The 72,089-nt window shown below is 40.9% G+C and overlaps 1 protein-coding gene across 1 annotated transcript; it reads right to left on the bottom strand.

Annotated features, from left to right (window-relative positions):
* Positions 1 to 60,316: 60,316 nt before the first annotated feature.
* On the bottom strand, positions 60,317 to 62,904 carry ARF6 (ADP ribosylation factor 6). Its single transcript, XM_063439909.1, has one exon. The coding sequence runs from the start codon at positions 61,820 to 61,822 to the stop codon at positions 61,295 to 61,297; it is 528 nt and encodes a 175-aa protein (XP_063295979.1). The 5' UTR covers positions 61,823 to 62,904; the 3' UTR covers positions 60,317 to 61,294.
* Between the last annotated feature and the right edge of the window lie 9,185 nt (positions 62,905 to 72,089).

Genomic DNA, 72,089 nt, shown 5'->3' with positions numbered 1-72,089 from the left:
AAAGATTATCACTAATAGGGCGGGAGGAAGGCGTTGCTGTTCCTGTGTAAATAATGGGGCTCTGAGAGAAAAGGTTACCTTGCAATAAATAGCATTTAAAGGAACACTACAGGCAGCTGGGCCATGCAGGGCAATGCTCATTGGCTGAGAGCACTCAGTTGACAAACTCAGCTAATGAGCCAGCCCTGTGTGGAAGCTAATGGAAGCACCACCTCAGATACGCGTTATTTAATGCTGGATCATAGAGGGGACTAAGTAAGGAAGATGTATATTATTAATGGGTTTATATTATACTTCAAAGGGGATCTAATATCATATCAATCCTCATAGTGTTTGCAAAAAAATGAATTACACTTCCAATCACAAATGTACCACAAATGTAATTTAATTAAATTATATTTTATTCGTCTCCTCGATCCATCAAATTAACTTAAAATTGCTTTAGTAGTAGCTTTTCATAAGGGGTCATGAAGAGACTTTCCTACCAGATGCTTAAGCTTCTTTCAGTAATCTATCTCCAGGTTAAAGTGACACTATAGTCACCAGAACAACTACAACTACAGCTTATTGCATTTGTTCTGGTGAGTAAAAATTTTGCTGTAAACATTGTCTTTTCAGTGACATCTCCACTGGCCACTCTTCAGATGGCTACTAGAGGTGCTTCCTGGGGCAGTGCTGCACACTGTGCAGCACTGACATTCAGTGTCTCCACCCTCTGCATGGAGACACTGAACTGTCCTCATACAGATGTATTGATTTAAGGTTTGTATTCCTAAACCTTTAGTGTTTTGTTTTTTTATTTGAATTCTCATTTTTGTGAATAACCCTACTAAGGCTCACTTGGAAATAGTATTCAAGTCCATTCTAGTCACAGCATTGACAGATTTTGGCCTGCTTTTTGCAATTAATTTTTTAATCATTCTCTTGTTTAGTGAATAAACTCTAGTGTAACACAATGTAACCTATATAAAAAAAAATTGGTCAAACTGAAAACTTAAAGGGACATTCCAGAAACCAAAAGTACTTTAGCTTGCTGGAAAACTTTATTTGTAAAGAGTGTGACCTATTTTTTTCATTTTGGAATAAGTGCAGATTTCAATAGAAATTGACACATTTATCATTAATCTGGTTATACCCCCTGGTTTTTCAAGCAGAGAACCTGTCCTGTTACTTCCTGGTTTGGTTAGCTTATTTGCACTGAACTCAAGAGGCAGCAATTGCTCAGAGCACCTGCCTTGCAAAGACTTCTCATTGAGCTGCATTTGGGAGTCTGTGATTGAACAGACACAGAAAGTCCAGGTGGGGCTAGAAGGGGAGGGCTTGTAAAGGCAGCAGACAAGAGAACTGCATTTTTTGCAAGCAACTGTTAGACTCCAATAAAATAAAATGCATAATTAAATGCATGCAAATTTTCATTTAGAGTATATCTACTAAACAGTGATTTTTTTAAAATGTATTTTGTATTTGGGCAGTTAAGCATCCCTTTAACTGAATTGTCCCCGTTTGGCTATTATGACCTACAATTTGAAATTCACTTTGAGTGTCTGGCTATTCACATTTGAACATACAGACGTTTATTCACTATACAAAGAACTATAGTGAACTGGAAACCAAACTGTACATTTTTGCCTAGTTGTTGTGGCTAAATTTAAGATTTTCTCCCATTCAGCAATCTTTGTTTAAGTATTCTGGGTAAGTTAGATGGAGCGAAATACAGCTTGATACCTACCCTGCCTGGAGAACTGTTCCATGTTCCGGTGGTCCAGCAATTTGCAGTCATATCAGGACCCTCCAGGACAAATCTGGAAAATTGAAAACAATTAATAATATTCCTTTATTACTTATAGTTATAAGTGGTTTTCATATACACGCACACGATACACACCTACGTACAGGGCTATTTGTGAAACTCTGATATGTAGGGAGATTGAATGAGAACATTTAAAAATAACCAAGCTGTCACTTTAACAAAGTTTGCAAATGTTTCCAAAAAAACAATGTTTGCCTAAAAGCTGCCATTCTGATTTCAATTTGCTACAATTCAGAGTTTAGTGAATAAACTGCATTTATAAAGATTTTATTATTAGAATTTATATCTGTGCTCTATACAGATAACTGGTTCGGCAGGAAATTCTAGTTTTGCATATTACTAATGAATGGTTTCCTCAGTGTGCAGCGAATGAAAGTTAAGAGGTAATTTTGTTGCCATGACAAGATTGTTAAGTAAATGAAATAGTACAGTGACCCTGGATTGGGGCCACGTCTCACCCTTCTAATAAAGTAACAAACACAATGAACATTTGTTGCAGTGGAATTATGTCTGAACAGTCACCTGAATTTGACTTAAGATGTGTGCCTTACTATGAAATGTCATACATTAAATTTTCTTAATTATCCACACATGTGTCTGGTGAAAATGTCCCCTCTATATTAGCCAGAAAATTATATAACTATAGTTTATATAAACGTTTGAATGAAGATCTTTCCTGAAATTAAATGTTTTTTTTTTTGTTTGTTTTTTACACACTATGCATTATGGGATTGTTCACTAAGCATTATGGGAGCATGCAGTTGCATGTGCACCAAAAAAATTGCAGTTTGCATTACTATGTCAATGGCTAATAAAATGTATACATAGTTTTATTGCTGTGGAGGTCAACGACACACTCATAAAAGCTACACATTGTGATACACTCCTACAGGTTTCTACATTACTGTAAGTTATATTGCTGTGGAGTTCTGTGATACACTCATACACACTGCATGTAACTGTGCATTTTTTTTTATTTGGAGTTTTGTGATACACTCATACACACCACTTAGTCTGAGCTCCTAGATTTAAAAAAAGGTACCAGGGCAAAAAAAAAAAGTAAGGTTTTGATTATAAGAAGGCACAGCTTCTTCACCTATAACATTTGAGAGGAATGTGGTATTCACATACCACCAACAGTGCTTAAATCAAGGAAATATAAAAAAAAATTAACCATGCTCACAAAATTAGATTAATCTTTAAATGAACAATGGCTTAGGGTTCTGAGTATGTGTCATGTGTATACGATTATTTTGTATACCAGTATAGAGAACTATAGGAGTCTGTGACTCTGCCCCACAATTGGAGGGAGTAGGAGAGAGATCTACTTCCGAGAGCATTGAGCAAACCCCTTTCCTGCACTACTACTGGTCTGCTCTAGCGAACTCCATAAAATGAATAATGCGGTTTTCTGTTTTTGAAGCCCAAGATACGATCAAGGATGGAGACAAAACAAGTCTCTGAAAGAATAAGGAGGCAGAACAATGCTCTGTAGGTGGGAGCAGAGGCATAAGAAGGGGTCACTGAGATTGTGAGTGCAATGGGGACCACTGTGTTCCACCTGTCAGAGGAAACTCTTGCGCTTTGCCCCCCCCCCCCCCCCCAAGCTAGTGGATATCCACTAAGGCAGAGTATGCCCCTACTTACCCAGACAGAAGGTTTCTACTCTGCCAGGTATTAAAGCAGACACTGGACCGCAGGGCGAGAACCCATTCCAGCTCTTCCAAAGGTAGGGAGGCTGGATGGACCTCAACCCACTCCCACCACCCCCAATAAATAAGATTAATTTGTCTGTGTGAGACAATGTGTATATGTGTGTGTCAGCATCAATGAGTTTGTGTCTGTCAGTGAGTGTCATATCAGTGAGTGCGTGTCTGTCAGTGACTGTGTCAAAACAGTGAGTGTGTGTGTGTATCAGCTTAGTGAGAGTGTGCCTGTCAGTGATTGTGTTTGTCAGTGTATTTGCATTTTAGTGTGTGTGTCTGTCAGTGTGTGTATGTCAGTGTGTGTCTGTCAGTGAAAGTGTGTGTGCCATTGACTGTGTCGTGTCAGTAGGTGTACGTCAGTGTATGTGTATCAGTGAAAGCGTAAGGAGGACTTTTCTGATTCTTGCACCGGTGTCCTGTTACGCGTTAGGGTGGGAGGGAAGCCACACAGGGCTTTGCAGGTGAGAATGATGAAGATAGAAAGCACAAGGCTCCGCAAATTGAAAGGAGGCAGCAAAAGGCTCTGTACAAATAATGGAGGTAGCAAAGGCTCTACACGGGCAATGGAGGTGGTACAAGGCCTTATATATAAAAAGATGTCAGAATGTGGCTTTAGTTGGAAAAGAGGCAGCATAATTCTTAGTAGGTGCAAAGTGGGTCACACAACAGTCAGCGGGTGAGAAAGAGAGCTGCACCGCAGGCGTAAATGTAATAGTGTAATGCTCTGCAGGTGGTTAGGTGGACACTCGGAGTGTACATGGTTAAACAAGGGCTAATTTGCTTGCATAATACTATGATCTATTCTATATGCAATTTAATCTTTCCCTTTACATTTTGATGGAAAAAAAAAAACTGTGACCCTAGGGCTCTGAAAAAAGTGAAACTTTCACTTGAAATGTTGGAAGCTGCACAGTATGAGTGAAAGAGACAGTCACCTTTGAGCAGGTTAACTGGAAATCCTTTCTTCTGCTTTCAAGGTTCAGAAATACACCTGACATGTGAGAAATGTGAATCAATATTAACTCTGAGGTTAATGGGTAACTGGTGCTCAGTCACATTTTTTCTGAATCTGCAAGTATTCCAATCACACCCTTTGCACACGAGGTGCACTGATACGTTACACACTGAATTAGGACTTTCTCTGAAGCCTGCACTCTCTACCTGACCCTCTATACAAAATATTTAATATATCTAATTTACTTTCTCACCCCTCCATGTCGTATTCTTTTGTGTATTCCTTATTCCTCGGATCCTCTACCAGAGGTATGGATGTCTGAGGGTTCTGCGGAATATCTGAGTTGTTCCAAAAACTGCACTCTTCTTGATGCAGATCTCAGATGTCCCATCTGGAATCTGCAGAAGCCGCTCTCTAAAAAGGGGGGTTACAGCCCCCACTGCTCCCATCACAGCTCGCACTACTACTGCCTTCACTTTCCACACTTTTTCTGGATCCACTCTCGGCCCTTGGTATTTGTCCTCCTTCTCATGTTCCTTCTTCTTGATGTTTTGATGGCAAGAATGCCACATCCACCCGCACTGCAGTCTTTGTCTACCACCACAATTTTGGGTTGGTTGGCCAGAACTTGCTTGTCTGTATGGATCTGGAAGTCCAATATGATCTTAGCCTTCTCATCAGCTACCCTTTGTGGTATCTCCATCTGGACAGTTCCAGTCCATATTCTGTGCTGTTGTTTCGGTACACAATCTCGGAAGCTTGCTGTTCCTGGCTATTATGTGCTGGATCGGCTTGGAAGCCTGTAGCACAGTCTGCATCTTGGGTTCTGTTTGGTGTGGTAGACCACTGTTTTATTGACACGGTGCAGTATTCCCGTGCTTGTAAGAATTAGTGCCTTCATTTTTCCAATTCTACTTCTGTAACCTAAATTTCTAATTACCTTGCAAATTCTCTAGAATTCCCAGTCTAGTGAATACATGCAAACACGTTTATTTACTAAAGGGAGACCTGTTGGGAATTCAAAGAGAATTTCCAATTTAAGGACTAAGTAGCCAAAATGAAAACATTTCCAAGCCAGCTATGCTTCCAGTTTGACCTTAAAATTCTCTTAGAATTCCCAACATTGCTACTTTAATAAATAACCCTTCAAGTCATGGTTTTTGAGAACTCTTGATTTCCAAATCTTTGTTCTCCCAGGTTTGAGAGTAAGGCGCAGTACGTGGCAAGTCAATGTGTGTTTGATTATTATAGTCAAAGGATGACTGTTCAGCTCCAGAGATTGTTATAACCACACCCATCGTAACTCATCAGCATATCAGGAAAAGCTTGGCTTGCTTGCTGAATTAAGACAAAGGGGCAAAATGTATATTCCCAGCGTTGGTAAAACTACCTCTCCCATAATGCTTTGCTGGCTTGGATGTAGCACTCTGTGTAGCATAACCGTTACAGACCTGCCCAGTTGCATGTCTGATAGCAGGAGGGGGAGTGGGTGGGTAAAGAGAATCCCACATGTGGGCTTATCTGTGATGCTACAAAACTGTCTGTGTCTGCTTGAGTCAGGGGGTTGTCATCTCAGCACGTCATTCTGACATGCTGCCCAGTCAGGCAATCAGTTAGGGATATAAGAAAAAAGGAAATTCAGCGCTTGAATAGTACTAATATAGTTATATATGGCAGCTTCACACCAATATCCGGTGTCTCTTTAGTCCAGTGGAAGAAAGTCTGATAATACAGAAGAATAGGTGTAGCGCCTGGATTGTTGTTAGTAGGTATATGTAACGACAAGAAAATAATACAGTAGCTAATAGTGTATTAAGTTTGAGTATGCTGTAGTAAATTGTGCACTTACATTTTTTGGGAGCTGTAATCCACTCCGATTTAAGTGCCTGGGCGCTATGATCTCTGCCTAGGAATGTAGTGTGGCATCTGTATAGTTGAGAGTCCTTGTACTAGTAGCGGCCTCACAGATATATAGAAGGACAGCAGAATAAAATCAAATGATATAGTGCAGTAAATTTGAGCCTAAAATTCCAGAAGTAAGTAGGTATACAGATTTATACTCACATGTTCAGGAGCCTAGAATAATGGCTCCTAAGATGTAGCGTGGAGTAGTATGATCCACACTCTGGGATATGTAGAAAAGAGAATAAAACACAATAGTGCACACCATAATATTAGGAGTGTAAAAACAAAAAACTTAGCTACATGGAGTGGAGAAAATCTCAATCCTAGGAGCATAGGTGGTATCTATCTCCACCATGGTTATGTAGGTCAGGAGGTAAGCAGCGAGATAATAGGGTCCAGGATTCCAGATCCAGGGAGATCACGTTCCCTGGTGGTCCGGTGGCATGAACTCTGCAGAGGGGACCCACAGCACACTCTCACTAACCTTCCCTGCAGCTCCGCTCCGGCGGGCACTTAGTATGGGTATCTACCTGCTGTTTTCCACGCTGCTTCAGGATCCCCTCAGGATGTCAGAACCCTGGTGGACCCAGCTCAGACCATAGGGGATCAGCAGGATGAGGTTTAAATCTGGCATAGCGTTCAGCCCACGAAGGAGGTGTGGACGCTTACACACTAAAGGGGGCAATTAATTTATATAGGCTCTTAGACCCTTCCCCATGGAAGGGTTTCCCCTTTCTCTCCCCTATTTAAACCCAGTCCACTTAACGTTCATTTCTCAAATATCTTGTGAGCTCCCAAGAGGTTACAAGCCTCCTTTTTCAGTCTGTATTGTCCAATGACTTTCAACCTGTTTCCTGATCTTGAACCATTGTTGCCAGCTTTAAACCTTGCCTGTCTGACCCTTCCTTGGGTTATCCTGCTAAGGACTTTAAGCCGGTTACCTGATCCTGAACCCTTGTTGCTTGGCTTTGACCCTTGCCTGCCTGACCCTACCTTGGATAATCCTGCTAAGGACTTTAGGTCGGCTTCCTGATCCTGGACCTTGCTGCCTGGTTCTGACTTTTGCTTCGCTGACCTTGCCTCCAGATTGCCCTGCATGCTGTGACACATTCTGATTGTCAGAGACTTTCACTTACAATGACAGTGCCTTGTTCTTTCTCTGCATACTGAGTTCATTCACCCAAACCGCTACAGAGGGTGCAGAACCTATCTCCCCCCGGCAGTAAAATGCGCTGGCTGGTGAGGAAGATCTTTGATTACTCTCTGGGATGTCCAAAGATATCCCTCTGTCTGCCTCGGCCCATGACCATTGCATCCCACCAGGCTTATCATGGTATGCCCGATGATGTTGAATATAAAGACTGTTAAAAATCAAAGGTCTTCAGTGAGGGAGCAGCCCTAGTAGTAGCCAGTGACACAATCACTAGAGGTGTTGTTTTGGACAAATGTAAACAGTACTTTACATGGTGTTAAAAAAGTAACAAAGCCTTTGCGCCTTCATTAAGATGCAAAGGTTTTTGAGCTTAGAGTGTCCCTACATTCAATATACAAGCAAGGTTATTCACGAGGAAGTGTGAATTGTTGGGATAGCAAAGTAAATTGCACATTTTAGGACAAAATAGATTATTTGGCAACATTATCCGGGTCAGAAGTCTTTCCAATATGGTGTTACATTTGAAATTCCCTTGGAACGGCCTTTGTGTTCCAGCCAAGTTACACTTCCGCGACTAACCCTGAAAGAGATGTATACTTACAGATGTAACACGATCCCCCATCTTCACACAATTTGTACCATATCCTAGCATGACATTATATATTACTACAATGAATAAACTGTTTAGTTTCCATTGTTTAAAGTCTTGATATTCATTTACGTTTACTGTTGCCAATGTTAAAGAGACTTTATAATAGTTTAAATAATCCTGACAGCCTGTAACTACAAGTTAAAGTGATTATATTTTTTTACAGTTCCATAGCAAATTCCATTTAGAATTAAAACAGTTTTTTTGTAACCATTTCTCTTTTATTCTATTTAAAAATATCAATGCTAAAATATATTCTTTTAAACAATGAGCTGTATAGCTCAATGAAACCCCTGCAGAGTCACTGTAGCAGCATTTATAACATCAAACACCATTAGGGCTGAATTAGAGAGAATATTGGGTTAGAGGGCCCTAAGCCTTATGGATTTATTGACTGTAACTCCCATTCCACTCACTCCAGGGTTTGCTCACGTTAAAGTGACCAAGCACTGGAAGAACATAGTGACAGTTGGAGTGTTAGCTGCAGAAATCTGCCTTGAAACAGGCCCACAGCGGACACAATATAAATATTTTATTTTTGTCTTTTTCCCCCCCAATATATTTATTATAAGATAGGCTAATGCTGTTACGTAGGTTCTCCTCTCGTATCAAACGTGTTTGTTTATCTGTGTGTGCTTTGAGTTGCAGACTCTGTTTCCAAAAGATCTTATCACTACTAAATAGAAGTAGAGTCACTGTCACTGATCACTGTCTCATCTCACCCTATGGTCACTGGTTAACACCTCCAGAGACATCCGGCTTACTCATTGTAGCCTGGCAGCGTGGACAGTCTCAGATACTGCAGGCTACCAGATATGTTCCTATTGGGCCAGTCTAGGACTAGGCCTCAAGGGCACTGAGAGTACAGACTATCAGCCCATAGACAAACCAACACAGTGCCAGGCTAGCAAAGGCCATACACAAGTCCTTCCGCTACCTCACTACTGTAGAACTGTGCAAACAGACATTCCATATGCTACTATCTTAACTTTCAGAAGAATGGTTTGATGGATCCGCCACTCTTGCTAATGTCTGGATGGCAATTCTACAACTGTATTCTACAACTAATATGTAAATGCCACTTTTCTTATTCAACCCCTCAACATTCTCATCTCTAGGAACCCCTAAATAAATCATGGCAGAGGACAGGCATCTCTCAATGTTAAAATGTTCAGGGTTATTCAGTAAAGTGTGAGTTGAAAATTTAGGGCAAATTAAATAGTTCTTCAAGTCAGCTGATTTAATTTTGGCTATTTGGGACTAAGCTTTAAAACTAATGGAGGGGATTATAGACCCAGTCTGGTTTCTAGTAGATGGCAGGACAGGTCCCAGGACCCGTATTTGTCCTCTCTTCCCATGAACTACAGGTAGCAAATACTCTCCGGGACCTCAGTGGAAGCATATCCAAAAACAAGCACGTGCTGCACAGCCAGATATGTAATGTTATGCCACCATGCTACTTAACAATTCTATTACCCAGCACTCCCTTCCAACTGTCACCTGGGGGGCACCCCCTCTCCCGCTAAGTAGCCTGGCAGAGCACTGTACTGCTGCTCATAATTGTTTATAACAGGCAGATCCTTTGAGAAGCTGTTGCCTGATGTGAAAAACAAACAAAAACCTAATGCCCTCTTTACCAACTGTAGATATCTGGGGTTTCAGCCCCTTCAGCCCCTCTCTAGCAATGCCTATGTTTAAAACTCATTGGTCATTACTGATTTTAGTGCAATAAAACAATAATAATCATTGTATTCTTAGGTTATTAAACACTCCATTAATCTTTAGTTTCATGACGAAATGGTAAAACTAGAGATTTGTACCCATTGACCTATTTTGATCTAAAACCTGCATTTCCTCACCCTTCCTGCTTTGGAAATAATTGAGTAATGTCAGAAAAACTTTGGCTGGACAATACAAAATTACAAAATTAAACCCTACGTTCAAACGCCCACTACTCCTGGGCGGCAGCAATGACTACAGCACACATCAGCCCCAATATATACAATAAAAGCCACAGAAAAAAAGTACTTGCGCACTATTTCAATTCCATATGCACGTTTAAATAACTAGAGTTTTTTTTAGTATCGCTCCAATGGCCATTAAAGTGTAAGCTCACCTGCCATGTTAAGGCAAAACCTCCTTGGTGAGTCCTACACTAACAATTAATGTGTTCCCTATTAAGGGTTAATAAGTATGCAGGAGTTTCTCTGTCTCAGAGATTTTACCTTTTAAATGAAAGCAGCCAGGTGAATTGTTTGTTTACGGCTCACCTAAGGAGCTTCGCCTTGACGTGGCAGGTGAGCTTACACATTAACGGCCATTGGAGCAATACTAAATAACCTCCACTTATTTAAATGTGCATAGGTATTTTGGATAGTGCGCAAGTAACTTTTTTCTTTGATATTGGTTAGACAATGCACAAATCAGTTTCTATAGAGATCAAACAGAAGTGTATACATTTTGTAAATAAAACAGATTCCAAAGATACATTTTTTTGCATGTCCCCAGACGGACCGATTTAATTTTTTTTTAAAGTAATATTTACACAGTGCACTGCGCTCTACTGTGAGATTTAGGATTTTCATAATGGGCTGCCGGGGAATTCTTGCTAGGATCTGTCCTAAATCAAAAGACGCATTCTTGGAATATCATGTTTGGCTAAGAGAGGTCACAACTATATATTAGTAGTAAAGTAGACACCCGAAGCACCATAACCACTACAGCACATTATAGTGATTACAGAGCAAAAAGTCTTTAGGTGTAGTCTTCCCTATTTTTTTTTAAACTGTTCTCTGATGGGTGGACAAATAATGGGACTCTCCTTGCACTCAAAGCCCAGCCGTCTGCAGATGCTCATGCAATGTGGAAGTTTAAACTGAAGTTTTTTTAATTATCTGTTTTACTGGTATTTTCTTTAAAATGCTGATAAGATAGTGATGGATCAGCAGAACATCTGCTGATGTCTATTTATGACATATGCCATGAAATTTGAAAATCCAAGATTGGAAAAAAATATCAGAAGATGCTGATCAATACTATAATATGTTATTTAATCTTTCAGGACTAAACAGGCCCCAATAATTTATTATAGTCTATTATGTATGGCATAATTGGACAATGCATGATCTTAACTATTTATGAAGCTGGTAGTCCATAGAGAAGAAATAGCTAAAAGGCAGATCACACCACCTGTTGCAGAACTACAAATCACATGATGCTCTGCCACTCATTGGTTTGCGAGAATTCAAACCGCAGAGACTTTTAATGATAGGCATTATTTATAGCCCAGAGATTGGTTGAGACGAGTAGAATCTCTGAATAAAGCATTTGCAGAAAGAAACAGAAGTATTGGAGGCTAGAGGACAAAGGAAAGGTGTTTGGCATTGTCGGGAAGGTGAAGCATGGCACAGAGACTGGTAGATAGTGAGGCTAAAATCCACAACACTATACTGAAAGTAAATCTACAGAGACAGTGAAATGAAATATACTGACCACTAAAGAAAGAGTGAATCATGGCACGTAGCCTTGCAGAGGAACAAATGTCAGGAGCAGTAAAGAGGCTGAATCAGGGCACCTGGAGAGTGGTGGAGAGAAGGGTTTAGCTCAATAGAGATGCTGTTTCAATCAGAGACCGATTGAAAGAAATATGCTGGACACAATAAAGGCAATCAGGGATATCCCAGAGAATATCCTTGATTGCCTTGATTGTGTACATTTCCATTCAGCTACACTGTAGAAATATTCTGGAGTCCAGAGTAGCTGAATGGACAGCATAGGTGACCTAGATAATTTTTCCAGTTGGGACGTTTTAACCTTAAATTTGAAATTCACGTGAATTCACCTTAAATTCTCACTTCAGTAAAAAAAAAACCTTGAGTGAGTAATGACAGAAGCTATCTAAACTGGGGATTATAGACATGTTGAATCAATGCACTGATATTTTCACAGAAAAGGATGCTGGACACTATAAACATTCTAAATCATGGCAAAACGACTGGTGAAGACAAAGATACTGTCAGGATAGGGTAGGAACCAAAACGTACAGACCCAGAATACATCAAATGAGTGCTATTTCATGTACCAGTACTTAGAGTGGCCAGACGAATGTAAGACAGTGTCAGAATAAATAGCCATGGTCAAAGATAGGAGAAAACTGGATGAACGGTAAACTAGCCAAGGTCAAAGGAGGACAGCGGTCAGGAGAAACATTAAACAAGCCAAAAATCAGACACCAGAATAAGAAAACACAAGAACACAGTATTGGGCTAGCTAGAACCACAACAGGGCAACACGGAGTGGGAGAGGTGAGTATAAACAGGCAGGATTTAATTTCTATTGGCCCACATCATCTTAGAATTCCATGTGATTTGTTGGTGTTTCAAAACCCTACTAGACTACTTAATAACATCATAAAATCGACCGAATTCGGCCTGGTGGCACAAAAATAGATAGTGAGAAAGTAGCTGGGCACTATGTAGACACAGTAAATCGTGCTACAGAGACTTGTGAAGAGAAAAAAGCTGAGCACCATAGACACTGCGAATTGTGACAAAGAAATTAATGGAAAGGAGGAAGCTAAGCACTACAGACATGGTGAATCGTGATACAGAGCCTGATGACAAGAAGAACATCAGCCATTGCAGAAAGGGTAAACCTCTTTAAAAAAAATAGCTGAATAGCTAGAACAGGATGGGGGCGCAGAGAACGGAACGAAGAGAAGCCTCTGCAAAAAATCCCTGAAAATCACAATCATTATCAGCTTCACAAGACATGAAAAAGGTGGGATTGTTCACAGCTGTGTTATTCAGATTTCTGTCTAAAATGTGTTCAAAGTACACCAAGTACTTCATAGTCAGGGAAGCAGAATAAGTTTATTGTACGGTACAAAACACTGCTTTATAGAACATCTTCATTACATGAATCATTTATCCCAGCCTGCGCAGACATGTATGTTTGACAAACTCGCCCTACTAAAATATAATTTATTGCCGTCATCAACTGTCACTAAGGATTGTTAACAGAAATACTGTAATTCAAGTATCTCTTCTTTAAAACTAAAATGGATAGTTCAGTCACTATATATTAGTTTATTTTCTGATACCAGGGCTGTGTTTAAGGTTGAAAGATCCCAAATACAAACAAAACATATTCATGTTGATGAGCAATTCATGAAAAGTGCCGCCCTTCAATATGCTGAATTTATAAAATGCGGGAATAAAAACTTTTTTTTTCATTAATGATTTACATCATGCAACGTAGGAATGCTACGTACCGCGAGGCAGAACTTTTGACTTTTACTTGGGGTCTGATGGGTGCTACTGTCTACCTCTCTTCTGCTATGGAGAGCTGGAAGGGACAGAAATAACAGCTTACAGTTGTGTTTAAAAGTTTGCATACCCTTGGAGAATTGGTAATATATGTACCAGTTTTAAAGAAAACATTAGTGAGCAGGCAAAACACATTTCTTTTATTTCTTATGCGATTCATATTCAATTGTAGGTTATAACAGAATGACACAATCATAAAACAAAACATGGCAACTTTTTTCTGCTGTAACCACTGGACGGTCAACTTGGCCTTGTGCTTGGACGGTCAACTTGGCCTTGTGCTTAGGATCATTGTCCCATGTGCAGCCTTCTTGCAGAAGAATGCAAATTGTCTGCCAGTATTTTTCTGATAACATGCTGCATTGATCTTGCCATCAATTTTTAAAAGGGATTTAAGTTCTAAATGGTAGAGGATTGAGCAGTGAGGCTGCAGGGGCATGTTCTATACACCAAAACTGCTTCATTAAGCTAAAGTTGTTCTGGTGACTATAGTGTCCCTTTAAGGACATTTTAAACAAAAAAGAAAAGCCCCAAACTCTGACAGCAAAGGTCTGCACACCCCATTCAACTAATATCTTGAGGAAGCACCTTTGTTTCTATTATAGTAGCAAGTCTACGTCTCTATTGACTTTACTAGTGACTCCTACTGGGAAAAACATGGTCCACAAAGAGTTGCCAAAGAAATTGCGAAAGCTAACTGTTGAAAAGTACCAATCAGAAGAGGAATATAAAATAATATCAAAGGCACTGGATTACCATGAAGTACTGTTAAAACCATCATCAATAAGTGGAACAAATGTGGCAAACAGAGGGATTGCAAAGATCAGGCCGACTCTCCAAAGTTGATGAGAAGACAGGGAGGAAAACTTATCAAGGATGCTTCCAAGAGACATAGCAACACTTAAGGAGCTACACACATTTCTGGCTGGTACTGATCACTACTTGCACGTGACCTCCATCTCTCTCTGAGCTATGAGGCAGGGTGGCAATACAGAAAACCTTTCTTAAAACAAGGAACATCGAAGACCATATAAATAAGACAAAAGAGTAATTCAGTCACCCCATGTGAGAAAGCGTGACTCTGAAGTATGGTGGTGGTAGCATTATGCTTTGGGGTTGCTTCTCTTTAGATGGATCAGGGACCCTTGTCAAGAATGAATAGCACAAAACATGTTGGCCTTTGTCAGAAAGCTGAAGATGAAGGGGAATTTCACCTTCCAACATGGCAATGTTCACAGCCAAGATGACCAACATATGGCTACATAAAAAGAAAATCAAAGTCTTTAAATGACCCAGTCAGATGCCAGTCCTTAGTCCTATTGAAAACCTGTCGAATGACCTAAAGATTGCTGTAGATCCCTGTATATTCCCGTGCAATGAAGGAACTTTTTCAAAAGAAATGTGAGATAAAATTCTAACGTCTAGATGTGCAAATTCAATAGACTTGCTGCTGTAACAAACGTGAAAGGTACTTTCACAAAGTATTGGTTGCACAGACATATACAAACAGGGTGCCATATTTATTACATATTTATTTATTTAAAATGTTCTTAGTCAATATTATTTGGGTTCTCTCTGGATCTGTGTTCATGGAAAGATTAAAATATACATGGAAAAAGTCTTGATATTTACAAGTATAAGTACCTGCAATTCATATGGGTGTGTAGACTTTTTATATCTACTGTAAAATATAAAGAATGCAACTATATTCGCAAAAGGGCAATTAGATGGGCTAAACTAGAAAATCAAAAAGAGAGCAAAGCAAACCCTAAAAGAGTTTTAAAGGGACATGCATCGGTTTGAGGGACCTGTCTTATTCAAAACTTTAGGTTGGAATGAGACAGTTACCTCACTCTAGACCAGGGGTTCTCAACCCAGTCCTCAAGGACCCCCTACCAGTCCAGGATTTAGGGATTACCCTGTTGTGTCTAAAGTGTTTGTCCCCCACCCTCCTAAAAACACATTAGACACAGCAGGGTAATCCCTAAATCCTGGACATCCCAAAAAGTTTACATTGGAAAAGCATGGAAAAATCTCTGTGGTCAGTAATTTACAATTTAGTTTTTTTTGTCTAGGTGTCAGCTAACATAGTATGTAAAAAAAAAAATTAAGGTTGGTAAAGTAAAGGTGTTAAAGAGACATTCTAAGCTCATACTCCTTACAGCCAGCTGTAGTGGTTATGGTGCCAGCAAGTTCTGCTGATGTTCCTTGGTTCTGTGTCAAACCATGTGAACGCTTGGCTTGGCTCTTAGCTTATTGAATTACTGGCCAATGAATCCTGTCCAAATACGAACACCAATGATATTGCTACTGCGAAAGTGGAATATGCGGAGCAAGAGACTGGGCCACAGGCATCTGGGGAACCCCTTGTGTCAAACACAATAAAAACTGATACAGAACCAGGGGTTGTAATGGGTATGGTGCTTATAGTGCCTCTTAAAGAGAGTAGAAATTAAGTTTCTAAAACAATATTAAATCATACCTCCTAACTGTCCAAAATTTTGCGGGACTGTGGGCCACAATTGTTTCTTTAAAAAAGAGGATTGTTCTAAAAAAGTGCTTTCTTCCGTACAATTCCTTTTGAGTCTTGTAAACTGTCCTTTTGGAATATTTGACAGCCAGAAGGAACATTTTTTAAAGAAACAATTCTATCAAATGTGATACGAGAAGAAGGAGGTGGAACAACAATTTAAAGAAGTACATGAAAAATCGAGGAATGACCTCTTAAAATATAATACTAAAGAACAAACACCGATGGAAAATTAAGTTGCTTTTATATGTAGTTTTAATTCCTAAAGTTTTAAAAAAGTCTTATCTAAACATTGGCATATTTTAGATAGATGAGGATCTTAAAGCTTTTATTGGAGAAAAACCCAACATTGTGAATAGAGGAGCTAAGAATTAAAAAAAAATCATAACCAAAAGTTATATCCCTGAAAAAGAAAAACGAGACAGAGATATCCAGGGAGGAGCACTAAAAGGTTTTTATAATTGTGGTCAGTGTAGAGCATGTAAGAATACCAAGATTTTATCTAGAAAAACAGAAAAATTCTCTTCAAGTGTAACAAACAAAGAATATAAAGTGAAGAGTTTTATTAACTGCAATACAAGTAACATAATATATCTCCTGACGTGTGAATGTGGTCTCCAATATGTGGGGAGAACCACAAGACCATTGAAATTAAGGATTAGGTGGCCTGCCTACGCATCCGAGCTGCATGCACGCATTTTTTTTGAGGATCTCTCCTCACGAGCGGCAACAAGCTCAAAATAACCGGTCTACAGAGTGTTAACCCGGCACAAGCGGACCAAAATGTTGCAGAGACTCATAGCGAAACTGCCTAGAGTGGAAAAAGCGTCCTCTTTCTCTGCTAAAATGCCCGCGAGCAAGCACCGAGAAGGCCCGTGCGTGATCCAAGATGTCGGCGAACCGCGCTCAAGGGAAGGCTCCGTTTCTCCCCCAGCCTCCCTGAGCGCTTTCTCGGACGAGGGACCACTGACTGCCGCCACTATGAGGAACCTCATGGTGGAATTTTCTACAAAGAACAACTCCAGACAATGGCAAATGACCTCAGAAAAGAGATACAGGAAGGGGGCCAGAGAACCTCGCAACTGAAGGATAAAGTGAGTGACTTCGCAGAAGCACACAATAGCTTGGCAGAGAAATTACAAGAAATGGATGCCATCATAGAAGCACAGAAGGTGAAGCTGGCTGACTTGGAGGACAGGTCTAGAAGGAAAAACCTCCGTATTATAGGTATCCCAGAATCTGTATCAAATGAAAAACACTTACCTCATGGACATGTTCCAAGAATTGACCCCTGAAATCCATCCGGACCAACTCCTGGTAGACAGGGCACACCGACTTCGCAGACCGACTCACCTACCTCCGACTGCGACGATAGATGTGGTTACCAGAGTCCACTTCTTCCACGTGAAAGAAGCAATCTCCAAAGCGGCAAGGAAGTTACCCCTGCCTGAACCTTACACCGTCATCGAGATCTTTGCGGACTTATCGGCTGCTACTCTGCTGTTCCGTAAGAACATTTTACCAATTACCTCAGCCCTATGAGCCAACAATGTGCAGGATCGTTGGGGTTATCCGGCAAAGCTCATTGTCCACCACCAAGGTGTGATGCACTCCATCACATTTCCCGACAGGGGCCAACGGCAACTCCAGGATTGGGGCCTACCAACAGCTGCACCACAGGAGATCCCAAATAAAGTTCAGCGGCTGTCTCCTGAATGGACTGGTAAGCGGCCATGATGTCGGATGAGTATCGTATATCATCACATATAGACATATCATGATATCATGACCTACTGGTATTCACATGTTAACACTGTTCTTTATGTATAGCCACAGGGAGTGGATGTGGTCTGTGTCCAAGAAATTAATTTCAATAACAAGACGTCCCCTGCCCTTTACAACAAGTGGTTCCCTAACCAATTCCACGCTCTGTCGGATACCAAGACTAAAGGTGTGTCCGTTTTTATACACAAAAAAGTAGCTTTTACTTTGCAAAGACAATCTGTAGACCCAGAAGGCAGGTTTATCATACTATTGGGTTTGTTCAATGATGTTCAATACACCTTGGTGTCAGCCTATTTCCCGATTGCAGACTTATGTGCATTCCTTCATTCCCTGTTGGGTAGGGTTGAGGAGTTCCGTCAGGGAGGCTTACTTCTCTGCAGAGACTTCAACTTTATACAAACTCTGGAACTGGACACCACTGCTAACCCCGCAAAAAACAGAAATAAAGTTAGCCACTTGTAAGAAATTAAACTAACTACTGTCCCAATATAACTTGCAGGGCCGCCATCAGGGCATGACAACCATAACGGTTGTCATGGGCCCGGCGGTCCTGGGGGGCCCGGACTGCTCAGGGAGTCCCGGGCCCCACATTCTATTTGTGCACATATAGATAGCGATTATCGCTATCTATATGTTCACCTCGGGCCCCGGCTACCTGTAGAATGCAGACGGGGACCAGCCAACACATCCTTACTCTTCAGCTGCTCCTGCCTGTAAGTCTCGCGAGCTCCGCGGCTGGCAGAGCGTTGTCACGGGTTACCATGGCAACGCTCCGCGCGGCAAACAGCACAGCTCGCGAGACTTACAGGCAGGAGCTGCTGGAGAGTTAAGATGGTGCAGGCTGGTCTCCGTCTGAGTTCGACAGCGGCTGGCTCCCTCCACTATACCACCGGACCACCAGGGATGCGATCTCCCCCCTCCCTGGCCAGGTAAGAAGCAGGGAGGGGGGAATAAAATGTCAATGCAGCCAAAAAAGCTCCCCTCTCACCCCCCACCCCCCTATGCAGCCCCCTATTGTACATACAGCCCCCACATTTACACACACTAAAACCACAGCACACACACACTGCATACACACACTAAAACCACAACACACACACACACACACACTGCATACACACACTAAAACCACAACACACACACTGCATACACACACTAAAACCACAGCACACACACACTGCATACACACACTAAAACCACAACACACACACACACACACACACTGCATACACACACTAAAACCACAACACACACACACTGCATACACACACACTAAAACCACAACACACACACTGCATACACACACTAAAACCACAGCACACACACACTGCATACACACACTAAAACCACAGCATACACACACTGCATACACACACTAAAACCACAGCATACACACACTGCATACACACACTAAAACCACAGCATAAACACACTGCATACACACACTAAAACCACAACACACACACACACTAAAACCACAGCACACACACACTGCATACACACACTAAAACCACAACACACACACTAAAACCACAGCACCCACACACTGCATACACACACTAAAACCACAACACAAACACGCACTGCGTTCACCATACACACACTAAAACCACAACACAAACACGCACTGCGTTCACCATACACACACTAAAACCACAACACAAACACGCACTGCGTTCACCATGCACACACTAAAACCACAACACAAACACGCACTGCATTCACCATACACACACTAAAACCACAACACATTGCATTTCATTGCATTCACCATAAACACACTAAAACCCCAACAAAAACACACATTGCATTCACCATAAACACACTAAAACCACAACACAAACACACACTGCTTTCACCATACACACACTAAAACCACCACACAAACACACACTGTATTCACCATACACACACTAAAACCACAACACAAACACGCACTGCATTCACCATACACACACTAAAACTACAACACAAACACACACTGCATTCACCATACACACACTAAAACTACAACACACACACTGTATTCACCATACACACACTAAAACCACAACACAAACATGCACTGCATTCACCATACACACACTAAAACCACAACACAAACACGCACTGCGTTCACCATGCACACACTAAAACCACAACACAAACACGCACTGCATTCACCATACACACACTAAAACCACAACACATTGCATTTCATTGCATTCACCATAAACACACTAAAACCCCAACAAAAACACACATTGCATTCACCATAAACACACTAAAACCACAACACAAACACACACTGCTTTCACCATACACACACTAAAACCACCACACAAACACACACTGTATTCACCATACACACACTAAAACCACAACACAAACACGCACTGCATTCACCATACACACACTAAAACTACAACACAAACACACACTGCATTCACCATACACACACTAAAACTACAACACACACACTGTATTCACCATACACACACTAAAACCACAACACAAACATGCACTGCATTCACCATACACACACTAAAACCACAACACAAACACGCACTGCATTCACCATACACACACTTAAACCACAACACAAACACACAGCATTCACCATACAAACACTCTGCATTCACCACACAAACACACACAGCATTCACCATACAAACACTCTGCATTCACCACACAAACACACACAGCATTCACCACACAAACACACACTTTATCTAAAACACACAAAACTACATTCATTATACAAATGTGCAATCTGTATCCATTTTACACACCACACAGGCCATCCTTGTGGGTGGACTCAGAATGGGCCCTCGGGGGCGGGCCCAGGGGGCCCACACTTTGAACTGTGTCAGGGGCCCCAAAATTTCTGATGGCAGCCCTGATAACTTGCTAGAAGAGTTCTCCACCCATCAGAGCGTGACTATACCTTTCACTCGAGAGTACACTTATACACGGATTGATACCTTTTTTCTTGACCGGGTGGCCCTAGCACAATTGACTGCTTGCGACATAGGTGTTATCTCTTGGTGTGACCACAGTCCCGTGACCCTAGAACTAAGCGACTCTACGCAATTCCGAGGGAATGGGTCCTGGCGACTGAATGACTCCCTGAATTACTCCTTATACAACAAGCAATTTGTTGCAGACATTGGCAAAGCACTTATGACTATTTCCCACTTAACTCAGGACAGGAGACCTCGGACACCACAGTGTGGATGGTTCATAAAGCCGTAATTAGGGGTTTATTCATAAGACGCTACTCCTATCTTAAGAAATTTTATAAACAAATAGCCACACCTCCACCCTAAATAAATATAACCCAACCCAAGACCTGACTCCTTGCAACAAGCAATTTGTTGCAGTCATTGGCAAAGCACTTATGACTATTTCACACTTAACTCTGTTCAGGAGACCTCGGACACTACAGTGTGGATGGTTCATAAATCCGTAATTAGGGGTTTATTCATAAGACACTACTCCTATCTTAAGAAATGTTATAAACAAATAGCCACACCTCCACCCTGAATAAATCTAACCCAACCCAAGACCTGGCGGGAAAATTATCCGCACTGCACAAGTGGCTAGCAGAGCTCAACACTGAAAAAAAAAAAAAAAAAATTCACAACTGGATAAAAAATGGTAGAATGTCCCTCTAAAGTTAGATGTCAAGATTGGATATGACTACCATAACCACTGTATCACTTGTAAAAAATAACCACCACCAGGGGTTAAACGGTATAAAAATGTAAGAAACTTATTGAAATAGATCAATAATATATACAGGATTCAGTGGAAATGAAGATGCACAGAGCACATCAAATGAAATAAAATTTAAATGGATGGTCATTCTCTCTTTAAATATAAATGTATCAGCTAGTCAGGTCATTACCTCCTATCAAATAAGGTAGGTAGAGTCCATGGGCTGCTGAAATAATAATCTGGTATAGGTTTAGATAGAATACAAAACCAATATACAAAACCAATATACAAAATATAGGATCCCTCAAAGGGTTAAAATACAGTGCAACAGACAGGTGCTATTTAGAATTTATTAGTACAAAAAAACTGTCCACAAAAAGGCACATACTTAGAAATATAAAAATATATAAAAAAAACTATATAAAAAACTATTGAACAGTCCCAAAAAGAGTAGCAAATAGAAATAGCAGTAGTAGTAGGTAGTTCTTGAATTAATTTAGGGAGGATAACTCTCCTTTCCAAATAAAAATGCAATCATCAATGTACCGCCGCCATAGGACCAGGTTTGCACTATGTGTGTTGTTGTTCCAAATAAATTCCTCTTCCCACTTTCCCATGAACAAATTAGCATAGCTTGGTGCAAACCTGGTTCCCATGGCAGTGCCCTCTATTTGAAGATAAAACCAATGCTGTGCCCAAAATGAATTGTGACCCAAAATGAAAGCAATAGCTTGAACAAGGAAGCTGATCTGATCGTTCTTTAGCTCAGAATATTTTGCAAAGGAGTGTTGTATAGCTTCACATCCTTGGAGGTGTTCAATTATCGTATATAACGATGTTATATCAGCCGTCACTAAAAAATATCCTTTTTCCCATTCAATATTTGATAAAACTTTGATAATTTCAGTAGTATCTTTCAAATATGATGGAAGTTGAGTCACCATGGGTTGTAAAAACTGATCAACATATTGGGAAAGGTTGGATGTCAATGAGTTGATTCCTGAAATGATTGACCTTCCAGGGGGATTAACAAGATTTTTGTGGATCTTGGGATCTTTGGTGCCTGCACCAAATAAAATCATATTCCCTTTTATTTAAAATTCCTCTGTCTTTACCTTCGTTTATTAGTTCCAAAAATTCTTCCATGAATGTCTTCTGAGGATTTTCTGTAAGAGGTAGATATGTGTTTATATCGCTAAGCAATTTAGTAGTTTCCTTTTCATAGTCCACAGTATTCATTATGACTACTCCTCCCCCTTTATCAGCGGATCTTATTGTTATATCAGGATTATTCGTGAGAGCTTTTAGAACTTGCCTTTCTTTGGAGGTTAGATTATTTTTATCCTTTCTTCCTTTCTTCAAGTCTTTTTTCAACTAAGTTGAAGCCTTTCTTCAACTAATCTCTCAAACACCCTAATTGTGTCACTTTTGACTTGTTTGGGGTAGAAAATCGATTGTGGATGAAGATGTATGTATATACACCTCCTCTTCAGCCTGTTTAGTGTATTTATTTTCTAAAAAGTATTTTTTAACTGTCAGTTTCCTTATAAATTTATGAAGATCTATAAAAGTATTAAATTGTGAATTTTTCTTATTAGGAGCAAATTTTAAGCCCTTTTTGAGTATGTTCATCTCATTATTATTCAAATGGTAGTTTGATAGGTTGAATACACTCTCTTTTCCATCATTCTATCCTAAATTCGTTATATCTGGATTGGTTCTCCTCTGTCTTCTTCTCTTCTTTGTCTTTTCCTTTGTATTGGAGATTGTGGTGGGTCCCCCCTCTCTCTCCATGATTTCTTTACTGCCATCCTTGTCTCTTCTCTCTTCTCTAAAAAATCCCTTAAAAAATCTCTCTTATGGGGTGAGATGATGGATGGTGTTAAACACTGTTTGGTCCTAGGGGACTTCACATGCACTTCCCTTCTGTCTTTATACAACCTCTTGTCTTTCTGTGGAGTCCTGCTTCTCCGTTTCTCATTTCCTATATGATTTTTCTCTGGATGTGATCCAACTCTAATGGGAGATTGACGATGGTAATGATTATACTTGAGTCTCCCTTGTGTATGTCTTGGGGATTCTGATCTCTTTCTCTCCATTACTCTCTCTTGGTTTCTTGAGTAATTCCTGGATTTGATAGGGGAATGATGATAGTTGTAGTTGTAGTGTGAACTCTCTTGTATATTTCTTACAGGATTAATTCTCTTCATCTCCATCAATCTCTCTTGATTGACAATTAGGTTTATTGATACCTGCTGATCTTGTTTTTTTCTTTATGTTTTTTCTTTTTGTTATTTTTTGTTATATTTTTATGCTGTTTCGTTTAGATGAGTTTGAATTTAAGTCCAAAAACCTGAGATAAGAAGTCAAGTAGGTTTAAGATTATACATCCGAATTTTCAGTCTATATTTGCATATTAAATGTCAGTATTTTAAGATAATTACTTTTAAGATACCACTTTTAACTTTGAATTTTAGATATTGGGTATATATATGAAGATTTTTTAACTTAAACATATAGGTCGTAAAGAATTTAGGTAGATCATAATGACTCCTTCATATGTTTATTCACCTATTGTTTTAAAAAGATTTAAAAACATTTAAAACCTTTATATTTGACTATGTTCATCATTGTCGATTAATTTATCCGAACCTCTAACATTGTATTCTTCTCTCCATTTCCCCAGGTTTTTAAACGAAAAATCAATATTAATTTGATCAATTTTAATTATACTAATTTTTGTACTATTATCATATCCTTATTTTTTACATTCTATTAAGTTATTAGTTTTAATACATAATTATTGCACACATGAATTTTCACTTATTTATAAGATAATGTTTTCAATTAAGTTTTTAATTATATTGTTTCTTTTTCTTTCACTATGAACTCTATGTCTGAATACATTTCTTGAGAAGTAACTATGAATTGCACCTTATTTTATTAATTCTGTCAAACATGATTTTTAAATTGGATCATTATATATGAGTATAGTAAGGGTTAATCCAACATTAAAGGGACACTCCAGGCACCCAGACCACTTCTGCTCATTGGAGTGGTCTGGGTGCCAACTCCCACTACCCTTAACCCTGCAAGTGTAATTATTGCAGTTTTTCATAACATTACATTGCAGGGTTAACTCCACCTCTAGTGGCTGTCTACTAGACAGCCACTAGAGGTCACTTCCTGGGTTCTAGCACAGGAAACCTGTGCTAGAGCGTCGCTGGACGTCCTCACGCTGTGTGAGGACCTCCAGCGTCGCTCAAAACCCCATAGGAAAGCATTGAAATGATTTTTCAATGCTTTCCTATGGGGAGACGTAATGCGCATGCGCGGCATTTCTGCGCATGCGCATTACCTCTCGCCCACCGGCCAACGCAATCACTGGGAGGAGCGTCGCGGAGGCGGAGACAGCGGCGAGGGACATCGCCGCTGTCCCAGGTAAGTGACTGAAGGGGTTTTCACCCCTTCAGTAACCGGGGATTGGTGGGTGGGAGGGAGAGGGACCCTCCAGTGCCAGAAAAACGGATCGTTTTTCTGGCACTGGAGTTTCCCTTTAACAAGAACAGACCGAACAAGTATAAAACAGATTGCAGACTCCAAGATGCCATCCTCTGATGAAGTGATCGGAGATCACGAAACGCGTAAGGCGGCACCTTCAAATCAACACACATCGGTTCCTGAGAGCAAGCACTTTTGAAACACATCCTGAGCCGCAGTGGAACGCACGCGGCCAGAATCCAGTGATATTCAGCACGAGCAAGTCCTTATTCACTTCTGTCCGGCCGGCAAAAAAGTGATTTCAACATCTTTGGACTCGAAGTCTGTCATACCTGGTACTGGTGCTATTTCTATTTGCTACTCTTTTTGGGACTGTTCAATATTTTTTTTTATATATTTTTATATTTCTAAGTATGTGCCTTTTTGTGGACAGTTTTTTTGTACTAATAAATTCTAAATAGTACCTGTCTGTTTCACTGTATTTTAACCCTTTGAGGGATCCTATATTTTGTATATTGGTTTTGTATATTGATTTTGTATTCTTTTTAAACTTATACCAGATTATTATTTCAGCAGCCCATGGACTCTACCTACCTTATTTGATAGGAGGTAATGACCTGACTAGATGATACATTTATATTTAAAGAGAGAGTGACCATCCATTTAAATTTTATTTCATTTGATGTGCTCTGTGCATCTTCATTTCCACTGAATCCTGTATATATTATTGATCTATTTCAATAAGTTTCTTACTGAAAAAAATAAGTACTTCCTTCACAAACTAGGGGCATGCTCCAACCTACAGGTGGGAAAGCCAATAAAACCCTAGCAAATAGATTTAGTAAGATTCTCCCACACCTTATAAATTTGGTTTTGTAAAAGGTAGACAAGGGCAAGACAACACACGCAAGTTTTCACTTGTGATGCGACAGCTCAGGGGCTCTGGCCGGAGCGGTCTACTTCTAGCATTGGATGCCGAAAAAGTGTTCGACCACCTCGGCTGGGGTTTCCTGGAAATCCGAACACTTCAGTGGAAGCTCCAATATCACACCAAAAGCTGAATTACTTGAGCCAGTTATATATACAGGTTCAGATAAACGTGAGTGTGATAACTATAGGACTCAAACTGTGATTGTTTTATAGATTTCAAAAACCATATTGCCCTATGAGAGTGTTTGTGTTTTATCCCTGCAGTGATATCTACCACAGAACACAGGGTATCAACATCTTCACTTATATACGTCTTTGGGTCACTGTGATGCACTTCATGGTTAAGGATATGGATTTATAATATATTCCATATTGATTTATGTGCTATAAACGACTTTGTATTTTTTGCAAGTCACTAAATTTACTTGCGCTGCTCAAAACAAATACAGGGCCTTTTTTTTTTCATGCGAGAGCTCGTCAGCTGCCCTGTAAAAGCATTAAAATCAACATGCTCACTTTGAGAGGGGGCATGCTTGTCATTGGTGACAACAAAAACACCCCCTCTCTGGCCTCACCTCCTTCTCACTGTACTGCTGTGTTTGCTTATTACCTGGCCATATTTTTCCCCCAGTCTGGTTCTTGACGGGACAGTCCTGATTTTTCTGTTTTTTAGTTCACCAGGGAACTGCTCCCAACAATCATAGCATGAGCTCATCAATAGACGTGCCCTCCAGGGTCTGACTTCAGTGGCCTGGTCTGCATGATTGACACCATTGAGATCTGCCATTAGTCGGGCAGACCCGCCCCCTTAATGGGCAGGTCTGCCCCTTTGGGGCAAAGCTAGTGACATAACTGCGTCACTGTACTGCGTCCCACTGTAATCCAAATTCGCAGGATGCTGGAATTGGAAGGGTTGCTACGTATGAGCAATAGCATGTCCTGAGTCAGAGCATGTATCTTCTTGAATATTGAACTAGGTATTTAAATCTGTTGTGTGATTTGAGCAGGAATCATGGGACACGGAAGAATTTGAAAATGAGATATATGATGCCTGCTAATTAAAAAAAAATAATTAAAAAAAGATTATATATATATACACATTATATATATATTACACATATATACACTGCTGGACCAATGCAAATTGTATATAACAGGAACAGATGCTTGCACTTTTACAGAAAACCACATTTCTCAACATCTCTCCTTCTTTTAAGGTGTGAAATGTCAATTTATGAGCAAAGTGTCATATTTCAATTAAGTCTATTGGCATAAGGTTTATTTTCTTAGTAACAACTTCTGCTGGGCAGGCTACTGACTTAAAATCAGTTAGATTAACAAAACAGGTGTGTGTGTGTGTGTGTGTCTGTTTAGGGGTGGGTTGAATATTCCTTAAGCTATTTTGGCAATTCAACTCTTTGCAACTTCCATTGAGAAAGTCGGTTTGGAAAATTTACATTTTTATTTTTTATTTAAACATGCTATGGGACAAATGGAATTAGAAAAAACTGAAAGAAAATAATATTAACAAACCCTTCACAGCACATTACTTCCCCTAAGCCTGGCTCACAAACTGCATTGTGGTCAGTGTTTCCTCTCCGAGTATACTGAACGTCACACTGCAGCAGTTTGCAAAGATCTTGTCTGTGCACCTGTCAAAATTAGTCAGTGGCCATGAAGAATGGAGGATGTTATTTCTATTGTACAGTATTTAGAAGAGATTTTTACCTCTATAAATGGCCGACGTGGTATTTCCAGCGAGCTCACTATTGGCATACACTGAATCAGCTGACTTACTGGATATATGGAAGGGAAGGAGGCAAGCATGCCTAATTTGCCAGTTAAAGAGCATAAATACACTCTCACCAATGCAAGTTCTGGTTTAGCTGCAATCACAACATCCAAAGTACAGTAATAGCACCTACATAAAGCCATCGAACAAAGGGATACTCTACCGCCCAAATACAAAATAAATAAAAATCACTGTTTAGTAGATATACCTAAAAGGAAAACGTGCATGCATTTAATTATGTATTTTTTCATTGGGATATATATATATAGAAAATCAGCTGCCTTTGCAAGCTTTCCCCTTCTAACCCCGGCCAGACTTTCTGTGACTGTCCAATCACAGAATTCCCAATGCAGCTCAATGAGAAGTCAGGTGATCTTTGCAATTGCTGCCTCTTGAGGTTAGCTGCATTGAGCTAGCGAAACCAGGAAGTAACATTATCTATTGTCTTCGTGCACGCCAAGGGGGTGTTACCAGGTTATTTTATAAATGTGTAAATTTCTATTGAAATCTGCACTTTTTGCTAAATCAAAAAAAAAAGAGGGCACACTCTTCACACATTTCTGGAAAGTTAAAGGGGTCTGGAGTTTAGGGGTCTGGAGTGACCCTTTAACCCCTTAAGGACCAAACTTCTGGAATAAAAGGGAATCATGACGTGTCACACATGTCATGTGTCCTTAAGGGGTTAATAGGGTGATTGAAGACTTGAGAAACCTCCAATCTCTGTATAATTTCTCTCTTTTTAAACTTACTTTTATCATGATTTCATTGGTTCCTGAAGGTCATATTCACGAAGATGAGAGAATATGAGAATTGCAGCGTGTAGACCAAAAGCCTCTTCTTAAAAGAAAACTATTTGGGCTTAAAATATGCAAATCCCTCGTCATCTTAATAATTTCAAGGATATTGAAGAAAAAAAACACAAATCTTAATAGGGATTTATTGCAGCTGTGAAACCACTGATTTAAAACATGATGTACTCCTTTAAGATAAGAGGAACGGTAGGACATATATGAATTTGCATTAAATGGCCTGACTGTGTCTTTTCAAAAGGCTGATGATATTAGATAAACATAAATCTAAAAGGACATTAACTATTTCAATAGCATTTGCTTGCTGAAATCAGCATACTGTTAACACAGATTTGGCAGATCTATATTTGTAAAAAAAAATAATAAGAAAATGCTACTTTACATTTCTCCCATGGTATCTGAACAATATATTTTTGAAAGATCTTTTTAAAGTGAGTTTAAAAAAGTTTTCCAGCAACATTTATAGAAGTTCCAAATGTGTACAGTACAGGGCTATCATTTTTATACAGTTTGCATAACTTCACCATGGCTGCTATAGGGTTCACTAACCTTCCCATTATGCAGTTTTCGAGACTGATGAGCTCAATAGTCCAAAGGTAATCACTATTTGTTACATGGCGGGTATTGCCTTGTGGCTTAGTAACCTGGGCTGTAGCTCACAAATTATAGTGATAGTTGGGAGAGGCACCAAAAGCACTGCAGACAGAGTGTGAGTAAATTCAGTAGGGCATGAAAGTTTCTAAACTTCCCCCTTAGGTCGACAGTAATAACTGGGAAGGAAATCTAGAGCACTTGGTATGTAAATAAAACTTGATAAGGTCAGCCTCAGTGCTTGATTGAAGACCTATAGATCAGTGGTGTATTTAGGATTTGTGCAGCCCTAGGCAGATCGGTGCTCGGGCACCCCCCCAATTAAAATTTTCCACACCCGGGGGGCGGGGCCTGGCCGCCAGCCGGATCAGACACGCTTTGTCTGAGCTCCTGCCTCGGAGCTGGAAAATCGGAGCTAACGGCGGGCCATGGGCACACATCAACCTGAAACTGCAAGTACAACATCAACCATGCAATGGCGATTCCAGGGATACCTGATGGGACCCCCAAAGGCACCAAAGTCACCCGATCGAGGCCTGAGGCCTACGGGCTTGAGCTCGGGTGAGACGGCCGCTCACCCAGTTCTCTGGCCGGAGGTCTGCCACCACCCCCCCCCTCTGGGCCGGGTGGGTCATCCCGGTCCCCACGGGCGACCACCTCTGCACGCAACTACATCTCCACTCTGGCCTAGCGCTGTGAAACGGACGACCCCGGAAAACTTCTCCCTCGTGGCGACCACAAAATGGCGGCTGCCCGCTCACCTGCAGCAGCGAGCCTGCAACCAAGTCCGGGGCATCGTCCTTGCACCATCGCCGACTCCCAGCATCGGCTGGAACAAATATTCCGGTGCTTCTGGGACAAACTGCGGAAGCGAATGCAGACGGAGCAGACTGCATGTCAAGCGATCCCGGCAAAAGCGATACTTGACCGCGAGCAACGCGGAGCGAAGGGGCCACCCTTGGGCACAGCGCCATCTTGCTCAGCTCCTGATAAACCAAAGGGCCCTCTCGGGCTGAAGACCACCAGGGTTCAAACCCAGAGGCATTACCCACGCCAACGGAGGTGCAAGTGCCACAAGCGGCGACAGACCTCCGGAACCTCCGCAAGAGGATGAGACCCGGACTTCTACAGCAACCGGGCTTGTGGCACAACTATGCCGGTCAACATAACAGCCTGGGGCGGGAGGGACCCCCCCCACCCGCACTTACACCACGGAAGTACCCAGAGGCACACAGATGGGCTCCATAGGCATACCTCCAAAGGGAATTGGCTGACAGGGACAAAAGCAAGTCTACAACTCAGTGTCCCTGGAGCCCTAACCACGGGTACTAAACGGATACGCAGACTACCCCATCAAAGACTGACACACAAGGGACAAAAGCTCTGTACCCCATAGGACTGGAAAGTATATGCTTCACCTACTGACATCTAGCCTACCTCCACATAAGATAATCTGTTTATAAATAACAACTTTACAGCCAGCTTAGCAGCCAAATTTAACAAACTAGCATAAAGTATGTAGCAAGCCTGCTAATCGACGTTTGCCTGCAATTTGAATTTCCTGTATTTACCGTATGTTTTGTAGTTGTTAGAGCGGGCATCCCAGCATATCAATGGGCATTTTTCATGTCTTAGTACTGAATATCTGTGCTCCCAGCTAAATTCACATAGCGACATATACAGCACTCACCATTGTATATTGTAAATGTCTAACTCATGGGTCGTCAACCTGGTCCCTACCGCCCACTAGTGGGCGTTTCAGGATTCCAGGTGGGCGGTAGGGAATTTAATTTTTTTTTTACAAATTGGGCAGGCGGGAGGGCACGAGCCGGCGGTACCGCTGTGACTGGGTACCGCCATCACCACTTGCGGCCCCGGCGGCAAACCACCGGGGCCGCATATGGAGGGGTCCATCGGGTGGCCCATGCTGTCAGGGCCACCCGATGGATGTGGATTGTGAGGGTGCCCGGTCAGCGCTGGGCGCTTTAACAGCGCGACCGGGCCCCCTGTGATGACATCATCTCTGCTGGGAGGAAGTGATTCCCCGGTCACTCCTCCCAGCATACTGAGAGCCGCGCGGGAGGAAGGAGGAGGAGGGAGTCAGAGTGGGAACTCTGACTCCCATGCACCTGAGCCACCACTGGACCCCAGGGAAAGTCACCCTCCTGCACTTTAAAGTTAGGAAACAGGAGGGTGACTTAAATATAATGTGTGTTTGTTTGTGTATGTGTCTTTGTATGTATGTCTTGTGTGTGTCTGTATGTATGTCTTGGGTGTGTATGTCTGTATACATGTGTCTTGTCTTTGTATGTATGTATTGTGTCTGTCTGTATGTGTGTCTTATGTATGTGTCTTGTGTGTGTGTGTATGTCTGTATATATGTGTGTCTTGTCTTTGTATATATGTCTTGTGTGTGTCTGTATGTGTGTCTTATGTATGTGTCTTGTGTGTGTATGTCTGTATACATGTATGTCTTGTGTGTGTCTGTATGTGTGTCTTATGTATGTGTATTGTGTGTGTGTGTGTGTATGTCTGTACATATGTGTGTCTTGTCTTTGTATGTATGTCTTGTTTGTGTCTGTATGTGTGTCTTATGTATGTGTATGTCTGTATATATGTGTGTCTTGTCTTTGTATGTATGTCGTGTGTGTGTCTTTGTATGCATGTCTTGTGTGTGTCTTTGTATGTATGTCGTGTGTGTGTGTCTGTATATATGTGTGTCTTGTCTTTGTATGTATGTCGTGTGTGTGTCTGTATGTGTGTCTTATGTATGTGTCTTGTGTGTGTATGTCTGTATACATGTGTGTCTTGTCTTTGTATGTATGTCTTGTGTGTGTCTGTATGTGTGTCGTATGTATGTGTCTTGTGTGTGTGTGTGTATGTCTGTATATATGTGTGTCTTGTCTTTGTATGTATGTCTTGTTTGTGTCTGTATGTGTGTCTTATGTATGTGTATGTCTGTATATATGTGTGTCTTGTCTTTGTATGTATGTCGTGTGTGTGTCTCTGTATGCATGTCTTGTGTGTGTCTTTGTATGTATGTCTTGTGTGTGTGTGTGTGTGTGTCTTTGTATGTCTTGTGTGTGTGTGTGTGTGTCTTTGTATGTATGTCTTGTGTGTGTGTGTCTTTGTATGTATGTATTGTGTGTGTGTGTGTGTGTCTTTGTATGTGTCTTTGTGTGTGTGTGTCTGTATGTATGTCTTTGTATGTGTCGCGTGTGTGTGTCTGTCTGTATATATGTGTGTATATATGTGTGTCTGTTTCTTGTGTCTGTCTGTATGTGTGTATGTGTCTTTGTATGTATGTCTTTGTGGGTGTGTGTGCCTGTCTGTCTGTATGTATGTCTGTATGTCTGTATGTATGTGTGCCAGTCTGTTATAGTGGGATACCTAGCTCAGCCTTCCTACTGGGCATTGCTATAAGGAAGGTTAAAAAAAAGGGGGGGGGGAAAGGTGGGGAGGGGAATTGAGGAGGGAGAAGAGGGGAGCTGATGCACAGATGAGAAATCATATTATGCGCAAACAGAGAAGTTGTCTGAATATCACCGAAAGAGGAGACCTTCGTTTGTTCCTTTAGAAAATCGAACCAGATATCAAATATTTAGCCTTGCAGCATCAACCTCAAGGATCTCATTAATCACCAGTAAAGGTAATTTCAATTTACTTTATTGTTTTCTCATTAAACTTTTTATAAAGTTAAAAACATTATAAACATGCATTAATTGGAAATAAAAAGATAAATGTACGTACATTTATTTTTTTTAAAACACCCTCCTTTCGAAAAAAATATTCCGCACTTGCGCGAAAACTGGTGGGCGGTAAGGAAATGTTTTCAACCAAAAAGATGCATTAGTGGGCGGTAGTTAGAAAAAGGTTGACTACCACTGGTCTAACTACTCGACACTGCAACTTAGACCTGCACAGAGATAGCATAACACTATATAGCATGTCAGCGTTTATCAGCTAGCACAGCATACACAACCTAACACCTTACACTGTCAGCCTGGCGACACTAATCTTAGCATGCCTAGCCTGCCATGCCACCCAAGCTTACTATTTAGTAGACTCCCATACCTCATATGTGCACTCCTAACAGTACTTGTTGTATGTGCACTCCTAACCTGTTTAGCCTGTTTAACCTGCTTACCACCAGTTAACATGTGTAACCTATATCTCTTGCTAGCAATTCACAACTATTAGAAACGTACTAGTAATGTTGAGCGAGCCCATAATTCCAGGCAAATGTTGTATACACATATTGGATGCACATGTTATATGCCTCTGTTCTGTGCCCCAGATTACAGCGCGATGCAAGCTCCAAACTTGCCTAATATGCAAATATTAAGAAATGTGCCCTAGCTCTACTGATTACCCACGAGCTTAAACGTCCCAGCCACTTACGCAGCCTCATGGCAAAATTGCCTCTGTTCACAGTTGCCTACTTATATATTTGGAACAGCCTGTGTTAAACGCTGCCCAAAATATAACATGTAGAATAGATAACTCATACTAGCATATGTGGTTGCATACTGCCATTATGGCGAGGCAAACCTCAATCCTACTCACACCACACCAAAACTAACATAGCTAATCTAAACCTGTTAAGCATCGGTTTTGACCACCTGTTTTACTCACTATTACGCTGAAAGTATAATTGTTTAATTAAGCTTGTTAAAACTATAAAAATGTGCGAATTCTCATGCCACTACCTAATGTATGTTACTCTTGCAATACGCTGTTGTGGCGCCTGATTATATGCTGTACCTACCCGCACAACAAAAATAAAGAATAAACAATGACATACATACACACTCACTGTTGTGACACACTGATAAACAGACACACTATTACTCGGACACACACCTACAGACTTACACTCACTGACCGACACACACACACACACACACATTCAGACACACACACATATACACACATTTTCACCAACGCTCACAAATTATTATTATTTTTTTTATTTAAATCCACCCAGCCTCCCTGGAGAGCTGGAGTGGATTGCTTACCTGCGGTCCAGTTGGGCTGCTACGTGGGCAGGCACTTGGCAGACAGGCTGAGTAGGCGGCGAGGGAGCTCTGATTTTCCTGCTCAGCTCCCTTGTGCGCCGCTTACTGATGCCGGGAGCTGGAGTGTCGTCATATTTCGGCTCCCATCTTCATTAAGCGGCACGTGAGGGAGCTAAGGAGGAAGAGCTTAGGTGAGCATGCTCCCTCTCTGCCCACTGCCCACCTCAGGGGGGGCTCAAACACGAGGCAAACAAGGGATCTGCCTAGGTGTTTGGGGGTGGCTTTTTTTTGCCGCACCCTGCAAAGTGCCGCCCAAGGCAAATGTCTTGTTTGCCTCGCGGAAGATACATCACTGCTATAGATGCTGCAATGTCCACCTTGTTAGTCACTTGAGACCTTCCACATATACCCCATGTATGCAAAGGAAAAATAAATCTGCATCCCAACCTCGCTTCCAAGTACATAAGATCAAACACTGGCACTCCTGCACTGCTCCATCCCATGACAAAGTGTCCCTCTCAGTAGCTATGCCATCCACGAGGTGCTGGAGCCATTAAGTCTCAATGGAAAGTACCAATGCAGACACACTCTACAGGAAACATATGGGCACTGAGTCATACACTAGGTAATATACGTAGGTGGCAATATTCAATATGCAGGTCACTTTTACTATAGTTAAAAGAACCTAAAGTCACCAGAATAACTACAGCTTAATGTAGTTGTTCTGGTGAGACTAAACATTCCCTGTAGGCATTTTCATGCATTTCAGAGAAAAGGTAGTGTTTACATTGCCTCCTAGGGACACCTCCAGTGGCCACTCCTCAGATTGCCACTGGAGGTGCTTCCTGGTGCAGTGCTGCACAACCTTTTCTTATAGAGATGAATTGACTTAATGTATCTTTATGAGGAGGTGCTGATTGGCCAAGCCTGTTTTTGTCCCCACCCCATCCCGCAGATTTCAGCCAATCCAATGCTAATCATAAATTATGATGATGTCAGCAAGGAGGCAGTTCGGGGGCGAGGAAAGCACCGGCAGACCCACGTGGTTCTGGAAATAAGGTACGTTTTATTACCTTTTAAGGGGGTTAACAGGGGACAAACCACCTAAATAGTGGTTTTAACACTATATCATCAGGAATGTTTGTGTTTACTGACCCTTCTCCTCCTTTAACCCCTTAAGGACAAAACTTATGGAATAAAAGGGAATCATGACATGTCACACATCATGTCATGTGTCCTTACGGGGTTAAACTATTTACATGAGAACTTAAAGTTCATGCAGCACTTGTTACAATTTGGCATCCTCTAACTTTATAACTTTTTTTCCCCACACCAGAAGTGTATGCCATAGAGTCCTATGCCAGAGTCACCACCTTGTTTTATACAATGAGTGACTCGTGCACACAAGAACATCAGAATGCATGATGCCAAAAAGAGTGATACCAAGTATGCCTTGTGACCTCTATTGTAATTTGGCCAGAGAAGTAATGAGAGAATTGGCAGCAAGACTTATTTTTAAACTGAGTTTTTCTGTTCTGTACATTTATCTCCTGCCCTTTAAAATTAAATAAGCAGGGCGTGTTCTGGAATTGGAGCGGAGCAGCTGAATGTTCTAAGTGCTTTGCACCAATTAGGCCTCCACACAAGTAATTTTGGCTCCCTAACCATCTAACCTCTCCAAAACGACTATGTCGCAGCCCAATAGTAAGAGGCATGCAGAAAAATTGGACAAATCTAACTTCTTTACATCTCAATATGTACAGGAGTCAAAATGGTGCCTAAGAAGCAGGCCTAAAAGTCCCCAGAACCAGATAAATCATGTAATCCATGCTCAACGAAATGTCAACCAATCTTCCAAACGTCACTGGGCGATTGCCGCAAGGATTTACAGGATCTGGGTATAAGAACCTACACAGAGGAGGATAAAATGGTGGAAATGCACAGGTCCACAGCGACTTGGCGGGCAAGGTAGAAGGGCTCATAGCCCAACTGGATGACTATGACATTAAGCTGGCGGATTTTTAAGACCAGGCACAGTTGAACAATCTACACATCCGAGTGTTCACAGAAACAGTGGGGGAGAATACATCATAGGTCTCCTGAAAATGTTGACACCTGATCTGCCTCAAGAACTCTTCCAACTGGATTGCTTCCACCACACAGCATGGCAAGGATTTTTGGAGGATATATTAATTTGAATGCACTACTACCATGCGAAGAAGGCGTTTTTCTCAAATCCAGAAGAACGAAAAACTCTACCTGACCAATATAGTGGGATCCCAGTTTGCTGACGTTTCGGCCTCCACCCTTAAACAGAGAAGAGCCTTCAGGAATATCACTGAGCAACTTTGCATGCATCACCTACCATACAGATGGAGATGCACACTTGGTGGAGATTTATCGATGAAATTTGACATATAGTATGGCACTCAGGAGGAGTTAAATACTTTCCATGTGGGGATGAGTGTGTAATGAGATCCAATTCATGATGGAGAGCAGTGAGGTTGCTGTCACTTTTTTGAATTTGAAAATCACCTGGGAAGGAGATAATTTCGACATGGACCTGTACTCTAAGCCCACAGACAGGAACAGCCTGTTAAAGTATTGTAGTTTTCATCCCCTTACCACTATTCGCTCATTAAAACATAGCCAATACATTACGGTGGCCAGAAATGTCTCTAACTCTAACGTACGACTGCAGCATCTTGAGAATATGAGTACCAAGTTTTTGAATCGGGGTTATCCACCCTCACTTTTAGATTCAGAAAAAGAAAGGGTACTCATGATCGAGAGAAACTCTTTTGACACAAAAGAAGAAAACATCAAAATAACATACAAGGGGGGGCGGGGCCGGGCCGCCGAGCCGAGCGGCAGCCATCCATGCCGGCTCCGGCTCTGAGCCACCGATAAACTTAAAATGCAGACCGAGAGCCCACTAAGAGCCGGGGCACAACATGCCACCAGATGGGGAATAGCCCAGGAACACGGCGGTGTGCCATACGCCGCACCGGCAGCATACTCGGAGCACGGCCGACACACGAGGCCCATACACCCGAGCGGTAAGCAGAGGCAGCGGAATGAGGCGACAGCGGGTGAGACAGGGATATCGGCCCGGCCCCGCTTCCCCCCCCCTGGCCGGTGGGGGTGATCCCGGCCCATGAGTCCAACCTTCGGGGGCTGGAGAGGGAGGCCCACGCGGCACATTTCCCCTTTCCGCACAGAAACAAGATGGCTGACGCACATGCTGCAGGGGACCGCGCTGAGACACCTCGGCCTCCCCAGGTTGAAGGATCCCGCGGATGGACCCCGCTGGGCGGCAAACTGGTAGGCGAGGAGCCGGCCTTAACCCCTGGATTTGGTGGTGGATCCAGGGGAAACAGCCCCCAGCTCTGTGAGCCCTGTGGGGCCGGGGCGTGTGGCCCCCCCTGGCGGACCGGTGGCCGGGGGGGCACGCACCGGCGCCATGCATGTGACCGGAGCAGGGCGAGGCGCAGCAAGGCTGGAGCTCCAATGAGGTTCTGCAGGAGCTGGGGAGGTGCAGGGGACAGGTGACCCGCGGACTTTCAGGGGGGGAGAACGCTGGACTGCCGCTGTCCCTGAGTGCCCACAGTGCAGTGGAGCCTCTCGCTGACAGACAGGAGCATGCCCTGGGGGGAACAGAGGGGGATTTGCCACAATGGGGGCGCAGGGAGGACTTGGCTGTGGACTATCTGCCCATCATCTATACCCTAAATCTATAAAGCCGTTATGCATATTCCCAGGAAAACGACAAAGCCAAATGGACAGTCGCTTCACACCGGGCGCTAAAACGCCATCTCCAGCGGAGTGGACTCTCCTTTCTTATCCTCAGAGGTTTTAGATAAAGATACGCCTGATTAATCTCTTGCGTGACAAGCTACTACAAAGCCACATCCAGTGGAGAGACTCACCAGTTATCATTTTTTCTTTTTGTCAAAAATCACTGCCAGTGACCCTACAACCTGTTATGTCTTGCTGACTCAGCCTGTAGCTAGTATAGCATGCCTTATCAAACTTACGTTTAACTCTTAACACGCTTAGTTATCCTAGCATGTTATGTTAAATAAGCGACTTGTATTAGCCTAAACCGTACTACAGCAGACACAGTATGCCTAACCATATCTAAATCAGCCTGTTGTTAATTTAGAATGCCTCAATATGCCTACTTACGCTAGCATGTTATGTTCTAAACGGTATTAATGATATTATTTACCAAGTTGACGATCTAGTGCAGTCTAAGCTAGTAACTTTAAATGTAACGAGCAAGCAACGCCGACTCATGTTTTGTTTCTACAACCATATATAAAAATGTGCACTGCTCAAATGCCAATATTGCAATATGTTTATGCTAACGAACGCTATTGTGGCAGAGTAAGCTGTCTTGTATATCAATGCACTCAAAAATAAAGAATAAAAAAAAAAAAAAAAAAAAAAAAATAACATACAAGGATACCTTTTGTATTCCAATTTAACCCCTTGAGCAACAGGGTGGTACATATTATTTGTCAACATTAAGGGATTCTTAAAAAATAATTTCCAGGGATGTGGGGAACAAAGGACTACAACAAAGGCTCACAAGGGGCTTAATAAGCATAAATCTATTATAAGGACTAGACAAATTGGACTCCTCGTACCAGCCCACTTTGTAGAGCATAACCATAATGTATCACAGATCATGTTCCACCACTTAGAAGTGGTGATCGTATAGGATTACTTAAAAGGAAGAAGCATATTGGATCCATACACTTGACACACTGTCAACTAAGGGACTGAATAGGGAATATGTATTGGGTACATTTTTATAATGATCCGCCATATGTTCTCATTATTTATCCGTCACAAATTTTTCCTTAATCTTTGTTTTCTTCTGTTTAGTCAGCTTTTCAAGGACACTTACCCTTCTGTTTCCACCTAGGTTGTGGCGGCCCCACACGGGTATAGTCAAACTTTCCAGCTTTTGATTTATTCATTTTAATTATTTAATTTTTGGTCTAAGTATTTTCAAGATCATTTATAGACACTTAGCCCCTGTCTATATGCGTACCTATCTCGTCTTCATTGAGTGTATAGACTCACATGAGATGTATGATGTATTTATAGGCTTTACATAATTACACACCAGTGTCAACCTGAAAGGAAATGGTCATGATATTTCTAAAAAGAAATTCTGCTCAGTATAAAACTTATTGTACATTCTTTGCTAGTATATATGCTTCCAATACTGCAACTCTAAGGATCTTCCACTTTCGGAAAACTCTATGTCTGTATATTTTATATAGAATCACATTTATATGTAATTAATTTAGGAGGTATATATTTATTTATATACACTGTACAATGGGTGGACTAACAGACATGTAATAGTAACCAGACAACTGGACGTACAGGAACAGAGAGGTGGAGCGCCCTGCATTTGAGCCAAAACATTGCATTATTTTAGTGGGGTAACTTACCCTTGAATAAAGCTTGGACCATCAGGATCCAAGATTGTTGCCTATACTTTTATTTTTCTCTTATGATGATATCTACTCTGGAGGAAGGAACCCACATTATCCAACGTTGGGGTTTGAAACGCAAAACAACTACACAGAATTCGTGGGACGTAAATCGCATCTCTCCCGATTGGAAGACTCGAACGCCACTAAAGAACCAAATATCAATATGGACTGCGCTACCACTATATCCTTTACTCCCCTTGCAGGAAGTATCTTTACCTAGAAATGATCACATTCATATGCCCTATTAACACTATTGTGTTAAGGGCTGCAACCATATCCGCAATTATTAGTCCATACCTATATTGCTTATTACTCTCTAGTGGATGTAAATATTGCGGTGGGGTGGGTGACTTAACCTAGGCCAGCTACGGACACACACGGCTGGGGCATTTTCTGATCATCCACACTCCAGTCCTGGGACTTGAATATGCTCTGACAATAATAATGGATTACCATGGGATGCCACCATAGCTTCTTACCACCAGGTTGCAATTAAGCTAGGCCCTTACCTTATGTTACTCACACGGCCTCCCAGTTGCCCATCTTGTGTTGGTCATTCCATTCCCCGCCCTAATCTTAATTTTAGACATAAACACAGGACAACACACAAAAAAGGGTAGGCTATTACCACCTCTCTATGCCAAATTTAATGCATTCATGTTCTTTGGCTGTTTACCCATCATGCGCTATGGAGATTACAGCTTCGAAATAGATATGCCTATTCAGAGTATACATATCTTCCCCCCTAACTTTACTATGTTCTTGCCAACAGGGCATGGATTTCATCCCATTAAGTTTTACCCATGTTATCCAATGATACACATCCATCCAGGGCTGTACATGTCCATGAGCGATTATCAACACTCACATTCCTTTAATTTTCTCACTGCTGTACACCAAATTCAAACAACACAAGCTATGCTATGGATCCAGTTAGGTTTACTCAGGTTTAAAATAAATAAATACACAAATAATTTGATATACATGTCTGCATACCACAAGATGAGAATAGTTCGTCCTGGTTCCCTCCTTGACATTATCGGGTCTCCTTACGAACAATTAAACGTTCATACATCTGGTTCCTAGGCAGAATAGTTCTATGTTATGTTCATCCATCCATCCATCCCCTTACATCCTCCAAACATTCATGTACAACTCTAGATTGCCCTTAATCCACTAGATATATTTTTCCCATATATGAACCAAAAATATAGGACTCCTGTGCGTATGGGGCCATAATCTCAGTTAAAAAAAAAGTTGTGGCTAAACAGTCTACCTAAAAGATAGCATACAGAACATCAAACACAGGCACTAAACTTATGGTCCCTAAAGACATAAGTAATGCATTTGCCACATACTACGTAGATAGCCAATTCAAAGCACAACTACCTACCAGCCACTAGAAGAAATAAAACACTGCACACCTAGACACCATACAACTTCCTAGACTCACCACACAACACAAGATGGACCTAAAACACATCACTGTAGAGGAGGTGTTGGCAACAATAAATTCACTACCGCCAGGCAAATCACCAGGTCCTGATGGCTTTGACAACTCCTATTACAAGACTTAATACAGCCCAACTGGTCCAAACATTTACAGCGGTGGTTTTGGGACAATCTCTCCCCCACCCCCCACCCAAAAAAATCTATACTTTTGACACACATAATGCTTCCTCAGCCAGCTAAACCACTCACCATCCCACAAAACGTCAGGTCAATATCTCTTCTCAACACAGATGCAAAGCTATTCGCCAATACTTAGTAAAGTCCTCCCACGTGTTATTCACACCAACCAAGTTGAGTTTGTTGCTGGGAGACAAGGTTGAGAAAAAACCTGTAATATCTTAGACCAACTTTAATGCGCCAGAGGGATTTTTGTCTGCAGTTAGAGCCTTTTACAGCTTGCCCACCGCACAAGTACTCCGTCGAAGTTTTCTCTCTGACCCGTTTTAAAAAACTAATGGGACAAAGCTGGGTCGCCCACTTTCGCCCCTTCTTTATGTTATGGCACTAGAACCATTGGCAACTAGAATAAGACATAATGCATTACGCATTGGCGACCGAGACTATAAAGGGAATTTATTCATGGGTGATTTCCTGTTGACTCTGACTCAACCCCAGATTTCCTTACCAAACTTATTAAATGTATATGGGAACAACTTTTACTAGAAACCTAATGTGCCCAAGAGACAGGCTATGGGTGATGATGTCCTTACTACTCTTAAAGTTAGTTTCCAACTAGACTTGAGAACTGTATACTTCCTAGCACTCAACATTACAAAAAATCCAGATAAATTATTGATACTTAACTATGAGAGACTCCAGAAAGAGCTGGAGTCAATTCTACATACATGGGAAGACAAATACCTCTCCTGGATAGGTAGACTCGCATCCATTAAAATGACCTTGGCACCTAGACTACAATACCTATTCTGTACAATACAGATCTTAGACAAAATACAGAAATTGTACCTATCAAAAGGAAAAAAAGTGAAGTAGTCACTCACTTGCGGGTGGTTGCCCACTTCACCCTATGATATCTCTTTAAGAGTATAAAAATTTGTATATATGGTACAATCTTTATTAGGCCAAATGCCACAATACATAAACAAACTACATGTGAAAGTCTCCTCAATATAAGGAGACAAAAAATACATTTGTGGTCGGTTAATATATCGATATTGTGAAATACCTTGTGATTGGAATTAAGTCGGTTTGGTGTGCCGGAACCGACGTAGGGGTAGGCCTGTAAAAGGGGTCCCTTCCCGAATGGATTGTACAAGAGGGTGAGGTGGATGGGGTGAACAGCGTGCGTATCCGGCAAGGTAGAAAGGGGGGAGTAGCGTTTATATAGGAACGCTAACTCCTCCCACAAATACAGGCCTTCAACCTTAAACTTGTGGTCGGTTAATATCGATATTGTGAAATACCTTGTGATTGGAGTTAAGTCGGTGTGGTGTGCCGGAACCGACGTAGGGGTAAGCCTGTAAAAGGGGGCAAAAGGAAATGCAAAAAAAACACACTTATTGCAATATAATTATCACATAAGATTAGTTTGCCTTACCTCTTAAAAGTTGTGGAATGTTCTGTATAACATAGCTGATTCCCAGTAAACCTAATTTATTATGTGTACCGGCGTACTGCTACTGGATGCGGTACTTAATTTGAGTGGATGTTCCAATTAGGAGCTAGGGTCCCAACCTTACCTAACGCAAGGAGTATGAATGTATAACTGCATTTAGAAGTAGTTAGGGGATTATTTAGTAGAGCAAGTGTCTTATTGTCTAGTTTGAATGTTGGCGTGACATGAGGTAGTGTCTGTACCTTCTTAAAAATTTATTTGAGGAGACATGATTTGCCATTCTGATTAGCTGTGATCATGAAGTTGTAGGGCTCTGGAACCCTTGGAAGGTTAAAGGCCCAGAGGTTTAAGACCGGGTTTGTGTGGTACAGATGCCGTCTAGGGAGTCTGATACTGCCCGGAATTCCCATCCGTGTATGTTGTTGTGGAGTGAGGAACCCATTATTTATACCTTGATGTCCCAATGTAAGCATTAAAAACTGGGTATAGTTTGAAAGGCTTGTCAGAACGTGGTGTTGTATGTCTGATTGGTATAGTGTGATAGTGTTGTATGCAGGTTTGAATGAAAGGTGGCAAAAAAAATGTGTCATAATAGTTTGAACAGTATGCACGTGGATGTTGTGTTCCATTGAGTCCTGGAAGAATGTCACGTCTCTGTCGTATGTATTCTTAGTGCAAGCGAATAACGCTATAGGTGATAACTTATTGTCGAATCCTAATAGCTGGGCGACCAGATGAGGACATTGAAATGTGGATAATGCTCGGGTGTTTGTCAGTTGGGTGAGGTACGAGACCGAGTGTCTCTTTGTCATTAATCCTTAATAGTTGTGCAAATGCTGCAACCCAGGATAGTGGTTCATCTGTACAAAAGATTGGGGGTTGGTCGGAACCAAATTGTCCAATGTTGCCTTCTTGGAACATACTGAAAAAGAATGTCACAACAACAATGAACTGATTAATAACAATACGGTTAAACAATGTAGAACTGGCTGGCTAACTAGTGCCAAAGCGAAAAGCTCTCTACCTCGTGTCAACTGAGGCCCTGCTAGTTGCCAAGCGGCTAGTGAGAGGCTCTATGATTTGGGCGTGGGGCTCGGGCCACTAGCGTGGTGGCAGCCTCTCGGTGACAGTAAAAGATCCAAAAACGTGTGGCTGTGACAGGTGAGGCCCTGACTATAAAACCCGATAGGTGGGTGATTGCGAGGCTCTAACTATGATTTGGGCCGAGGGGCGAAAATCTCTGTGTTGAGATTGGGGAGTTGGCCTTGCGGGACCAGCTATGTTGGACGACTAGGGTCAGCTCCTAACCCTAGATAGCCAGTTCTCTGACCCTAGACAGGGGCTTGATGAGGGGGCAACGCAATGTATTTAGTGACACTCAAGTTGTGGTTTGTGAAAGTACCTTGAAATACCTACGTCAGAGTAGGAGAGAAAAGAAGAGAGGGAAAGGAGGAGGACAGAAGAGGGAAAAGAACTGTGGTCGAGGGATAGGAGAGAGAGAAAATTAAGTGTAGCATATTGTAATTCTTGGAGACCTAGTAGTATACTTAGGCCCTGAGAGTGCTGAAGATTCCCGGGATAGCTACTATATATCCCTGAAGGGAAATTTAGGAAGGCATCGTGCCATGAAAGCGTGGTAGTACCTGAAGGAAAAGAGGAGGGTGATATGAGCAAGGTTCGTTAGAGACAGGACGAATGTTACAGATAGTGATTTTGAGTAAACGTATTACAGGTTGTCGAGTAGAGCCGTGGCCTGTTGAGGCAAGGCGGGAATCAAGCCCCCGTACCCTAATACCCCATTGTGTAAATGCGTGGCCTTGTTGAGGCAGTTGATTGAAATGTGAACAAAAGTGTTTGTTCTTGATAGAGACAGGAGATAAAGAACCAGTAACTGTCTACTGGTAGAATGCCGTTCGAAACCTGAAGTTAAGGTGCTGTTTGAGAAGGGAAATGATATCCTTAGGTGAGCTCTAAATATATAACAGCCTCCTCTTAATTAGTGGTTTAAATTACGTCAATCATGTAAATGTAAACAATCAGATGTTGTTTAGCAGACGGTAAAGGCAACCTCCATATAAATTAGTGAAATATATATAAATGTAATGGAGATTGTTTAATTGCAACGTGTCAAACTTAACCGACTAAAACATCTGACACCAATGTTTTAATGTATTGACGTGATAATGTTGGACTTAACCCCTTCAGGACCGGCCTGTTTTTGCGATGTTTGTACGTTAAGGACCAGAGCAGTTTTAACACTTTTGTGGTGTTTGTGTTTAGCTGTAATTTTCCGCTCTCTCATTTACGGTTCCCATACAAGTTATATATTGTTTTTTTCAGGACAAAAGGGGCTTTCTTTACATACCATTATTTGTATTAATGTCCAATATTGTATTTAAAAAAAATAATAAAATATGGTGAAAAATTAAAAAAAAAAAAACATGTTTTTGGACTTTTACTTGAAAAATCTTTTACTTATCTACAAAAGCTAATGAAAAAGACTGCTAAATAGATTCAAAATTTTGTCCCGAGTTTAAAAACACCCAGTGTTTACATGCTTTATTGCTTTTTTTTGCAAGTTATAGGCCTATAAATACAAGTAGGAAATTGCTGTTTCAATATATATATATTTTAAATGTATCAATAGTGACCTTGTAACACCGTTATCTGTCATAAATCCCCGAAACACACCTAACATGTACATATTTTTTTTAAAGTAGACAACCCAGGGTATTCAAAATTGGGTATGTCCAGTTTTTTTTAGTAGCCACTTAGTCACAAACACTGGCCAAAGTTAGCATTTATATTTGTTTGTGTGTTAAAAATGCAAGAAACGCTAACTTTGGCCGGTGTTTGTGACTAAGTGGCTACTAAAAAAGGCTGAACATACCCCATTTGCAATACCTTGGGTTGTCTTCTTTTGCAAATGGTATGCCATCATGGGGCTAATTCTCATTCCTTGGCTACCATACGCTCTCAAAGGCAACCTAACCAATCCGACAAATTTCCATTAAAAAAAAAAAAAAAAGTAAAATCAAGCCTTATATTTGACCCTGTAACTTTCACAAACACTATAAAACCTCTACATGTGAGGTACTGTTATACTCAGGAGACTTCGCTGAACACAAATATTAGTGTATCAGAACAGTAAAATGTATCACAGCAATAATATCCTCAGTGAAAGTGCTGTTTGTGTGTGAAAAATGCAAAAAAATTCACTTTCACTGACAATATCATCGCTGTGATATGTTTTACTGTTTTGAAACACTAATATTTGTATTCAGCGAAGTCTCCCGAGTAAAACAGTACCCCCATGTACAGGTTTTAGGGTGTCATAGAAAGTTACAGGGTTAAACACAGTGCTAGCAAATTAAATTATCTGGACTTTCGGTCTGGGTTGGCAGGCAGGTCCCTCAAATTGCAATCATTAAAATTACTTAATTAGGTAAAAATATTACATAAATACACATGTAGAATTTTAATATATATACATATTTATATATTTGACGTCTACGTGTATATTTATGAAATTATTTATGTAATTATGTATATGGACATATGTATATTTCATATTGTTTTTATTTATTTATACATAGATATATATATCATTACATTCTAAGTATATTTTGATATAAATATATATATATCAAAATACTGTTAGAATAAAATTGCATATATAAATATTTTTTATAATTATTAAAAATTATTTTTATTTTTTGTTATTTATTTTTATTAACATATTTGTATTTTATAATAATATATATAGCAATTATATATATATTGTATATATTCGTGTGTAATTTAAATATAAGTGTATTTTTATATTAATATACGTATATATAAATATAAAAATACACTTAATATGACATATATATGATACATATACATATATTATATATAGATATAATACATGTATATATATCATATATATATATCATATATATATATATATATATATATATATATATATATACACATATTATTTATTTTTTTTTTTTTAATTCTTTATTTATAGTGTGCAGGGGGTTACAATCATGCAAGGTGTGCCACGATAGCACGATCAAGAGTATACATTATAGATTTTCGTGGCTGGTTCAAACAAGCCTGCACATTTTATATTTACGATAAACAAGTTAGACTAAGCATTTTTCATTTTTAAATGGTTCACATGCTGGTGTTGAGTATGTCAGTTTACGTTAAGTCGTACAGTAGTTGGGTCATATCGATTAGATGCATGAAGTATGCCTAGTCAGAATATATACGTTAAGCTACAAGATAACAGAGTACAAAATAAACATGCTTTCAACATTGTAATAGATGGCTGGAAACTACAAACAGGCTAATTAGAGCAGGCTAACAGTTATCCGAGACGCTAGCCACGGGAGATTTCTTGAGTAGAGTAAAGCAGGGGTTACTGAGCTAACAGTGTTGCCTAACAGACAGTAAACTCGCAAGCCGAGCTATATCTCCGTGCCGACATTTCTTACAAAATTAAGTAAGCAGTGGGTGAGTGTCGCCTTCTAGACTATGAGCAAGAAACTAGAGCACAGATTGTACACTTACATTGTGGGAGCTTGCGACTAGTGAGACATGGTATGTGCAGGGCCCAGAGGCAACCCTCCGAGGGGAGCCAAACACCCATCACCGAGCCCATAAAAAAAAACAAAAAAAAACATATATCTTAACGGATAACTACAGAGCTTGAGTCTGATAATGCTAAGCTGTTACGGGTGGGTAGGCTAATTAAGCAATACGTTGTAAAAACAAATAATAACATTAATAGCAGTCCTATCATTCGCCTGTCACATGAAGGTCTAGGCATGAGGTATTAAGACTAAAGTATTGGCGGGGCATAGTCCTCAGTGGCTGCATAGATGTGGTAGCTGGTCAGCGGTCCAGGTCGCCGTGCGGCAGCGGGAGTTAGTGAGTGTCAGCCTACACCCGTGGTCGGCTCTGGCAGGGCACATACCAAAAAGTCCCATGGGGCCTTGGCGTCATCGATCATGGTTGCTGCTCTCCGGTGATCAGCCGTGTTGTGAAAGGGAAGATGTGCGCCTGGTTGGACGTCGGCTCTTGGAGCAAGTGAGTATCTCGTGTGGGAGGCCGACTCAGCAGCCTTGTTCTCTCGGGTGCTGGGGTCTGGATGTTCGCCCATGCGACATGGAGCCGCTTTGCGGGTTTCAGATGTCCCTGGTCGTGAAGTGGTTCTAGCCTGGGGGGTGATCCCCCTCTGGTGTACGAGCATGTGGGAGCTGGCGCCCGGGAGATGTGTTGATTTGATCCGCCGTTTGGGCGCTTGGAGTAGCCACCGACGGGTGGCCGTCCTGGGAGCCGCTGGCGGGTGTCTGTTTAAGTGGTGGCGGATCGTAGGGCGTATCCACGCCGCTGCTTGTGTCAACACCATCTTGAATGTCTGGCCTTTAGTGTGGAGTGCCGACCAGAGTCTCGCGCCAAGCCGGTTGAAGAAATCCAGAGTGTTTATAGGCGGTTGGATGCGGGTTCTCCCCTTTGCGGGCCGCGTCTGAGCCGCCATCTTGGGTGGACCCATGCGTTGCTGCCTGTTTGCTGATTTTGTCGCTTGGTTGGGGGTGACCGTCCCCAGCGAGGACCGGGATAACCCCCGCCGGTCCATGGGGGGGGGTAACAGGGCTGTGTGTGTGCCTCGTGTGGGAGCGGGCCCCTTGCCGGGTGATCGGCCGCCTCCCCCGTGCTGCAGGCTCCGCTCCGTTTTAGGCCGCATGGCCGGTTCAGTCTTTACCAGGTCGGATCGGTGCCGGACTGGTATCGCTTTGATCCCTGCGAGGTGCTGCATCTTGCTCCAAGCATCTAAAGTTGCTAGCCCCTGTGGTTTGGGCAGGATTAGTGGATTCGTTTCTGCTGGTGCTGGAGGATTCAGGATGCACGTCCGGCCATCTAGGCAGTCAGGCCCCGCCCCCCATATTATTTATTTTTTTACACTGATTTTACACTTTTTTTTTTTTTTTACTTTATTTTTTGGATTTTTCACTTGCAGGGAGACTGCCCGTCAGCACAGACAGTCCCCCTGCAGGCAGATACACAGACACCTATTGCGGTCATGTGATCCGAGTGATCACATGGCCGTGGGGTCCTGATCTGCCGAGGGGGGACTGCCCGGGCAGACAGGCAACCCCCCTGGACCGGGTGGAGCACTGATCGCCGCCGTGGGACCGACGTCGATCAGGTAAGTAGCCCCAGACCGTTATGACGGTTCAGGACCGTCAGCGGTCCAAACGCACGTTTTACCGCTGACGGTCCTGAACCGTCAGCGGTCCTGAAAGGGTTAAAGTAGGGGCAATCTTACCCAGAGGGAGGGAATTAAATGAACGGACTCCAAACAGTTTGGGCTCAAAATGAAAGACAATAGACATTCCGCCTCCTATCAGGTAACAGCTATGTAGCTATCAGTTCCTTTGTACTTACATACCCATAATTATTACCAGAATAGTACATGATAAAAATGGTAGTAGCGTGGTAGTATTGATGGACGGAAAATGGTGAAGGAACGAAAGGTGTTGAGGGAGTTCAGGATGTTTATTGTGAAATAGAGAGTTGATGATAACGTATGATAAGTAGCCGAGTGAAGCCGTGGCCTGACTAGCCAAGGCGAGAAATCAAGCTCCCCGTATGTTAGTAACCCCTATATGGTGTTGCGTGGCCTTGTAGAGGCAGTAAATAGCAACATGAACTAAGATTAATTAGTACCTGATAAACGGAAATTAACGGAGTAATGACCGGGTTGTAGTAAATGCTCTTGCGAGATTCTTTGTGCAACGTGTTTATTTCAGCACTTTGTCAAAAGTGAATTGTACTTGCCCTTATTGTGAATTAGTATTCACCTTCATAGATTGGCATAGGTTGGTGTTTGGAACAAAGTGTACGCATTTTTCTTCTTTTAATAAACACCAGCATAGTACACAGCGCTGTACACTGGATGCACTGTGCCTAGGCAAAGAATAGCTGATGAATGCAAATGTAGCGTTTGTAATATTGAAAAAGCCACAATCACAACTTAAGTGAACGATTTTTTTTTGCTAATCCATTTATCCTGCATGATAAGGCATAGTAGGGGAGTTTTTTACTCCATTGACTGAGCTGATGTCTTTATAAAAATTTTATTAAAGCAGATTCACACAGGAGAAGCTGTGTATATCTGCATTCAGGCTGTGCCATTGATCACTGTATCCTGGTTTCTATAGAAACGTTGCAGGAGTCCCAGAAACGATTGGGAATTGAAATAAATAAAACGAATAAATTTGCCGAAATGTCGTGCGTTCGTATGTTTGAAACAGGTAAGTGGTGAATAATAAAAGTCGAACGGCGGGAATAGCCGAACGCGGCTATTCCTGCCGATTACCTGATGTTCGGTAGATTGAGTTTTACGAAAGTGCTACTTGGCGGGAAGGCAGCAAGGAATGACGGGACCGGAAGTGTGCTGACAGGAACTGGCTGTTTGTCGAGAAGAGGGGAGGTGAACAGCGTGTGTATCCGGCAAGGTAGGAAGGGGGGAGTAGCGTTTATATAGAAACACTAACTCCTCCCACAAATACAGGCCTTCGGCCTTAAACATGTGAACACCATGTGAACACCTTTAAAAACTGGGTAGACCAATTGTAAAGAGCCACAAGAAACTGTCAAAATTGTGTAAACTCTAAAGCCAACAATGGCTTGAATAAATATATTACTTCAAAATTGACAAAAAAAAAAGTATATAATGTGGCCAAAAAACATAATAAATAGAATGCCTAAGAATGAAAATAACTCTCTTAACAGGAGGAGGCTAAAGTGTTAGATACATATAATATAATGCTGTTCCTATTGAGGGCGTAGTATCTATAAGCAGGGTCTGTATAAAGCTTAAGCAGCCAAATTGAATATTATATCCTCTATAAAGTATCAGAATCACAAAGTGGATATTGTCTAAACCTGCTATACTTTCGATAACACTGTTACAAGTTCCTCCCGTTTCTCTCAGAGTGCATCGGAGAGGGGGCCACACAGTGGGAGTTATATCTATTAGTTAGACAGGATAGGAGAAGTACAGGCAAAATATATATAATAGTTGTTAGAGTAGAGGGTTAGCAGGGTGAAAAAGAGACACTGAACTGTGTAAAAAAGAAAAATCTATATTAAGCAGGTGCTTAGCGATATTGTTGAGGTGAGACTTTAGGTCTATACCAAAGTAGAAAATTGTCCACCCGCCAGAGTAGGAACAGTGAAATTGTACCTACACTTTATGTGGGCCAAAAAGAGAGTAGCTAACAAATTCTATACCTAGTCCTGTTGAGGAGAGTGGCCTATGCTTACCCAATGTAAAATTATACTACAAAGCGGCTCTGCGGTCTACAAATGTGCTGACACACATCACAGCAACCACCACAATCGAATGCCAGAGAGTCCTACTGGGCTTGTAGAATTGATTTAATACTTACTCTGGATACCCAAACAAGCCCCCCGACATCTCAGGGATGCTTCCTACTATGGAAGTGTTCTTAAAAATCTGGATGCATCAAGAAGCACAATGTGCTTAATCACTCCTTGGCCAATGGCCACACCGCTATATAGTTGACATGTAGCAAACTATGTTTGATAACCATATGTGGATAACTGGGGGCTGTAAAGACATTCACCAACTTTTTACTGCTATTCCCATAGTTCTCAGACCTTCAGATTAAATTCCACTTGCCACCGAGGGACATAATTTTCCTATTTACAATGTAAATCTATGCTGACATGCCAACAAGAGAGGTGCCATGAATCACTGCTCATGTCGACTTTTGAGAAAGCATGTACAGAATTGCTTTCCCTTAAGAAAATACTCTCCTTAACCCCTTAAGGACACATGACATGTGTGACATGTCATGATTCCCTTTTATTCCAGGAGTTTGGTCCTTAAGGTAAAACATGTGCCACACACTTAGTACTGACAAGAAAAATCTTACACTAACACCAGAACTAAGATTATTGTTTCTAACTCTTGACAAGTTTCTCAGATTAATCTACATTGCATACTCATAGCAGCCCTTACATTAAATTGATAGGGCGTTTAAATCCAATGAGGCACCCTCCAGACATGCTTTGATACAACAGGTTTCTACTAACCTTTACTACAAATACATGGTATTGAAAAAGTTTAAACTCTTCTCGGACCTCAAAGTTAAATAGGAGAACTTTGGCCTGACCTAGATGGTTAGATGACATACAGATAATGTTAATCTACCTCCAACACGCAATACTTTATTCTGAAAAGTTGCATAAACCCGCAAGGATGGGCCAGACAGGCGAACCCCATTATGTCTCCTTACAGTTATAATTTACACATGACGAATGCTCAATCTAAGTCCGTGTGTTTGCTATATATTACCATGAATACTGGCTGTCACAATCTTTATACCTTGCCAAGTCAAACCTAGAATCTTGATGCTCTCTTCACCACATCCTTTGACAGCATGGGACAAAACATCTTACAAAAGCCTACCTAAAAAACATCATCCTCTACAGAACTCACATCACTTTGGATTCACGTTACTTTTAGTATCAGATATCCTGAATGTTCATGGAAGAGTACAGTATATGCAACATACATGTAACCGAACTTAGCAATGAAAAAAAAAATACAAATAAAACCCAGCTGTTTAAAGGTTGCCTCCAGTATACTGATTTGGTGATTAAATGTAATCAATAATTTTAATGAGTTCCTTTAACCGGTCAGTGCTGTTGCTAACATGTTTCCTTTCCCCCCTAAGTTCCTATTCTCTTCTGTACTCCTCAAAACTAAAAACGGTCAAATGAAATAAATGAATTAAAATGGACATTGTCAGGAATGCAAACGTGTATTCTGACACTACAACATTAAAAAAAACTAAATTTTTTTTTTTTTTTTTTTTACATGGCTGGCCCCATTTAAAAAGTGTTATAACTTACCTTTATTCCAGCGCCACGCGGGACGATCACAGCTAGCTCCACCCCCATGGAGATCATCAAAATTGTTGACCTCTGCCAATCCATAGGAAAGCATTCGGAGACATTTGCGCATGCATGGCAAAACGCTGTGCTGCGCCAATTAGCATCTCCTCCCCCCCAAAAAACAGATGCATTGAATTCCCTCTATAGGAAACTTTAAGGAAGCATCTCTAGTGGTCATATGAGTGACTGCCACTAGAGGTGTTCTCTGAAAAGGCAGTGTTTACATTCAAATGTCTGCAGGGACATTCTATACACACCAGAACAAGTACATTAGGCTGTAGTTCTTGTGACTATAGTGTCCCTTTAACCCCTTAAGGACACATGACGTGTGTGACACGTCATTATTCCATTTTATTCCAGAAGTTTGGTCCTTAAGGGGTTAAGCCCGCTTCTATTCCTGGTAAATGAACACCCCACCATTTTTCTGAAAATAGAAAAGCGGAAGAATCTTTGCACCAAAACCAGCGTTAAGATGTAGTGGCTTTAGTGGTTAGAGTGTTAATTTAAAATTAAAGGGACACTCTAGACACCATAACAACTTCATCTAATTTAAGAGGTTATTATGCTTGGAATCCTCTGCAACTGTTCCACCATTCAGCGTGAAACTATTTGGAATTTAAACTGCATGAGTCTTCCTGGGCCATCCACAGCCTGGATGCGCTCTGCTACTCAGGTTAATGCTTCAGCACTGTTCAGACCAAGAATGGGCAACATTTATAGACAGTGCATTCAGCCTAACACTGCCACACATTGCTGGTATAATAAAAGTTAGTATGGCTAATCAGGATGTACCATTCAGTGTGGAGCAGGGCCATGGATGGCTGGTGACCCTCATTCAGTATCAAGCATATCAAAAATGATTTATCCTCTAGATCAGTGGTTCCCAAGCCTCAAAACTAAAATTTAGATTTTAAAATGCATTGCTGTCAATGTGTTGCAACTTGCAGCATAGCCCCCCCCACCCTCCTCATGGCCCACCAACAATCCAGAATTGATGTCTTTCCCTTTATTCCAACAGAGATGCTGACAAAACCTTGACTGGTTTGGGAACCACTGCTTTAGATTTTAAACTCATTTGTGCAATGTCCTTATTAGCCTCATGTTCCTGTAACATTTGTAAGTTTGTCGCATTTGCGGTTATATACCCAAATTAAAATTATAAAGCGCTGCAGAATATGTTGGTGCTAGATAAACGCCAAAGATAACATTAAATAGTGGGATGGTGCCAGGGGCTTACAGGCACAATAACCATATCAATGAGATTAAGTGGTTATCGTGGCTAGAGAATCCCTTTAAAATGACTCTGGATACCAGCACAACTTATATGCAGATTAAGTGTATTTCATAGATTTTTGGCATTAGTCATGCTATATTTCTCTTAATCTTGTACATTTTTTGTGCTGAAAAACCCCAACTCGGCTTATACTCGAGTCAATAGTCTGTATTATGGCAATTTGCATTGCCATAATACAGACAGGGGCTGTGGGGGCTGTCAGAGAGTTTACTTACCTGTCCTGCAGCTCCTGTCAGCTCTCTCCTCCTCCGCGCCGTCCATTCAGCACCTCGGTCAGCTCCCAGTGTAAGTCTCGCGAGAGCCGTGAGCTGACAGAAGAGCTGAACGGATGGCGCGGAGGAGAAGAGAGCTGACAGGAGCTGCAGGACAGGTAAGTTACAGCTCTGCCAGCCCCCCTCTCCCCCCCACTGAACTGCCAATGCCACTGGACCACCAGGGAAGGAGAGCCCCCCTCCCTGCCATATATCAAGCAGGGAGGGGGGACAAAAAAAATATATAGTAATAATAATTAAATTAAATAATAAATAATAATAATAAAAAAATAATAATAAAATAAAATAAATAATAATATATAAAAAAAAAAAAAGGCCCACCCCCCACCAGGGCTCTGCAACACACACACACACACGCTGCATTACACTCGCACGCTGCATTCATTATACACACACAGTAAATAAATATTCAATATATATATTTTTTTTTAGGATCTAATTTACCAGTAGCTGCTGCATTTCCCACCCTAGTCTTATACTAGAGTCAATAAGTTTTCCCAGTTTTTTTGGGTAAAATTAGGGGCCTCTGCTTATATTCGGGTCGGCTTATACTCGAGTATATACGGTACTTTCAATTAGTTACTAGTTTGTATAATTTCCACAGAAGTAATGTTTTCCCTTTGAGGGAACATACATTAGTTTCTTTGAGGACCTCTCACTGGCAGCCATTTGGATATATTTAACTTAATTCTTTCTTGTGAATGATTACAGTAGAGGCCCAAGCAACCATGATCCTTATGCGAGAATTGAACACCTGGACCACAGCTGACTGAATTGGATGTTTCAGTTCTCACATAGCATTAACTTTTTAAGATAATGACTACTTAAACAAGAAACAATGTTGGCTAGAATATATGAACATTATTAAGACTTTAAAAAGTCTCCTTGCAACTCACACAATAACTTGAATTATCTATTACGCAGTGTGGATAAAAAAATAAATAAAATTTTTAAATTTAAGTTGTATTTTTTTATCTAAAGATAGCCCTTTGAAGGCATGTCACCAAAACGTATGTATATGCTACGTGAACCTCATTAAAGCAGATCTGTCACCATCTGGGGTCTTTACAAAATTTACAAAGACCCCTGACGGCAAAATCACTGTTTGGGGTCCGATTCCAGAGCAGGCAAAGGTTAGCTTTACTTATCTAAACCTGTCCCATGTGGATGCCACACTGAGGTCTATTGAGAATCTTATTGATTAAAAAAAAAAATATATATATATATATATATATATATAAAAATGTTTTACTTCAGCCATCGCTGGTGATGGCTGATTGAAATGATAAGGCTTGATGGTGCTAGCAAACTTACTTGGCTTGACAAATTTACTTGGAATCTAGGAGCCAGCAGATAAAGTTAGGAACCAGGCTTTTCAATGTAAAATATGCAATTTTTAAAGGGACGCTATAGGTCACCAGAACCACTACCGCTTAATGTATAGTATACAGCTTAATGTAGTTCTTGTGTCTATAACCTGTCCCTGCACACTTTTCAATGTAAACCCTGCCTTTCAGAGAAAAGGCAGTATTTACATTGTTACTTAGTAACAGTCACTCAGACCGCCTCTAGGGTGCATCCTGGGTCAGTGCTGTACAGTGCGCAGCACCTACATTTAGCGTCTCCATGTTCTGCGTTGAGGCGCTGAACATTCCCCATAGAAATGCATTGATTCTATGAGATGCGGATTAGTGCAGCGTAGAGTTTTGCCACACGTGCGCAATAGCTTCCCAATGCTTTCCTATAGGAAAATATTGGATTGGCTGAGATCATCAAGATTGATGATCACAGTCATGGAGTCAGGGTCAGTTGCGGCGAGACCAGCACAGCGTGGTTGGAAAAGGGTGAGTAAAAACCCCTCACTGCACTCACTGACAAAACGCATGCACTTACTGACACACTGACAGACACAATCACTCATTTACCGACACTCACTCACTGAGACACACATTAATGTAACCACCCAGCCTCCCTACATTTTGGGAGAGCTTGAGTGGTTCGGCTTTCCCTGTTGTCCAATGGGCCTTCAGTCATCTCCCTGCTCTGCTCCATAGAATGTGGTTTAGTGATGCCGGGGCCAGAATTAAGTCACATTCCGGCTCCACTAGAGGGCGCGTGAGGGAGGTTACAGCTCCCTCACACACCTACCCGTTTGGCTCAATCTTACAGGAGACTCCTGCGCGTGCGCGCACCCACTTCTCCCTGAGCTGGCCAGCCAACCACCCTCACGCATGGCAATGCTCTCCCTCAGCAGGCCAACAGACTGCATGCCCATGCTCTTCCACTCATAGACAGCCGACCACCTCAGCAGCTAAATGGGCCAGCAAACCACAGGACCAAAATCCTAGAAGCCATGGTGACCTGGCGCCTGAGATTTGTTGAGCCCTGAACAATGGTCAAGCTTTCTCAGGTGGAAAAAAAAATTCTGAGACAAATAACCCCTACTTTGTGTAAGTCAGGGCTTGACAAATTTGTTTGGGATCTAGGAACCAGCTAAAAAAAAGTTAGGAGCCAGTATTTTCCAAACTAACCTAACTAATGCTCCCTTGCTTGCCACCTCCCTGGTGCCCCAGGAGAATGGCTTCACTAAAGGGGTGCAAGGTCAAATGCCCAGCTGACATCCATGATTTGTCGATTCCCTGGTCCAAGTATATCTTTTGACGAGGTTGGAATTTCTGTGAATTCAAAACACAGCAAACAAAGTATTTCATAAAGATTCTATCTTTATGAAATACTCTTTTTTGGGGGGAGAAGGGGGGGGAGAGCTATGCTGCAAGTTGCAACCCATTGACAGCAATGCGTTTTAAAATCTAAATACAATTATCTAAGTATTGCAATAACTTTTATCATGCAGTTTTGTATTTCAGATACATTATCATCCAGAGGTTACTCAGCATGAGATGGAGATTAGGTATGTACCATGAGTCTATATTCATGCAATATTTATATTTTTGGTTAATTCAAATTGTCTGCAGAGATAACTTGCACTTTTCCTACAGGAAAATAATAAAATAAAACAAAGTTCAGAAAAAGACCTTGATCCCATTGTTATTTTGCACCAATGTACACCATTCATTTAAGTTCTTCTCCAAATAAGAGTTATTAACCTACTAAACTGGAGACAGATCAATTTGCAATAACATGTATTTCTTATGGCAAACAATAAAATCTGTTCTGATATCAGTTAAACTAATCTGAAAACGTATTATTCAGAATATGAAGTCGCCACCTGGTTGAATATATTAAAAAATTATAACTAGCAAAAACAATTATTTATGTTTAAATATCATGATTTAAACTAAGTCTTACTGACTTGTGACTTGATTATATGGACTAGATTTAAATCTAACATACACACACACACACACACACACACATACACACACACACAAAGTCCACCTGCAGCCAATCAAGCCGTTCCGAATCATGTGATCGTGGTGACACCGCAATCACAAGTCTCTGATCAGCTGGACTGGCTGCAAGGGGACTGCTTGGGTTTCAGACAGGGTCCCCAATACATAATTATATAAATATTTGCATCAAAATATACTTGAAATGAAATATATATATACATACACACAAACCTGAAACTCCGGAAAATATTAGCACACATTGGGGAAGAATAATCAAGGAAAAATATGTTCTATTTTTGGTGCATGGAATGACTATTGGTTTCCATATTGACTGCTTCTATTTAGCCGTTTGCCCCAGAAAAGCACCCCCTGTTTGCTTTCATAAGTCTCCCAATGTGGGTACAACTCCAAAATATTTGACAATTTCAAAAAGTTCATATTTAGACCAAAAGATGTATTTCCCCCCTCAAACTAATACCAATAGTTACATAGTAAAGGAATTTTGCAGCACTAGCTGAAATCCTTAAATTTCACAACAAATAAGGTGCACGAAGCACAGAGTTTATCAGCCACCTACGTTGTGTGAATAAATGCAAGAAAATATGCTGCTGCCACATGTCACCCTAACGCCCATTCAAAGTACTTTACTGTTTAATTTATATAATTATAAGTAATTTATAACGGAGTGAAACAAGTATCAGAAAAAAATTACTTTGAATGGGTGCTTATTTTATCGCTATGCCAGCCCCATACAGCTATATTTCACAGACTCAAATCATGTATCAACTTGGGGGGCGGGGAATCCCCTTCACTACCCAAGGTTTGAATACTCTTGATACATAGAGCATCAGATTCAAACTGAGGAATACACTTCACAGAAAAATGTTTTGATTCGCTTCAAATGCTCACATCTTAATATAACCCACTAAATTGCTTAAAGACAGCATTTGCTGTGGGTTTGATTCCTGATGAGAAGCATTAAGCAATGCTTATAAAACTGTAGTCATAGATCCACCTTAAATCTGGCAACGCCTGTATTTCCTTTTAAACTTCTGCCGCTGTAAAAAGTTTGTGCAATAGGTTTACGTGATAGATTTAACCATTTCCTGACGTTAGCGCATGCTATGCTGTCCTACAAAAAGAAGGCCACTGTTAGTGCATGCTATGCCCTCCTTCCAGCCTGGATACTTACCCTGTGTTCCAATTGTGATCAGGGGACCTGTCTGACAACCCAAGCAGTCCACCTGCAGCCAATCCAGCTGTTCCGAATCATGTGCTTGTGGTGACACCACAATCACAAGTCTCTAATCAACTGGATTGGCCACAAGGGGACTGCTTAGGTTTCAGACAGGGTCCCCCGATACATAATTATATAAATATTTGCATCAAAATACTTGAAATAAAAAATATATATTTCCACAGATAGGGCTGCACTCACTGTCGTCATAAAATCCAAAATGCTTTATTAGGTGTTCATTAAATATAGGACCAATGTTTCAGTCCCCCATGGGGCTTTCATCAGGATCAAAAAAATACTAGATTATATTTATATTTTTGATCCTGAGGAAAGTCCCATGGGGGACTGAAACGTTGATCCTATTTTTTAATACCGAATAAATATTTGTAATATCTAACAAAGCATTTTGGATTTTGCAGCCTTATCTGTGGAATAATATTTACGTCAGGATTGTCCAGTGCCAAGCAGCAATACCAGAGAATTAAATTAATTTGCAAGCCCTATATTTAATAATATAAAAAAAAAAGTTATGTTTCCTATATAAAATATTTGATGTGAACTTAAAGCCCTATTTCTCTTAAACAAAAAGGATATACAAGAGTGGGTGCACATATTATAAATGTAAGGTATTGTTTTGATTCAGAACAATTGTCTGTTCTTAAGGGGTTAAATGTACAAGTCATTCACACAATTTCTTACGTTAACACATGACTCAAACTTTTTTTGTATGGCGCCTAAAAAGTTAACGATTAATAAGATAAAAAAAATATATATATATATATATATAAAAATTACATTTGGGTCACTTAATCTCGTATATAGTTACTGTGCAGAAGTCGAGTTACGGTCATACAAATCAGTTGGAAACTTTACAGCCTCTTCACAAAGGCAGATGTGGGCAGGGGCGTGACCGTGACAGATTCACAAGAACAAATGTCAGAAAAAAAAAAACCACAAACCTAAAAAAGTTGTTAACACCCACAAATGCAGTTTTTGACAAAGAAAATGGAAGTTTCCTAGTCATGAGAAAAATAAAACAAAACACCTCCCCACAAATTCTTTTTTTTATATGAGGTCATATATATGCTTATTTAAAACTGATCACAAAAAAAAAAAAAAAAAAAAAAATCACATTATTCTTATTAACTTGCAAAAATACCCCTTAAAGCTTGATTCACAAATATGATCTAACATATTTAAAAGGGGAACAACCCCCTCCTCCCATGTATTTCAGTGGATACAGTGCAAGAAACCATTGGCTGTAAAGGTAGGAATAGACAAACAAATTAGAGGACAAATCTGCAGTTATAAATGACAGTCAATGGTTGCAAAGCAGATCCATTGATCTTCCCAAAACCATATCCTTTTTACCATTTTAAAGAACTATACTTTACAATAAGGAGTTACAGAAATAATGTAATTTTTTTTTTATTTATAAACGCATATATTTGAAGACGCTTTTTGGAGCAATGTACCTTTTTAACACAGAATCAGGCAGATAAGATTACTAAGCGTCAAATAAGCTTTGCAATGAATTACAAAGTTGTGCTTTACAGAATTAATTTCTTCCAATGTGATGATCTTTGCATAATTTTAAAGTATTGCTACATATTAACGGAGCCCTCTTCTATGTACACGAACGGGCAGGCCAAAACAAATGACAGATTTGACAAAATTTTCTGATCACTGTATGATCCTCAAAATGCCATACACCTATTTCACCATTGCTTTGTAACATTAATCAGGATAATTTGAATTAACTCTATTCATGCATGGCTTATTTATGAGAATTTCAATAATTCAGACTTAGATTACAGCAGATGGGATGCAATACAGTTAATCAACTTAATTGTAAGTTAATTAAATGAATACGAACATTTCTAATAAGTCTGATAAATGCTAAACAAAAACACCAGTTTTTGCATAAATGACAAACCGCAGGGTGATTTTAAAAGAATATAATTTTTAAGTTTACTAGTTGAAATAGATCTAGCAACATACCCTGTATGAATGCAAAAAAAGGCAGAAATACAACATATGCAAACAAAGTTTAAGAGGAAAAAAAGCAGAACTGGAAACTAAGCATGTATCCCTCAAACCAAACAATTTTGTTTGAGCCTAAAGATAAAGAATGGTTCTGTAATTTCAATTTCATAGTCGCTTCATTTATACGTCTGGAAATTTGGGAAATTAGATCCTACAGCAAAGCGAAAAATAATATATATTTATATAGATATTTTTAAAGTATTCCAGCCCATATCTCCTTGTAATTTAAAGAGGTGATCATTCAGATCATGTTAATCCGATGTCATTACTTCTCTTCCTTTCCCCCTATATAATATCTTCTGAGAAGTAATAGCTTAAATTGCCTGCGGGACCTCTATTAGTCATTAAGATTTGTAGTTGGAGGTTAGCCATGTAAGTCCTTCATACAGCCCATCCCCGCTGGTTGCACAGGATGGCTGCACATACCAATTTCTATCCCTGATTCGTGTCAGACCAAGTTTCTCCTGGATTTCATGGGGTTTCATGGCATCAGGGAGGTCTTGTTTATTGGCAAATATTAGGATGATGGCGTCCCTCATCTCCCTGTCATTGATAATGCGATGAAGCTCTTGCCTAGCCTCATCAATACGGTCTCTGTCCGCACAGTCCACCACAAATATGAGGCCTTGTGTGCCGGTATAGTAGTGCCGCCAGAGGGGTCGAATCTTATCCTGCCCCCCCACATCCCACACGTTGAACTTTACATTTTTGTAAGTCACTGTCTCTACATTGAAACCTACAGTTGGTATAGTTGTGACAGACTGTCCCAATTTTAGTTTATACAGGATGGTGGTCTTCCCAGCAGCATCAAGCCCGAGCATCAGGATCCTCATTTCCTTGTTGCCAAATATCTTGGAAAGTACCTTGCCCATGGTGGTGCATTAAATTTAGTTTCTAGAAATAAAAATACAAAAGGGGTGTCCTTAGGTCCAATGCTCCAGTATAGGTTGACGTCCTCTCAAGGAATGTACCCTGAATCTATATGGGTACTGTAAAGAGATTGAAAAGGAGGAGGAATAAATGTCCTGAACAATTCAGACTTCAGTTGGTTATACTTTTAGTTATTTGTCCTTGAGTAGGGTGCTTTTTGTGGTACACTGATTGAGGGCCCGTTTTAGGGCAGCTGGGTGCAAAAATTAACCCTAGCAGTATATCCTCTAGGGATGTAGCTCTCCCCTGGCTGCAGAGGGTGCACCTGTATAGATACTTAGGTCCCTATCAGGTGCTATGGGCTGGTGTATATGAGAGGCAGCTTTGTCCCAGGTGCTATGGACCTCAGTATAGACAGCCTGCTTTGTCCCAGGTGCTATGGACCTCAGTATAGACAGCCTGCTTTGTCACAGGTGCTATGAACCTCAGTACAGCCTGCTTTGTCTCAGGTGCTATGGAGCGCAGTACAGACAGCCTGCTTTGTCTCAGGTGCTATGGAGCTCAGTACAGACAGCCCGCTTTCTTCCAGGTACAATGAGCCCCTGTGTCTGGTGGTTCTCGGGGTGCAGTTAGAGGGGCCCTTGAGAGAGGCACATGAGGTTGAGGTAGGTGTTCTTTGGCTCAATTCAGTTAGTTTCCTGCCCTCCAGAGGCTGCAGCCGGTGTGGCCCTAGTTCCAGTTCGGTGAGCCCCGGGTGCTGGTCGGTGTGGGCTCCGTGTGAGCCCCGGTCTGAGTGCTGAGCGGCCCCGGCTTCTCTCCTGAGCAGCCAGTCATTGGCTTCACCCGCTCTCTAGGTCTCTCAGGCCGCTTCCGGGGCCTGTCAGCCAGCGGGTAGAGAGAGAGCGAGGGGAGGGCGGCGCTGGGGGGGAGGGGCCGGACAGGGCGCTTGGGACACGAGACTCCGCCAGCCGCTGCCGCCGCCACAGGGAGGGGCCGCTTCCGACACGCAGGAACACGGCGTCAGCAGAGAGCGCCGGCGCGCATTCAGACCATGCCCCCTCTCATGGGCGCATGCGTCAACATATCCCTACACCAGGCTGTAAGCAGAATGTCTGGAGATCCGAGGGAGAAAGGGGCGTGGTCTTTGAACTTGGCTGTCAATTCCGCGAGCACTGCTTGGGGATGGGCGTGACCTTTAGGCTAATCAGCTCGCGCTAAAACCGTTGCTTGTGGAGATTTTCCCGCCCATAATCGAGGGGAGGAGAGCTGAGCCTCATGGGAAATGTAGTTTACAAATAGCCAAGCAGCTCCAAGTTTTACTATTTTTCTTTTTAATTATTTCTGAGTTATATAGAAAAGCAATACATTCATTATGGTCACATTCAATAAATCTGTGATTAGCTTTTAGATCTGTCCTGGGGGGTCCATATTATACTCCACTCAGATTCACACTATTGAAGGCAATGATAAATTATTTTATCATTAATACATTTTCATTTTACAAAACTGTGCACCAAGAAGCTTTACTTACATAGGATGTAAATACAACCAAAAATGATTATTCACTAATCATTGAATTGTAGTGATTGCAAATGTAATTGCTGGACATCCAGCTAAGCTAATTTAGTCATTTCTAGTTTTCCAGTCACTACAATTTGCTGCGGACATACAGGAAAGAGAAATCTCAATGTATCTTTCCTGGTAAAATATTTTATAATTAAATAAATAAACAATAGATCTGGAAGTGAAGGTGGAAATCTTTAGAAAATGATACCACCAGTTAATTAGAAAAGTTAGCACGGGAGTTGCCTTGTGAAAATAACAAAGTTTTATATTTTATATTATATTTCACATCACCGTGACAAGATTTCAATTATTTCAGGGATTCAGAAAATTATATTACATGTAAAAAAAAAAAAAAAAAAAAAAATGGGGTCTGAAAAGGGTGTGTTAGATACAGCGCGTGCCACCTACTTGCTGTATAATTATTTCCTTCAGTATTTTTGAGCAATGAACTGGAGTGGAAAAACCATTAGCACAATCCTATTGGCCGGTTCGGAAATATACAACTGTTTTGAGTGAAAAGGAGAAGGCTGGGAAAAGGATGAATGGGATATTTATATGATAATTCATATTGAGATTGCCAGCGACTGTTTGCTTTGCTAGGTTAGGGCGCCATCTTTCTGCAGGAGACGAAATAGAAACCTGTGAAAAAAGTAAAAATACACTTTGTCACATGGCAGGAGGATTCCTACTTTGCTGACACTTTCTGTGACTTTCATAGAGATGCCCCCTTTTCTGGATAGAAATACCGGCCAAGCTAACTTGCATAATTTCATTATGTATGTGTGATACCACAGGACATAGCGTACATAAGAGAATGAGAACATTTGGAACGAGAAAATTCACTATATCACTAATCAACTACTTACAATGTGTATACTTTGTCTGACTTTGCGTATAGCATTGTGTATGTGAGGAAGTGTGTATATATACACTGTCTGAATGTGCGTATAGTAGTGTGTGAATAACAGTGTGTGCATACTGTTGTCTGACTGTGTGTCAGTGTTTGTGCACTCTGAGTGTGTGTCTACTATGTCTGTGTATGTTATTGTGTGCATATAGTATATAACAATGCGTGTTCATGCCATTTATCAACAGAGATATTCTTGTTCTATTTCTCTCAACATTCTCCCATCAGACTGCTTAATGCATGCACATGTTGCTAAATACACACAGACTGCTGAATACACACACAAATAGATTGCTGAATACGGTAAACACTCTTACTACTCCCAAGGGGGCAAATTTGGCCGCATGCTCGCAAACTCCCTAAAACAACAAAGACAATCAACCTTCATCTCAAAAATTAAAACCCCCTCAGGTGCCTTGTCCTATAAACTCCCAGACATATTGACAGCTTTCCATGACTTCTACACTAACCTCTACAACCTAAGGGACTCCCTCGACCCGAGACATTGAACAATTCCTGACTTCTAGAATTCACCAGACTATCCACGCCAACGCCCTAGACGCACCCATCTCCTCGGACGAAGTCCACTCAGCTATACGGCACCTCCACCTGGGAAAAAGCCCAGGACCAGATGGCTTTACAGCTAAATACTACAAGACGTTCATAACTTCTCTGTCTGAGCCCTTCACACAAGCATTCAACTCCCATTGCCCAGTCGGCAACCTTCCCTACGTCAGCCTTGAAGGCCCACATAGCCCTCATACCCAAACCTGGTAAAGACCCGACCAACTGTGATAGCTACCGCCAGGGCCGTCTTTAATATCACTAGGACCCTGGGCAAAACTTTTTCTTGGGCCCCACGGGCAAGGCATTTTCTTGGGCCCCATGGGCACCCCACTCCCTGGCATGCAATTGCACTTTTCACATACATACTTACACAGACATACACACGGACAGACATACTGAGAGGCATGCTGACATACACAGACACAAACACATCTGACAGACATACTGACACACACACACAACCTGACAGACATCCTAACACACAAACACAAAGACATACACTGACAGACATACTGAGATACAACCTACTGACACACATACACTGTCAGACATACTGAGACACACAGACAGACACACATACATACTGACAGACAGAAACACAGACATACTGACAGATTCACACTTTTAAATCTACTCCCTGTTTCCTACAAACGCCCACCGGGTGGCCCTTACTGCATGGGCAAGCCGGTGGGCCTCCTTAATGTGCGTCCCCACATTATCCTGTGGATACTTAAAAGATCACTATAGTGTCAGGAAAACAAAGCGGTTTTCCTGACACTATAGTGCCCTGAGGTGCCCCCACCCTCAGGATCCCCCTCCCGTGGCGATGAAGGGGTTAAAACCCCTTCAGCCACTTACCTTAATCCAGCGCTGGGCTCCCTCGGCACTGGTGACCTCTCCTTCCGTCCACCGTCAGCTTTCCCGTCCAACGTCACTGGAGCTGAATGCGCGCGCATTCAAAGCGTCCATAGGAAAGTATTTCTCAATGCTTTCCTATGGACGCTCTGTGCGATGGAGGCAAAATTTGCCTCCAGCGTCGCAGATGCGCCTCTAGTGGTTGCCTCTAGTGGAGGCAGGCTTAACCCCAAATGTAAGCATAGCAGATTCTCTGAAACTGCTATGTTTGCATCTGAAGGGTTAAAACCTGAGGGACCTGGCACCCAGAACACTTCATTGAGCTGAAGTGCTCTGGGTGACTATAGTGTCCCTTTAATATCAAGGAAGCTGCAATCCAAACTGGTTTTGGGATGCTTATGGTTGTGTGAGAGTCCCTTACAGCATGTGGCCCTTTAAGTGCAACATATAGCTCTGCATTTAATACTGGAAATGCTTAGAGAGACATTTTGTAAACCTGAGTTAACCCCTTGAGTGCCAGAGGCATGCCCAACGTATTGCAAAACACGCATAGGGCTAATGTTTAGTTGCCACCAGATTTCCCCTTTGAATTGCAGACTCCCATGCCAAGCCTAGGGGTGGGCAATGTGTTGTTTTGCTGTTTAATCTGCACTTTTTATTATCTGAACTGAAATCCCTGCTGCTGTTTTGCATCATTTTTATTAACCTGTTCAGTGCTGGAAGCCACTGCAACTAAGTCTACCCATTACATACCCTAAAAGTTCCTGCCAGGCAATGTTTCACCAGGCATTCTCTTAACCACTAAGTGACAAAGAAACATGTTAACTATTTGTGCACTGCTTGTTATTGTGCAGGGAGCACACTGGCACTCGAAGGGTTAAAACCACTATCAGTAAATACTTTGCTTGTATGGAGAAAAGGATATCTACTTTCAAAATGAAAAAATTAAAATAAAAATGTATGTAGAACCTTAAAGGAAGAGCAAACACATTGTGATCTATATCCTAAGCAGTGAATTAAAAACAGAGAATTCTTTAATTTTTTAAAAGTTTTGGCCCCAAATATAGCATATTCCAATTTACACATAATCCCAGCTTGAATATTTCAGACTGAACATTTGCAAATTAGCTTTTCAGTGAAATTCATTGTTTAGTGAAAATACCCCAACGTGATTTGTGATGCTTATAGGTTGCAAACACTACAATAAAATGGCAATATTACTAAAAGAAAATAAGGGACTTGCTCTAAGCAATATATATATGAATAATCATGAGATGCTTGCCAGAACTGGTAGAGAATTTTGCTTCAGTATTAAAATAGCATTTATATTTGTTTTAACTCTTAACTTGAGTGTCAGAGAGTGTGAAATGCTTTTCTCAGATACCTGGTACATACAGGGTTAATAGTGACTTGTTTATAAACTGAATATAGGAGGATTATATTAGGAATATTGGTCTTACTGCATGGTACAATAAATACATTTACATGGTCCAAATGTTCTTCCCCCAGCACTACACAATCCTTCTCCTCTCCCCTTTTCATAAAATCTTTTTAAATTAAATCCTGATTAAATATGGTTTACATCACTGGGTTCAAAGAGCTGTTGCAGTATCCAAACCAGAAGAAAAATCATTAGGGGTGAACAGCTCGTACATATAGCAGAGAGGGTGTATGTAAAAAAGAAAGGGAACCAGCAGATGACAAACACCTGAATGACTACAGACAAGAAAAATGTAAACCTCTTCTCACACTTTTCAGTGTACTCCCCGTTTCCTACCTTGTAGGATTGCTTCCCTGGTGGCCAGAGTGGTGGCTGAGGCTGTTGGGGGTTGCAGACTGGCAGTCTGGACCAGCCCTCCTCCTCTCTGCTTCCCTGGTGTGGTAACTCCCGCGCGGCTCTCTCTGGGAGGAAGTGACTCACGCAGTCACTTCCTCTCATGCTGCCGAAAGGAAAAGGGGCCCGGTCGTGCTGTTAAAGGGCCACAGAGTGCGACCGGGCCCCTGCTTACAAACGCCCACCGGGTGGCCCTTACTGCATGGGCCACCCGGTGGGCCCCTGTGTGCGTCCCCAAGATCAGCATGCACTGGGGGCCCATGGGTGGAGGGCTGGGGGGAGAAAGTTGTTGAGGGCAGCGGGGCCCACGTGGCAGCTGCCTTGGGCCCCTAGAGGTAAAAGGGCCCGGGGCAGCTGCCCCGTTTGCCCCGCGTTAAAGACGGCCCTGGCTACCGCCCAATTTCCCTGATAAATTTAGATATGAAAATATTTACGAAAATACTGGCCACCCGCTTAAAACCACTGCTCTAAACCTTGGTCCATTCCGACCAAATGGGCGTCGTCGTCAATAGGGAAGCAAAACACAAAATGCTTTCCTATGGGCGTTTTTAATGCGCACGTGGCTCTTGCCGCGCCTGCGGCTCCAGTCGAGAGCGGACGTCGGAGGGGGACCTAAGGATTATATAGTGCCAGGAAAACAAGTTTGTTTTCCTGACACTATAGTGATCCTTTAAATACGCAGGCATGATATACAGGGGTGCAAAAAAAATAATTACATTTATATAAAATTAATAAAGGTATTTTTAGACCTTGATCAGACAGCACCATCCTGGGATGAAATGCAGCCTGCAGGATGAAATTAGTCCAGACATTTCACAGGTTTTACACTTAAAATTGAATTAGTTAACCATTACAATACAACCTAAATAATAATGCATAATATATAATAGCTTCTTTTATCATCTCCGAAACATACTTATTCCAGAATTAAAATATCAAATGTGTGAAATATGAAAATTTACTAATCACTTTTTCTTTCCTAAATACCTCTAAAAGCAGAGCACCAGGCATTGCCCCAGATATTACCTAACCTGGATGTTTGTCCAGAACCTAAGAAGGGTAAGAAATGGGAGCCATGGAAACAGAATGGTGGGCTTGTGGAAGAAACTCGAAACAGTTACCAACAAGGCATAACGAGACTTCGCTTTCCCCCTTCTGTTACATCTAAATTTGCAGAGCTTGATGAAAGGTAAATACTGTATGATCACATGAATCAAAAGGGGGGAAATCTTCTGCTATTTTTTCTATTGTTGATATTTTGTTTTACAAATTGACATTTTAACCTCTACGCTGGGTGCTTTTAGAATTAGACTGACCATTTATTTTTTTTTTATTTTTTTTTTTCAAAAGCTGTAGATATACCTATGACAGCTATGGAAAAGAGGAAAAGATTCCCGAAGTACCATACTATGTTCGGGTGACCTCAACAAAAACCAACAACCTAATGAAATATCTTTGGCCACCTAGGTAAGTGTATCATGAGACACAGAATGACGACCATAATCCTATTAGATCATCCAAAAAAAAACCAACAACCTGCAGTGTCCTCAGTAAGCCAATACACTGGTTCCCTCACTGGCTCTCTGTGTACACAGACAACCAATAAGACAAGAACCACAGATAGAGTCAGATGTCAATGCTCTTTCTGAACCAACATCACAAATCACGGAAATACTACGGCAACGTAACTTACCAGGCATTACCTAATTTCCATAAGGAATGCATTTCAAAATAAGCAGAAGCTTTTATGGTACAAAATAAACCATTTACTGAAATTACTGTAACCAAAATGTAATATATGAAAACAAAACGGATCTGATTGTGTTCACTATAAGCTGTCACAAGTCTAGAGTGTATTCTTTGTCATATGTTTACGGAGAGGTAAGTGGACAGCAGCTGCAGGTATCATGTTAGATAAGATTATTAGAAGATGGGGGTCAGAGTTCGATAGAGATTAGAATAACGGATGGTTTGTTAATGGGTATCATTTCTATGAATAACATAACTTGCAGATGTAATAGCTTCATTCTGAAATGAATGGGAGTATTATAAGGGTTAAAGTACTTAAAATGGGAATTTGAGTTTCATGATTTAGTTATTTTTCTTAACAGACAAGATAGAAAAATTAAGAAAAACAATGCATGTTGCCTAGCCCATTTGTAGTGATCGCAATAAAATAAGCAGGCACGATACGAAGGGGTGCACAACAAAAGTTAAATATATAGGAATTAATAAAGGTGTTTTGAGACCCTGATCAAACAGCACCATACTGGGATGAAATACCAGATTGAATTAGTCCAGAAATTTCACAGGTTTTACACATCAAATTGAATTAGTTAACCATAACAATATAACCTAAATAATAATGCATAATATATAATGGCTCCTTTTATCATCTCCTAAACACAATCGGTTATTCCAAAAATAAAATATCAAATGTGTGAAATATGAAAGTTCACTAATCACTTTTTCTTTCTTAAATAGGCTACCTCTTAAAGCTGAGCCCCAGATATTACCTAATCTGGATGTTTGTCCAGATCCCGAGAAGGGTAAGAAATGGGAGCCGTCAAAACAGAATGGTGGGTTTGTGGAAGAAATTCTAAAAAGTTGTCAGCAAGGCACAAAGAGACTTCGCCTTCCCCTTTCTGTTACATCTAAATTTGCAGTGCTTCACATTAATCAAAGGCTGGAGGGGGTGGGGGGATTTTGTGCTTTTTCTTTTGTTGATGTTTGTTTTAACAAACTGAGATTTTAACCTCTACGCTGAGTGCTGTAATAATTAGCCTGACCTTTTTGTTTTGTTATGTTTTTCTTAGACCTAATACTAACTATAGTAAAATTGAAAAAAATATTAGATAAAAATCCAATAAATAATCAGGAGTGGTATACCTTTAAATGGGAACAGATGGTGAGCAGAAATAAAATACACAGTATATAACCTTAAAATACAGGTGGAGAACTGTAATTAATAACACTAAAGTAAGTGCAAAATAAACTGAAAATAAATAACAAAATGATAAGCCAATATTCATAAAAATGTCTCTATTTAGATACAATTGTATCTGTAAAGTAAAAAGTTCGCAATAGTCCAAAAATGTAAGCTTATTGTAGCTTTTTCCAGTTATAAAAAACTGGAACTAATAAGCTGGATAAGCTAAATTAATATAATACACTAATATTAACTAATAATATAGTATATATAATGTGGGTAATAATATACCTAGTTTGTGATATGGTATAGTGACTAACAGATCATAATTGATGGTCTGTAGTGGGTAGAACGGGATCTCTCCTTATATTTGAAAAAGTGAGTCGAAATCCAAAGGTGCTTCTTGCTAATTAAAATCCATTTATTTGATAAGATAAAGATGAAAATAGTGCACTCACAGTATGGCAAAGAGTCTCTTACGCTGAACTGGAACCTGGAAAATATCGGTTTTAGCAGCTTGGTGTTTTCTCGGTCTGCCGGCAGATGTATAGACCTGTTGATAGCCGCGTGCGTGTCACCGATCTCCCTGCGTTCCACGTGAAGCTCAGTCTTCTTTGCGATGTGTGCCAAAAAGTAAAATAGTTCTTACGCGTTTCGTGAGTCAGTGCTCACTTCATCAGAGGATGCTTGAGCAGGGGAGACCCTCGGGTTTAAATAGCCAGTTGCTACTGTGGCTTATTTAACCCTTTGAGTCCTGGGTCTATGCTTGCTTTTTATTATATAAAGAAATTCTTGCAGTATAGATATAAATACCTAACATTATATACATATATTCTATTATAGATGTCTTCTAAAGTTATAAAATATGAACAAGAATATAAGAAGGAATATAAGAATGTTATAGTAATTAGGAGATTATATACTAAAGACATAATTAAGAAATACTTTCATACACAAAAAATAAAATACTGATATAAAAATATATGTGTCTAGCACCATGATTACAACGAGATCACATATAAAATACATAATAGATTTCAAGATACCAAATTAATAAAGGAGAGAAAGATTGTAGATGACATATGAATATACAGACTAAAATAATTAACTATAGTTAAAAAAGAGAGACATAGAATTGTGTAAAACTTCAAATGACCAAATACTTAAAATTACATAAACGATGTGGAAAAAAGAATATTAAAAATATTAATATTAAAAATAATATTTAAAAATGTAGAAAAATGTTTTAAAAATTAAAAATTGTGAGCTCTTAAATGTGGATATTTATAGAAATGCACGTAACTCAAAGTCCACATTAAGTCCCTTAGGTTCCAAGGTGTCTAGTTTAAATATCCAACTGGCCTCTGCTTTGTCTAATTCTTTATCTATGTCGCCTCCTCTCCATGGGATATCCACTTTTTGTATTGCCATAAATGTAAGGTTCCCAGGGTTTCTCATGTGTTTAACGTCAAAGTGTTTGGAGAGATTATGTGAATGGAGTCCATTTTTAATATTCCTAATGTGTTCTCCCATTTGTGTTTTAAAAGCTCTTTTCGTTCGCCCTATGTACAATTTCTCACAAGGGCATTTTAATAAATAGATTACACTTTT

This window comes from Pelobates fuscus, chromosome 13 (genome assembly GCF_036172605.1).
Source record: "Pelobates fuscus isolate aPelFus1 chromosome 13, aPelFus1.pri, whole genome shotgun sequence".
Taxonomy (NCBI): domain Eukaryota; kingdom Metazoa; phylum Chordata; class Amphibia; order Anura; family Pelobatidae; genus Pelobates; species Pelobates fuscus.
The sequence above is the reverse complement of the archived record's forward strand: the minus strand, read 5'-3'. Positions and strand labels throughout refer to the sequence as shown.

Bases quoted from the DNA above. Each gene is read 5' to 3' on its own strand.
- ARF6 (XM_063439909.1), bottom strand. From the start codon at position 61,822: ATGGGCAAGGTACTTTCCAAGATATTTGGCAACAAGGAAATGAGGATC.